This window comes from Netta rufina (assembly GCF_964035555.1).
Source record: "Netta rufina genome assembly, chromosome: 9".
NCBI classification, from domain to species: Eukaryota; Metazoa; Chordata; class Aves; order Anseriformes; family Anatidae; genus Netta; species Netta rufina.
The window spans coordinates 23,396,747-23,468,835 of record NC_140132.1 but is presented as its reverse complement, the minus strand read 5'-3'; the positions used below and the strand labels follow the sequence as shown (position 1 = coordinate 23,468,835).

Below are 72,089 nucleotides of genomic sequence, written 5' to 3'. Positions count from 1 at the left end.
AACTAAATAACATTACAACCAAAAGAAGATCACTGTCATATGGGAAGTAGTGGGAAAAAAGTTTAAAGGGAACTTTGTTTTCCCAAAAACCCCATGTTTCTTCACCTTCCATCCTTAAAGTCTAAAAAAATGGGGGGTGGGGGGGGTAAAAAACAGCTGCATTAAAAAATATGGAAAGTACCAATCTGTTGCCTTCATTGTCTTCACTGTCCATATTACTTACATTTATCTGATGTAAATAAATATTTAATATAAATGTAAAACAACATTATCTGAAGCAAAGATATCAGTATCCTGTCATGCAACTGAAGCATTAACGTGAAATAGATTGTTCTGATGGCTAATGGTTCCTGTTTTCCCATCATGTTTTGTATCTTTGTGACTATCCGTGCACTAAAGAACTATACACAGATGTTTCATTTAGGGATTTTGGATTGGTTATTTTGGAATGTTTGACAACCATCAAGTGAATTGCTGAATATTAAAAACTGTTGCTGTTCCATATAAGTATGAAAAAGAACGTCATGTTTTATAGGATCAAATAACCATGTCTTTCTTCCTACATTCCTCTTTTTGTAATTTAAAGCTACTTTCACCTAAGTTTCCTATCCTGCATTTGTCATCAAAGTTTTATCATCATCATCATTCGAATATACATGGTATTTTGCACTAATGAACATGAAGACAAGACACTTTCAGCCTGCAATTCCTGCAATAAACTCTGCTTGGACAATTCATGAGCTCACCCAAAACCCTGTTGAGGAGGTTTAGTACACCATTCTCAAACACTGTTTAAAACAAGTCTAATTTAGATAAATTTTATAAACAATTATAAAGAGAAATATGAAAATACATAGGGACAGCTAGTGCATTCAGTAGGAAGAAACTTAGCTCTGGGTACTTCACAAAAGAAGAGGAAATCATATGTCATCTCTTCTTCTTCTTGATTAAACATAATTTTACTAAAGATTAAAAAACAAACCAACCTAACAAACAAGACAAAACACACACACACACACCGACTCAAAAGGAATGTTTTTCCTTTCCCCTTTCCCAATCTGGTTTAGAGGTATAAAGCTTTTCATTCAGATGTCAACAGCTTGTAGTATTTTAAATTATTTTCTGTTCAAGTGCTCCTTGAACAGTTTTGCAACTCACCTGCAAAATCATTCTCATCATATCTATAAGGGAGCTCTGTAAGGGTGCAGGGGGAGATCCTAGAAATACTTATTAAGTGTTCTTAAGAGGAAGAAAGATCCCATGCAGATCTTCATAGATTCCCTATGGGGAAATATAGCAAAGAAAAGTTTCCAGTACTCCAAAAGTGAAGATTATATTGAGGCTCGAAAGAATGAAGGGAAATGTTTGTACCACAACTGATAAATTAGTCTAAATGTTTCAAATTTCTTTTATAAACAATGATTAAATTATAGTAATTCAAAACAGTACTGTTTAGATTCGCTTACTAGTTAGTTGTACTTAATCAAGGACATTAGACATCTATGATGATGCTCTCTGACCCTTTGTACCAAACAGAAAATAAAACAAACATGTTGCAATGTTGTACTTCAACAGACCTACTGAAGTTTAACACTTTTTTAATTACAGAAATATCATTTCTGTAAAAATAATTTTCTAGGTTTCAGTGGAGACACCCCTTGTTCATACAGCTCTGAAAAAGGAAAGTCATAGTGTTTGCAATAAACTTTGCTTCTTGCCTTAAGATAGTGCAACTGATACTACATTTGCAGCAGGAATAACCATGGATTCCATCCTATTGATTTTCTGTGCTATTGCAGATCTAGAATGTTGTCTGTTCATGCCCAGCTGGAGGCATTCTGTTAATTTCTAAGATTTAAATATTCATTGTTCTTTCAGTAATTTTTCAAAAAAAATTTTTTTTTTTCAGTTTTTCAACTTGCCTAAATCTTAGACAAGATCTAAACCTATAGGAAGTAACATTTTTAAAGCTGCCAAAAACCAAAGTATTTTTAGAGAGGGCTCCACATATTGATTATTGCCAAATCTCAGTGGACTAAGGCACTATGTTATTGTCAGCATTTTTATTGCTGCCTTTGCTTTTTCTTTTTCCCTTTAATGGTAACAAGTGTCTCCAATATATTTTAGACAAAACTGCTCCACCAGCTAGAAGGCATTGAGGACTTTTCATAAGAACTCTATCTAGCTTTAAGAGAGAGAAAAATGAATATACTTGCTGTGTTTCTGTTTTTATCTTACATTGTCAGTCCACGATAAAGAAAAAAAAAAAAAAAGAGAGAGAGAGAGAAATGTTATTTCTGTTGGTTTTGAGGAGTAACAAGGATAATCTTGTTCTTTTCTTGATCTAGCTATCCTGCTGCAGACTATGAATAGCTTATATATAATGTAAAAATGTTATGGAAATTGAAATGCATGAAAGGTAGGCAGAAATGAATCTATCAAGATGTAGAGAAATGGGAATACATAAATATCAAGGGAACTGGGCCCAGGCTGCATACAGACAATTTGTGAATGATGAATATTCTGCCCGTCTGGAAAATTTTGTGATAAGTTCAATTCAATGCATGTTCTGACAGTCAAAGTTCTCCTTGCTTCTGTTTTCCTCTGTTTTCAGCTTGGTCAATATTTACCCCTTTACCACAACCTTGCAGACAGCAGAAGGCCAAGGAGAGGCTGAGGCCCTGTCAGAACTGACAGCAGAGATGAGCATTCCTGCCCACAGCAGGGCTGACCGTGACCACAGACCACAGAACAAATGATTAACTTAACAATTCTGACAACGATATACCTGATCTGCACATAATGCTACATATTAGTGGCTAGCAAAATTTTGTTTCCATATTCATCTTTGATAAAATTGATTTTTTGTTTTGTTTGCTTGTTTGTTTCTTGCCTGCTTTAGCTATATTAAAAAAAAATAAATAAAAATAAAAATAAATAAAAAAAAAAAAGAGAGAGAGAGAGAGAAAATAATCACTACCAGGCCTTTCCTGGGGTAGTGATAGCACATTTCTGTTGGCAAGGCCAGGTCTCCCAGTACTGGGACTTCCCCCGCAGTGGGAGGGCCAAGGCGCATCAGGGCAGGCCATGCCACAGCACTGCCTTGGCTGGGAGGACAGGCAGAGTCACAGAAAGGTCCACTTACCACTTCTTAAATAAAGGACCTGCACAACTTCCTCTTCTCTCTGATTTTAACACTCATATGGTATTCACACTGTGCATATGGCACCTTAGGAATACTAAATCTTATTTTTATTTCTTCCGCTTCTGCTGTATCAGACTGAAGCAGGGGTAGTGCCCATGGGGATGATGTGATAGCTCAAGCAGGGACTTGAGGGTCCCCAGGTGTCCTTGTGCATGTTGAGACGTGCTGTTCCTGTTCTCAGTGTAAGACCAAAGGGCTGGAGGAGGGCAGCCAGGGTTGTCCCCGACAGGGCTGTGTCGAAGAAAGAATGCTGCAGCTGGCTTTCACAGCACATGGAGGGGGCAGAAACCACTCCAGAAAGGAGCTGTGGAGCTAACTGATCTCTGCTTGAAAGGACTTTAAGAAAACCTGCAGCTTCTTGAGTTACTGGGATTGGAGGGTAACTGAGAGGCCAGCCTGACCTTGGCTCTGCGTCCACACAAACAGAAGAGCTGTTTTCTCAGTTCACACATTACTAACACTCTTTTCTCAGAAAAATGCGTCTTCTTCTTCTCCTCTTTGTTTCTTATTGCTTATTATTGGAATGAGAATCAGAGCTCTACAAATTCCAAAGATTTTTTGGTGTTTTTATGAGCCTGCTTGCTTATCTTCACTTGTTCTGGAGAGTGTCCTTCAAACAATAGCTGCAAAGGCAAACCCTTATATTACCGTAGTGTTCTCCCTTTAAAATAATGCAGAGCTTTTTAAAGAAATTCTAAGCAAAATCTAAAGTCTTGCATAAATTCTGAATACCCAGAGAGCTGTTACTCAGCAAATAATATGGAACACATTGTGAATGTCCCAGCTAAACTCCTAATCTACAGCACGGGGCAGCAGAAGAGTTCTGTGGTGAATTTAATTAGCAGAGTTTTTCTTTCTCCATTTGTTACAAACAAATTCTTCTTTGTATAAGTATAAAAATACCATTATTATTGTTGTTATTATTATGCCTTTGCTGGTGTTATTCCCAGTTTCTCTCTTTATAGTGACATTTTGCCATTTCATATAGATTCCCCTGTACTGTAATTATGCCAGTTTGCTTTTCAAAAGTAGTTTTTGGCACTGAAATATAGAGGTTGGGACTGCATGAAGCAAGGTAGAATAATCTTTACAGAATTATTTCTGTCTCTTCAGAGACTGCATGTAATGTTTTTACAACTTTCCTTGTTTTTTCTTCTCACCTTCCTTCCACATATTTGGTAGTCACTCAGATAATAAGACACACAGACTGTTTCAGAGTAGGAAAAGAAACTGCTGCGCATATATCTGTTATGAGCACGTAATGCACTCTACATAGATATTTTACATGAGAGAAGTGGTTATTGTCAAACAGACTGGTACTATCTTGCTTGAACATTTTCAAGCTGGCTCTAGGACTGTATATGTAACACTAGCAGTGATGGAGTAGGTACAATATTCCTACAGTAGCATAGCTCCCTGCAGACGTCAGTAGGTTTTATCAGGCTCAGAGGGAAAGTCTGACTGTTTATTGTACTTTTGAAGAAGTTCTCATGCTTTGAAGAGTGCAGAGCAGTCTGGGCTTTTAAAAAGTGCTGACTCTTTAATTTTATGTTGTAATGCTTTTTGATGAGAAGTGGGTCTGAAGTTTTTGCAAATTTTGTTATCAAAAAACAAACATGCAAAATATTTCCCATGGATTGCTCTACAGTCCATAAACTTATATAATATGAGGTATGAAATGTGTAAACAACATGATCAGGCAGTAATGACAATTGCCATATAAGATAAAAGATCTCAGAACTAAATTTCTAAAATTCTGAGCAGCCTTTGGAACTGGGTGGTAATAGTTAAACATTAAAACTCCAGCTCTCTTAAGATAAACAACAGAAATCCTCTGAGGGCTGCTGCATCATGGTACCGGATGGATATTCAGATACATACTTTAAAATATTTGTTCATCGGTATGGGAGGCCAGCTTTCTTGTGTTAGTTTGAATCTCTCCCTGCAGCAAAGTTATAGAGTGGCATTATAATTTTGTAATAATATGTAGTGAGGCATAGAATGAGCACAGTCTTCCCAATGATATGTAAAAGACTATTCTGGACTAAAGGCACAAGGAGGTGCCTCGTATTAAATGATGGGAAATTACACAGCCCAGTTAATATTGACTCAGAACTTTATGCACCAAAGTGCTTCAGCTTAAGCCCATCCTATTTCAGCAAAGCACTTACATTTGTGGGTAGCTTTAAGCACCAACATAAGTCAGCTGATTTTAATATGACTTTGTTGCTTGTTGAATCTAAGAAACAGAAAAACAGTTTAGTGAGGGTCATCAAGTTTTCCTGACAGAGGCCAGGAGACATTAAGTTCCACATGAGCTCCCTTGTCTTCAGACTCTGAGGCACCACTGAAATTTTGCTCCCTGCCAGCACAGCACCTTCATGTTTTTCTGAACTCTTGTCTCATTTGCTGTCCAAGGGACTAGTCTGTCACTGTGCTAGGCTGGGGAGGAGATGGTTTTACCAGAGCAGATTCACTCTTGTACATGACCCAGTGCAATGGCATTTCTGCTATTGCCTTCCATTTCCCACTTGCAACTACCCCAGCATAACTCTTTTCATCACTCCTCAGAGCACAGCAGAAACAGTAATTAGATATCTGATTCCATTTCCTTCCAGGCACCTGCTTGCCTGAAAACTGTCAAGGGCAGCCAGCACTGCAATAGGATTAGAAGGATAACAAGCTAAAACCTTATCCTTCCTGATCTGCAAGGTTGGTTATGAAGGAACAAGGGGGCCTTAAAGTCCAAAAATGTCCATCCCGTGTATGATCCTGGATTGCTGTAATCCTGCTGATGGTTATTTACTTACCAAAAAGTAAAAGAAAGAAGAAAAAAAAATCATATTCTTAAATCTACTGTTACACAACTACAATTTACAATCTTAGCGTAAGTTGTGATGTGGAAACTGTTGCAAAGCTGGCGATCTTCATAGGATTGTCAGCTAATGCACTGGACTCCGCAGTGTCTTTGTCTCTGTTCATTAAATAAGATGAAGCATATCACCCCTTGGTGAGGCTGTGCCTTATCCCTGCAGGAGCAAGCTGAAGCTGCTGAGATCTCTCCTGTTTATAAGGCCCTCATATTACTAGTATTTCCCTTGGGGGTGGGGGGAAGGGGTTGATTCACCATTTCTGATTATAAGAAATAAATTAAATCAAAATAAATTAAACCAATTAGTAGTAAAATAAAAGTTTCAAGAACATTCGATCCACACTATCCATTCCAGATGTGAACTGGAAGCAGATAAAGACAAAAGACTTTGGTCTCTACCTTCTCAACTGAAATGCTGTGGCTGAGTTGGTGGCTGTATTATAATGCTATTTACAGACAGTGTGAAATTACAGACATACTAAATCCAGGAAAAGTGCTAGTGGAATTGAGAGGAAAATTCACACTTCATTGAATTCAGTGTCAACTTGCATTAAATTCAGAGGGACATGAGAGTCTTCATGGGGTTACCAAGCATCTGTAAACATTTCCAAGTATTTCCCAAGTTATAGGTTTATTTTTCAGTTGACAGAAATTATATATTTACATCTTACTGTCGAAATAGAATAATGAGACCAAAGGCTATACTAGAAAGCAAAGAGATTTTAAAAACTGATCAAAACCTTATGATATTTGGGGTGCTACACAGTTTGTACCCCTCACTGGATATGGGGAACCCCATCTGATGTGACTTATGCCAATTTTTTAACTGGTCTTAGCTAGACGCTCTCTCTAGTGTGACCTCAAAGGCACTTGGCATAGTCATGTTTCAGTTCTGGTGTGCTTCATGTTGAGGCACTGAACTAATGGGCACATTCAAAGACTGCTTCCTCTTTAGCTGCCTTCAGCAAAAAAAAAAAAAAAAAAAAAAAAAAAAAAAAAAAAATTAGCTGATCTCAGGGCAGAGGCAGCAAGACCACTGGATCTTAAATTCATGAATAAGAAAGCTGTAATGAGAAAAATACTACTGTACAAAAGTTAAAGACCTTCTTCATTTCAAGCAAAATTTATTGCTTAAACATAGGAAGAAAAACAAGGAAAGATATCTAACCAGTTCAGTGATAAACAATATCAAATGTCTGTGCCCAGTGATGATCAGAAATCCAATTTTGCATGCTACAATACTGGACCTGGCATCGGGCTTTTCTGAATCTTCCTGCAGTGAATGTTACAGTCAACAAAGCCTTGCAATTTGGGGGCATGCATGACATGGTATTACTTGTACATTCATCTGAGTTATAAATACATATTTTATTATTATTATTATTATTTGTGCATGTGTATCAAGGCATAACCTGCACATTGAGTACTGATGACAGATGAGGGGCTGCCTCAGCTGCTGAGTGAGGGTTCCGTTTAAACCCTACAAACATCAGCTGAAAAACTTTCATTGACTTCAATCACTTTTAGATAAGCTTTCTAGTGCAAAATATTGAACCTATTTTCAGCAAATAATCTTAGAGAATGAAATCAAAAGATGAGATGAAATCCAAAGATGTCTGTAAATAAAATCATAAAGTTTTCTTGAAATCTTGTTTTTTTAATTGTTGTTCAGAGTTAACAGGGTGAATACGAGAGCTGGGGTAAGCTCTGATTGCCTGAAGCTTTAATAGTTATAAACAACTGGGAGTAGTATGAAAGGCAAAATGGTATTTGTTAGGAAATGGACTGCAGATGAATTCTGTGTTTGGAAACACGCTGGCTGGCTACCATTATGCAAAATTATCCCGTCTTTTTTTTTTTTTTAATGGTAAAGCAAAATAACACAGAGAAATCCTGTGGGTTTCTTAAGGTTCCAAAACACCAAACAAACAGCACAGGCAATATAAAGATGAAAATTGAGAAAGGAAAGGGGTAAAATAACTGAGTCATTGATAACTACCTGATGCAATTTGCTAGTGGAATACAAAAGAAAAAGAGAGAGGTTACTTGCTTGCTTGTTAATAAAAAACGAAAAGAAAAAAAAAAATAAAAATTGTAAGGATGGAGAGGGACTCTTTACTCAGCTAGAAAATGATAGGACAAGGGGGAATTATCTGAAACTGAAGGAGTATAGATTTACATGTAGATTAGACATTAGGAAGAAATTCTTCACTGTAAAGGTGGTGAGGCACAGACACGGGTTGCCCAGAGAGGTTGTAGTGGATGCCCCATTCCTGGAGGTGTTCAAGGCCAAGTTAGATGGGGCCTTAGGCAACCTGATCTAGTGGTTGGCATCCCTGTCTATGGAAGAGGGGTGGGAACTAGATGAGCTTTAAGGTCCCTTCTAATCTGAGCCATTCTTGATTCTATGAAAATGACCTAAGTGTTTTGGTTAAGTGAATTTGGATTGAAATTGGAGATTGAAAAATATAATTTAATATTTAATATTAATAAAATAATTTAATTCTGATGTAGAAAAAAAATGTAGATGTTCACATTACACAGTTTGCTGAATTTTAATAACCACAATATTGAATGGGATAAGTATTACACAAAAGCAAAAGGAGAGGGTGTTTGACAGGGAGAAATGGCAGTTCTTCACTTTGAAGACTTTATTGATTAATCAGTTTCTTCTTTTGCTATTTTACTTTCAGGTTAGACACAAATCCAGTAACTATTTAACCTGGTTGTTGGTGATGTTGTTGCTCTGTTTGGAATACTTGAAGAGACTGAGTTTCACCAAAGGAGGCAGCAAAAAATTTTCCTATACAATACAGGTGGTAGTAAGGAAAACCAGCATTGTCAGCAGTTCTGACCACCTTTCTGGTTATGTTTGGCAAATCTGAGATCTACAATCAAAGAACTGAGCTTCTCTATATAGTATTGAATTATAGTGTGTCTCAGAAGCAGCTAAGATACCTGACTAGGGGACTATAAAGTGAAGTCAAGCAGATAAGCCCTGATTCCCAAACAATGAATGAGAAATCCCATAATTCAAATAGAAATACCCTTGAAGCAGTACACTTATTTATTGCAAACCACAATTCATTTCTTTACATTTTATTTAACAAATTCTCCATTACTTGCTTCAGTTACAGTGAAATGGCCTACTGTATTTCAAGATATTTCAGGCTTCTCTTGTACTTCACTTTTCCATGTCAAGGAATATTCAGACAATTGAACAATCACATTACTGAAAAGCTGTTAAATGCCTTGTGATGCAAGCAAGTGTGAACTATTTGAGAACTAATATGAAAAAATGGCAACCTATATTCTATCAGGTAAATTTAAAGGAAAAAGGAAGAATAAGTCAGTAGGATTAGCTAGAACTGTACTCAATAAACACACTTTTGTGTGTTTACTCTCACAACTGTAAGAGAAGAATATTATTTCTTGGGGTTTTTCGTAGGATTTTAGAGGGAGATATCTCTACTCTGTAACATTTATTTTTCCTCTGCAATATCTACAGTTCATAAGAGTAATGTGATCAAAAAGATTTGGATGCACAGAAAATGAGATTTTTTTTCCCTCTTCACTGAAGAAGCTAAAATGAATCCTCCATATTAACAATTGCACAGATTATTTATACAAGACAAGACGCATTAAATCCATCATTTTTAAAGCAGAAATGATGTCAAAGAGAAAAAAAAAAAAAAAAAAAAAAGTATTGCTTAAATGGTGGCTACTTGGCAGCTCTGCAGAGGTTTCTCTGGAATAAGACGTTGAGTTAATTTGAGTGGACACACCACAGGATCATTCATTTAAATGGCTGGTAGCTTTGGCAGAAGGACTAAGTAAGCATTTGCAGCTAAGTGTCGCATAAAAACTGTATAAAACTTAGAATTGTAAAGCTTGTGTTTTGCTGTATTTTATTGATTAAGATTTCTCAGACCCACAGTACTGAACTAAATCTGCTCTGTCTGAGGTTAAGAAGCTAGGTAAATATTAACGGATGAACTCCCACAACACAGATGGGCACAGTGAGACACAGGGAGTTTTAATCAAATGTGTCTTTCTTTTGTGTGATTTTTGAAAAGAGACTGCTTACATTTGGTTGCTTTTCTCTGTGAAGCAGACTTTTATTTGGAAGCGTTACAAAATGGATAATTTGGAGGGGGGGGGGGGCCGGGAGGGGGGGAGGAAGCTTCACAGGAAAAGCATGGCACTGAATGAGGCATATGTGAGTGAGCTTCTGGAGTGACCCATCATGTGTTCCCATGGGAAGAGTGGAGCTGGGTGAGACAGGAACAGGAAGAAGGCCCCAACATGAGGCTTCTCCTCATTGCTCCCAGACTCAAACTCCACCCAATCACCCTACCTCCCCAGTGAGAAGCCATCTTAAAGGGCATCCATTTGAACCAGCAGCACAGCTTTGTATCTTAAAATGGAGCATATTGAATCTAAAACCCTTATTCACATAGTCCTGCTTCCCCCCACAAGCAGATGCTGCAGTACTGCCTGTAACACGGCTACATTGCCCTGACTTTGGTGCAGCATCAGACAATGCCTGTGAAAATTTGACTGTTTTTTTTTTTTTTTTTTTTTTTAACTCTTATAAGATAATCTGATCACAGCAAACAAAAGAAATATAGGTTTTGAATGCAAAAGTGACATTCCAGTTGTCAAATGGTCACTTCCCAGGCTCAGAAACCTCCCCATCCCCTAGTTATATCATTTCTGTACTACAAAAGTTAAGAGCTTGAGTTTAACTTGCTAAAATTCTACCACTCTAAAACATCTTTAAGTTTTACTGAGTCTACATTTGTCTTAGAAGGGACTAAGAAACTGGCAATGCAGACAATTCAGTAATTCACAAGTTGTGTGTTCATATAAAATTCAAAAAGCCTTATATCAGACAATATATTTTTTTATTGCATACTCAAAAAATAGCAGAATCTACTTTTTTTACAGGACTGAAATACAACCAACAATTATTAATATTTGAAAAAAATAAAATAAATCCTAAGTCTTTGTTGAAGACGGAGTGCCAGAGAATTTATCAGAGTCGAGTGCCCATTTCCATCAAAAGTTATCAAAAACAAAATATTAAGACATTTTCACAAAGTCCAAAAAATTTCAAGAAAAGTGTAAAGATACTTTTAACCATAGCATTTCCCATCAATACATACTTACAGAAGATCTACCCTACAGAAAGATGGTAAGTGTTTATATGAAGACAGGTGAAGAAGGTCAGAAAAAATGCACATTCTACAGAAATCAGGGAACATGGGTACTGTAATTAATGGATAAAATTGCCAAGGAATCACAAAGAGGATCAGAGGGTAAAAAGATAATTAGCAGATCAAAGGGTAAGAAGCCAAGAGTTGAAATAAAGTAGTAGTAACATAGACAACTAAAGAGGAATTATTGACCGATAATTATAATGTTTTAGACAAGGTATGTTTTGCTAGAACCACTATTAACAAGGTCTTTAATGGACTAATCTTTTTTTATAAATGAGTTATGAACATCAAATGCCATGAAATCATGATACAGCCATAGTACTCTAGTTTTTAGGAGTTTCTAACTGTAATACAAAAGGGAACGAAAAGTAATTCAGGCTTCAGTGGATGGCTACATGTTCAAAGCAGCTTCCTTTGAATATAAAAATAAAATATAGTGTGGTTTTCAAGGATTTTGTAAAAGACTTGTTATTATATCAACATAAATTATACAGCTTATTCTGGAGTTGGTGACATCCTGGCCAAAACCTCTCCATTGCTTTGAGCAAGTTTTATTCCCTGTTATTCAAAGGATTCAAAAGGTGGCCAACAGTAGACCATTTCCATACTACAGCACACTTGAGTCACTGGTAATGAGGGCAAGACTGAATCAGTGAAAAGCTCACAGGGATCCAGGGGCTTCCAAGTGTCCCCTGAAGTAGTGTCTTGCCAAAAGACCATTCTGCCTGAATGGGGAATTGAGTCTTGTTTCCATCAGTCCACTGGGCTATGGTCCTAATGTCCTGCTACAGCTGGCACATTGCTATCTTACCACTCTTTGAGGTAACTAAAACCCTGTTAATCCAGTGCTTTTGTGCCCAGGAACAGGGAAGAAAATACAAAGAGCCTTCCTTTATTGCTCTCTTTGCTCTGAAGCATTATCAAATTACATTGCTCAAACCCCAAAGAGTTTCTTGAAGTAAGAAGAGCACATTGTAGGCTGAGTTTTTAACCACGATCACTTTTTGCTGTTTTGGACTCACAGGGGATTGTCACAGCTCATGAGTTCCTGCAGTAGCTGGTTGTCAGTGCCCCTCTCCAGAAAGGTGTTCTTGGATTTACTGATCTTAATATTTTTAATAATCCCTACACTGTATCTCAGTGTGGATGAAGATAGGAACTGCTGCAGCAGATCAGGTTTGCGTTACAATTACAGTAGGCTGGTGGGGAGCAGAGGATGCTCAGGTGAGACAAAGAACATAAATACGTAAAATATAAAGGGAATTAATTATTGGACTTTTCAGCTAGCATCAAATGAATCTTCCTCTGCAAAGAAGAGCAAATAAGCATAGTTTATCCACAGCTTCATTCTCCCATTTAGCTCATCACTAAGAGAACTCCGTGAAAAATGTAGACTTTGAGGTATGGAATTTTTCTCTTATATAGTAAATATCTCCCAGATTAGTAAGCGATAAAGAAGATTGAAGGTGTCGGTCAAAGGAGGTCTTGTACTTCTGCTGAAGGCAATGACAAAACTTCAATTAACTGAAAGTCACCCAACAGTCTAATACCGTGAGTACTGAGGTCATTCCCAAAGAGAAATGCAATATAAAAATACTACTGTGCCAATGTAACCAGGTATATATAAGCATATAGTTGGTTTCTAATAATCAGTCTTGAAATCAAAATTATAACTGCAGCGAGAGCTACAAGATCAAGCTCTTTCAGACATCAGAAATGGGAAAAAAAAAACGAACTACCCAAATTACCATAGCACTGAAAATGAAATGTGAAACGGGATTAATGCCCAGATAAAAAATATGCTGAAACATAACTAAGCAATGTTTTTTTTTTATTTCCTGTAATTCTGTCTACTAATTAAATAATAATAAAAAAAAAAAGTATTTCATTTTTTCCTTATGTAAAACACATATTTAGCATGTTATTTAATGGCTAATAGAACTTCAGCTAGCAGTATCTATAAAATTTATATATCTGTAATTAGTGAGTGGGAAAAGTTTAATATTTCAGAAGTATCACTTTGGATGTGTAATTCCAGCTGGTTCCCACTGTCCTCAATAAAGTCCATCTGAATTACTTTCTAAACAGTCCTTGATAAATGGTCACATCTCTTGCTTCTTTCTCTGGGTTAATACCCTAATTGTCTCCCATATGAGATAATAAAATAATATCAGTCTGAAAACTCCATTGGAATGTATCTATTTTGCAAGGAGTGGTGCTGCATAGCCTGTAATAGAGAGGATGATGAGGTACCCTGAAGTGATTAGACATGCTGTAAGAGTGAATTTAATTTGGAAGATTGAGAGGTGTGGAGATAACTGCTTTCTGCCTACACACTTTTACCACTACTCAGTATAACTGAAGACTTATAAATACTTAATAAATTAAAGAAATTAACCACAGCACTCCCAAACCGCAAGAACCACCTACACCATTTGTACATTGTTCTAATAATAGTAGCTAAAACATTAGCTCCTGCAACCATGGCATATATTAAAATGGAGCAGAATTGAAAAGATCAGAAGCTGATATTCTCCAAGCATGTATATAAACTTTGAGGGACTAGATACCTTTCAAACAGCAGTAATTTCCAGGCTACCTCGAGATCCTTGATCAGAATGACAGTATTTTTAAAAACAAGGCTATATATATAATGGCTTGACTCAGTAAATGCCAAAAGACAGAACCCCAAAGCCAGTGTAAGCATTCTCATACCACTGTGATACTATCAGGAAGGAACCATCTTCATCACTGACTTTCATGTAACAGACTTCATGCTAGAATTAAGCCTCCTTTTTCCTCCTAACCCTCTCCCCACCCCCAACCCCACTGAAAGCATTACACAACTAACCCACCCCCCAACCCATGCTTGCAGCATGCCTAAAAGCCTTATTTAATCTCACCTGCAATCCAATTAAAAGCCTCTCAAATTCACACCTGTGCTAATTGTAGATTCACATCACTGCTTTGTAGTCATTAAGTCTATGAGTTAAAGTTTTTATGAGTGCAACTAATCTAGTTTATCAACGAAATGCTGGAAGGTTTACGTGCTAAAACAAGATAATCAGTATTCATACTTCAAGATTTCAGCAGGGGTCAGGAAGGAATTATCTTGTCTTATGAAGCATTTAAAAATGGCTAATTATGTTTGTTCATAAAATTTGGTTCTAAAACAATTGAAATCAGAATAAAAGCTTTTGAACTTTTAACTGTGAATGACTAATTTGTCTGAGGTGCTAATTTATAGCAGAAAGTCCTGTGATCACTTTATTCTTCAGTAAAGGCTAAAAAGGTACATATTGAAAATACAAAAACCATCAAAAACCATAACATACAAGCCTTTTTCTCCAAGTCCATGTTGCTTGCAAAGGTTGGAAATATACTGCTAAGAGGCAATTTCTGCTGGACCTAAATTGTATGTTATGTGTTTGTGGATGCATATTATCTGAAATCTGTAACACAATTTTAAAGGAATGGTCTTCTCAGCTCACAAAATAGAATCAAGGCAGTTAAATATTAACCATGTTCACACACCGTTTCCAAAGAACTCTTGTAGATCCCTAAGACACGGTATTGAAATAGCCTAAAATTTTCCATTTTGCTAGAGATTTTTTTTTTTTTAAAGAAGTTTCTTTACTTTCACACAGCAGTAATCAGCTAGCAATAGAAAACCCACCTAAAACCTCAGGCAGTTGGGGAGAAATAAAAACAAAGCCATGAGAAATATTTGTTGTTCAGCCAGGAACTTTTTTCTAATGGAGTCTTGCTCAGTCCACCCAGAGTAAATCAACTGGCATGTGGTGTGTACTACAGATGGATCAGCTGTGGTAAACATATACAGCTGCACATATCTGTTACACAGGTGCTTGGTTTAGACTTGCTGGCTAGCCAAGAGCAGTCTGAGTTTTTGGCAAATGCCCATGGTTCCACTGATTGGAAGAGAAAATATAGTGAGAAAGTAGTCAGCTGGCACAAGCACTTTCCACAGCAGCCCCCAAGCCTGAGCCAAAGCAGTGGTCTCATTCCTCACCCCATATTCTGAATCACTGTCAAATTCCTAAACCCATTTTGCAATTCAGTGGAAGACTTTTTTTGGCTGAAGTTATCAGAACAGAGATACTGGGATGCTTAGGACTACTGTGGCCCTTGTGAAGCCACTCAGTTATTGATCATTCTGGGGCAAAAATGCTTGTGTTTTTTCCACTGCAGGGAAAAGAAGGGCAGGAACCCTGAGTGGAAAGGCTGGCATTTGACAGTGGCTGCTCTTTACTAGCTGGACACACTGCAGGTGTAACTGAAGCATGGTGACGTTTGTTATGCCCCTCTAAATAGCTGCCGCTGATGTTGCAGAACTGGTGCTGAGCCAGTAGAAATGCATGAAATGTAGTCATGCCTGGAAAGAAGACAGCATTATGATGTTGACAGAGACAAATATGTATATATCCCCACTGTTAATATTATGTTCAGATTATCTATGTGATATCTGCATATGACAATGGGCCGAATCGCTTCCTGATGATCCATTCTGATAGGAACATTAGAGAGGCCAGAGGTCATATTAAGCTTGTACATCAGGAAATAAATATACATTTTTCTGACAGTTCTGTCAGAACCTGAGATAATTTTTTCTCCAGCACTCTACTTAAAATGAAAGATGGACTTATGTTGCAAACACATATTTGCAACTATGAGCTGTTAGAGATTTGCCTCTGTTCCTTGCAGACACATCTGAGTTGTGTCTGCACAACACGCCAAGCTAAATTCTGTGCATATATCCATATATTTATAGAGCAGTAATCTTTACTCTATAAATAGCTGATCATCTAGTGACCATAGAGGGCCAAAAAGCCAGGCTTCCACTTAGAGGGAATTTGGCTTTATCAGTATGATAAACCTCTAGTGACAGCCAGGGCTTAGGACAGCAAGACCTGAATGTCCGTCCCAAAAGTCCAAGCTAAAAGTGTAAAATGTTTGTCAGGAAGCCTGGAAAACTTGCAGGGGGCTTGCTTCTGCTAGAGACAACATTGGTTGACTGTGAGCCACTGTTTCGAGCTAGGAAGCCTCAACATTGGCTGGACCAGCTCTGCAGAGCCCCCAGGCCAGGCATCCTGTGCACCCCAACTCCTTTGGTTTTTGATACTCCAGGAGGGACACAAATGGAATTTCATTTAAATAACACTTAACTTTACTGAAAGCTTATTTAACCCAAATTCCTTTAGACAAAACATTTAAAATGCAAAAGTCAGTGGTTTTAATTAAACAGAATTTTGCTGGGAAATTTCTGACTTTGGCCCTCTTATAACTATCTCCAAAATAGGTGTGAAATGTCTGTAATTTAAGCAGCATGCTGTTAGTTTATAAACCTAATGACAACTGATTTAATGCCAACATTTTTGTTGGCAGTGCAGTTCATTTTCTTATAATCTTTCACCAACTCTGGGACTACATTCAGAATTCTTGCTTCAGATATCAGGAATGAGAAGAAAGGATCAACACATTTTCTCTGGTTTCACAGAGCGCCTTAGTCTCTTGTCTCTTTTGAGCCAAGTGAAAATATTAATTAGCGATGTTACATCTTCAGCGAGGTCTGGATGAAATATTTGTCTAGTATGTAATTGTTTTAAGCTATGACACAGTATCCTCAAACAATTTCCTACACAGGTTTTTTTGACCTTTAGTTTTAAGCTCTCCGCAATGGAGACTGGTCCTTTTGTGTTCTTTATTACCTTAGCCACTTACATATTTAAGGCTTTACATTATTTGTGTAAGTGTGGGTTATGAATATATGACTAGATAATATATTGATTTCATATGAACAACAAATTGAGATATTATTTTCCAGCATATGAAAAATACAAAGTTATCAATTTATTCTTACCAAGAGAATCAGTAACACAACACTTCAAAGTAGTTTAAGTTTTATTTTACTCTGCTTTTCTTTCTTCTTCCCTCCATCCTTATTCCTATTTAAGAACATGTTACAGACATGTTATAAATGCTGTGGAGAGTATTAGTCTTCAAATAGACCCTCCTAGCTGACGCCACATATAAAGACACCTTCACAGCAAAATATTTTATAGACTTCTTTGATTCTGCCCTTCCCAAAGGTTATTTGTACATTTTAATTAGCTCAGATTTTTTTTTTTTTTTCTCACTGATTAGGCTGATTAGACAGATAGATAGTGAAATACAACTAAAATGAGGATATCAGAAAAGAAAAATATTGCTTTTAAATAAGCTTATGTGCTATTGCAGCTGTTGAGGCTCACTGTGGCAGACAAGTACCCAGCATACCTATGAAGTACACCAAGTGAGTAAAATTGGGAGATCCAGAATGAGCTCATGTTGGACAGAAAGTTTACCCTTCTGTCACTTTTTCCAAAGCTTATCAGCAGTATGAGGAATATCCAGTAGATAGCCAATACACCATAGAATGACACAGCTCTCCATGCTATTATTAATAGCAGTAACTATGCTAATGTATGTAGTGAGCTAATGACTTGTGTTATAAACATGAAGTGGTGTATGAAGAGGGCTTTTTAATCCTAGGTACATTCAAATTTTAATTAGTTTGCTCAAAAATGACCATTTTTTTTGACTGCGTATGATGAATTGTAGTCTTTGGAAATACTGTGGTAAAGATGTTTTTCCATTAAAAAGACAGGAAATAATTGTGTTCTCTTAGAAACAACTGAAAAGATAATAAGCCATCATCTTTTGCAGAGTTTAGCTTTTCTGCAAAAATAAATCTTTGTGTGTGTGTGTCTGTGTGTGTGTGTGTGTGTGTGTAAGGATCCCATGTGGTCAAACTAACTGCCAAAAGAGACCACCCTGTTTCTTATCTAGATCTCTTCAGTATATTAAATTCAAGACGGAATTTTGCAAGCGCTCATAATCACTAGAACAGAAAATAGATCCACTGAAAGCCTATTACTTGTACAGAAAGCTTCAGAATAATTTATTTATGAGATGGGTTGTTGCTTTTACATACTCCTTATGTTTATCAAATTTTTGACATTTATTCTTCCCAGATGGGCCAGTAAAAAGCAGCTATTTAAAGTATTATTGAAGCATACAGCTTGCAACCCCATCCAGAAGCAGAGAAATAGGAGAAAAAGGTATCTGAAGTTCTTTTTTAGGACTGTCTGATAGAGTCGGCTTGAGTGGGTAGAAAGCCATTGAGGAGACGCCTACTAGTATGACAACTGAAGCCCATTTGACCATGTCAAATAGCTGCATCCTTCACACCACATCACAATGTCCCTCTATAGTGAGGTTCTTCCCAGCCTTCTTTAGCAGGGCTTTCATGGCTGACTTCTGATGAGCTTGCTAGATTGATGAAGAACAGATTGATATTCTTCTAGATGTATAAAAATTTATCCTTTGTGTTCTAGTAAATATGGGCCTGTCTCTTGACTGCGAGACAACTCAGTGGACAAAAATGTTCGTAATTGGAGCTTACCTCCATTGCAGAGACTTGGTGAAGACAATTGGGTGCCTGAGCAGGGAAAGCTGTGAATGTATTACTTTGTAAATCTGTAGCTTTTTCTCCATGAAAAAAAAGGATAGCAGAAGCACAAGTCTGTTTTTCTGGCTTATTTCACCTTTGCACTTGCAGAGAATGCAGATGATTTAAGTCTTCAATAGATAGTTTGAATACCCTCTTACTATGGCTTAGTCCTACAGATTTTGCCATAAAGAAGCGATGATTCAGGATTTAATGAGCATCTTAAAACTTTTTGGTCTAACAAGCAAATATCATTTGGTGTGTCCAGCAAAGTTGTTATCTCTTTATATTTATGTCAATTAAATTATGTCTGAAGCAAGGTTTAAGTGCTGTGGCATTGCAGTTAAAGATCAAAAATGATTGTGTTTTGCATGGCAATGCTATAAACCACTGCTATTTCTACTAAAAAAAAAAATAAAATAAAAAAATCCATTTTTCTATAACAGATTACATTGTATCTTTGAAGTATGAATTTAAGCAGCTAGTGTTTATATGTACATCATTAATCTTCAGACTTTAATCTCTATAGTCCTATTTAACACATTGAAGCTTCAAAGGGTACGGATGCCTTATATTGTTTATTGAGATATGAGGTAAAATATAAATGAAAGATCTGGGGAATCAAAATTATATCCATAACTTTTTTTTTTTTCAGTCTGCATAATATATTTAATGCTAGGTGTGTTAGAAAGCTACCTGTATACTTGCCTTGAGGAACAGTAACACGGAAATACTGGAAAGGGTAAACATATTAATTAGAGCCTGCACATCTCTCCTTCTTGCTAGTGTAATCATTAAATTGATTTTTCCAGTCTGACATGTAATTGTTCCAGCGATGGAATCCTGCTTTCCACTCTCGTTCTGCTTCATCAATATTTCCTGTAAAACATGAAATGGGTTACACTAATCTAAATTTGAATCTCTTTATATGCTAATTGAAAAATAATTTTGATTATCAATGTCACTTGCTCTAAATATATTATAGGAAGGTCTTTTGTCTCTTTTTCTCAAGCCTGGAATGACAGAAATTCAGTGACTAACACTTTATCTTTAGATCAGGAAGGAAGGCCTGCAAAGATGTCATTCAGGCACACTTCCGGGTGATAAAGATGTTTAGGTATGGGGTTGTTGCTTCTGGATAATATTCTGTCCATCAAACTTGTAGTTTTAATGACACAAACCCTCTTTTTTGTGAAATCCTCAAAGTATTACTTTGGTTCAATATATTCCACAGTGAAGCCTACATACTTCCAAAAGTATAATGGCAATATTGCCATTAGTTTCAATGGATTACAATGGGTGGCCAGGATTTCACTGTACTTTGAAATAAATCTGCATGTTTAATGTGTAAGAGATACAAGTTCGGAGATGGGCACTGCAAGATATGCATAATGTCAATGTGAAATTTTCTTTTTTCTTTTTCATTCTAGCCCATATAAAGCATTTGCTGACTAATCCTGTGTCCCAAGGCAATATTTATTGCCAAATTTGTTATAGGCTTCAGAGCAGAGGGTGAGGATGAAAAGAATAATAAAAATATATCATTTTGCAAAGTTTCCAGAGTATCTTATGGACAGGGATCACTTCCTCCAGTCCCAGAAGGTAATTAACCCTAGAGAGCAATGAAGTGACCTTGCAGGAAAAATACATACAACTACTAAAGGAAAGATAAAATATACAGGGTCCATTACATGCTGTGAGTTATTATTTTGGGTCAGTTGCAGACTTTTTCTTAAAGTTTAGAAACCATTTATGATCTATGATTGCCTGTATTCATTTTGCACCTAATTATCTCAGTATCCCATATTGACATAGCTTGCTTCCAAAAAAATGTGGTAATTGTGTTCATGAGATAACAGTTCCATGGTTTCTTTATGCTCTTTTGACTTTATGTTCTTCTGCTGCAATAGAGCATAGGCCCTTTTCCACCATAAAAACACCCTTTCCCCCTTTTTTATGATCTGCCAGCACTGCAAGTTTAGCTGGTTATGTGAAAATGAAATACTTTTGTGTTTTACACATCAGTAGAGAAAATATTCTGGAAAGAGAGTTAACAGATTCGGAGATTCAGTTTGGAGAAGCATCCAGTAATTTGGTTGCTTATCTGCAGTTCAGCTCAACATTTCCAAACCTTTTTGGTCTGGAAATCCAGATGGCAATTTAATGAGACTTTGAAATGAGATTTACATTACTTTGTTCCAGTGAGACCAGAAATAAAACCAAGATACTTTTTCTTGGGGAGGTTCTGTACATCTTTTTGTAGCCAGAAGTGAAATTGTGAAGAAAAAACATAGGAAGAAATATTAAAAAGTTAACCAAATTCCTCTCAGTTCAAAGAAGTAAATAAGCTTGGCTATATCAGAGTTCAAAGAAAACTTCAGGTCATTTTTATTTTTTTTTTCTGCTAGCCATAGTTGTGGTTAACTCAAAGAGCATTTGTAAATGTTGGTAACAATAAAAGCATGTTTTGATTACTAAGCTATGCAGATATGATTCACAGAACTATAGGGAGAAGATATCCACGTCATTTTACTTTCCTGACCCTCGGAACACATCTTTGCATGTTTCTCAATTTAAAGAATTATCCAGGGTCTTAGAGCCAAATTTTAATTATCAGATGGATTGGTAGTTTGATGTATGAACCATTACTGGTATTACTTGGAGAAAAATACCTAAACCTTATTTCTTGACTTATTCTGGATTATGGATTCCAAGTTTTATTTATACAGGTAAACCTTCCACTTATGAATTCAAAAAACTGTTCCTTCTTTAATTATTCAGGTTTAGAAGTGTTTGAAGTCTTAATGTGCAGAAAGTGTTTCTGCTCAAAGACGTTAGAAACTGGAATAGCTCTATCATACACACATCTTCAATAAAAGTCACTGGTCTAGAGTGTAAATTATGAGACATTTCAGCGTTTCTTAAAGATCATTGTGAAGAAGCAAGTGAACTAAAGAAAGCAGACAATGAGAAATTTAGACTAGCCACCATTATGAATCTAAAAGACAAAAAGGAGAAAGGAAAACACTGAAATAAGAACTTGGATTCCTATTTGTTTGCTTTTTTCAGTGATAAGATCCAAATTGAAGTCACAAGTCAATGCATCCCATTATCACTAACATCATCAATCTCTCTGAAGCAACCACCTATGACTTAGATGAGCTGACAGCTAGAAGGCAAAATAAAAAAATAAAATAAAATAGAAAAAGATTAGGGAATTCAACTTGACTGATAATTATAGCTCAGAGTAGTGAGTCCTGCAATACTCTAGTAGTCAGCTACAGTGAAGTTATATGGAGTCTTTAAGATAGTCCCAAACTTTGTACTAATACCAATTAGCCTAATACAGAATGTAGTGAAGTTTCCAAGGAGAAAAGGAGAGATTTCAGGAGGCAGTGAATCATACCATACTGCTTAGAAAGGTCTCAGATTAACAGAACAAAAAAACAACCAAACAACATAAAAAAAGTTTTTTTTTTTCTTTTTTTTTTTTTTCTTTTTTATTCTTCAGCAGTGTCAGCACAGACAGCTGGCATTTCTTTCCACATAGGCATACAGCCCTCAATTCAAAGGCATTATAGCAAAGTTAAATTTATCTCCATACCATCATTTGTTGCTCTGCTAGATATGCCAATAAAGTGCTAATCTTGAATTTATTTTTGTAGTATTAACATTAAACTTGGGACAAAGGCCATGTAGCTGTTATGATACAGTATAATTAATAAGGGATGACAAATAGGAGTTATTATTTTTTGTCCTCCTCAACAGCTCATAGATGCTGGTACCCTGCAAATTTCTTGATTCATTAGTGTGATAAACACTAAGTTTACACTGTAGTCTCTCATGGTGATAGCTTCCACACAAGATTTCAGAAAGGAGAAAACAAATAAATAGTATCTCTACTTCAGTATCTTCATATTAAATGATCTTTAGTCACACACTCTGAATATCAATTCCTTTTTAAAAAAAAAACAAAAAACAAAACAAAACATTATATTTTTATTTTGAAGGACTTCAACATCATCATCATCATCATCTTCTTCTTCTAAAAGGCAATAGCTCTACCTGGGAGGCAAAGTATTGTAAGGGCTCTTCTCCTTCTTATGACCCAGGATGCAAGATGCTGGAGCAAGAAAGAATTAAGATTATAGAGGCAGATGGCTGCCATAGGCACACTGAGTAGGATTTTACTTTATCAGTATCTGCGCTACTATTGGTGAGGCTACTTTTGATTAATTCACTTTTCTGCATGCATAATGAGTGCAGCACATAGCCCCATGGAAATAGAAAACTAATTGTGATGATGGCTTTTCTAATTCATCATATTTTTAATAGTCTGAATACCCTGAGTGTTTAGCTCTATAGAATACAGATGCTGTTGAGAGGATCATAGCAAATGCAACGATTTGGGTTATTACTAGTCAAGAGGTTGAACTTTTCTCTGTCTCCATATTAAAATATTTTCAGAGTTTATGCGTTTACTATTTAATACAATGTATTTATATTAGCTATTTTGAAGTTTGATTTTTTCTAGTTGATATATGATGCCAAATAATATCTGGTACAATTATACCAAATAAAATGGAAATTTATGTTCTATATGTATTAGACGCTAAAATAGCAATGGAACAGAAATGGAAGACTTGGCTGCCTGCAGCTTTGTATAATCTAGAGGAAACAGGTATATAAATAGGTAGGGCTCTGGATGCATTAATAATTGTATTAAGGAGGTAGAGTCTTAACGTAGATGCTTTTATAATTAACATATGATTGCTCTAAAAGCTACTTAAGAGTCACTTACTGTTTACTGTCCCTCCAGTGTGTTTCTTTTAGAAGCAGTCATCAGAAACTGGTGTGGTGGTTGTCCCGGTGCTCGTGCCCTCGAATGAAACATTAAATGCTGGATGCTCCCGGCTTGTCTTTGGGTGACTGTGAATGGAGGGTATTCTAAGTGTGGTTAGCCCTTTTCAATAGGGTGGAAATTTGTGTGCAACTGTGTCAACCTGGAACTTAAGAGCCCACATAAGGCATATCTAGGTATGGGTTATCTGGGTTGTGATTCTTAACAAGTTTAACCTGAAACCACAGGTTTGGACTTGTGTCTTCAGTTATACTCTTTCACATTGAAATTGAAGCAGAAGACATTGAGAAATCTTCCAAAATCATATAAAATACTGTGGAAATATAAAGGCTGGTATTATATGTGGCTGTTACTGTTAGTGTGTGAGTTTTTTATTTTATTTTTTATTAATTTTCTCAGCCCACAACCATGACTTTTTTTTTTTGGGGGGGGGGGGAGGGAAGGAGGGAGGGTATCTATAAGGTTTTGTTGCTTGAGGAAAAGATCTAACCATAAATATTTTCTAATATTTTCCTCTTTAGTATATTTAAATGCTTCAGTCTTACCCAGTCTGCCATAGGAGCATGCTCGCTCAGATGCTGGAATACATTTGGACCTGGCCATGACATATGGAGAAGACATTGAAGGCACAGCATGGCTTGTGCAATGAGTGGGTCACTGACTAAGCGAGTGGTTCACCAACAAGTGCATCCATGTCAAACCCTGACCACTTGGATCAATTAGAATTTCCCTTTCAATGTCTGCAAAATAAATCAGCTTGATTGCTTTCTTCAAGTTTTAAATGTGTGAATGATGTAGTCCTATTTTGTCTATCTGAACGCAGCTTGAACTACAGATTGCAATAATGATGACAAAATTTCCTTGCATCTTGTTTTCTGTCATCTTATATCACGTTAAAGTAACCCTGCTCATCTAAGAATATTTCTATAGAAGAAGAGATTGTCCCTCAAAAGATAAAAAATACTTGTATTTATGGCACTCACTGTCCTGTCAGTTCTTTTGAGCATAAAAGGAAATGCAAAATACTATTTCCATGAAGAAAATTATTACAGTACAAAGTACTATATCATGATCGCAAGTAGAAATGTAAATGTTTCTTTGTCGGAATTATATAAGATAGTGTAGGAAACATATAAAATATAAAACCACAGTATTTTTGCTACAATATTTCAAGGACTGATAGATGTAGATACATAACAAAACGGCGGTACTTAACCATACTCTTGTTTTATTTCTAGATTAGAATCCAAGCACAATGATTCTTTCATTTTTGCTAAGAATACACATGGTTAATTAACCATGTAGATTTATGTTGTAAAATTACTGAATATGGTAAAGTGATATATTTATGTCTCCCAGCAGATCCAGTGTTGCTTCATCATCTCTCACACCACAGGATCATGCAAAACAATTCTGCTGTCCTGACAAGATGTGTTGAACTATGTCTGGTGATGTGCTCCGTTCTGCTCTGGCGTGGAGCATTTGGTTATGCACAGTCCATTTTTAAGGCACACATTACTCAGTAGGAGTTCACAGCCAGATTAGAAAAATGTGTAAAATTGTTCAGTTCTCCTGGTTCAGCATAAAGGGATTGTCAGAAATGGAGAAACCTCCCTAAAATCCATCCATAATTTGGAATACCATGATTTTAAAATCACAGAATAGGCTTTATAAATTATTCATTTCACCTCCTGATTTTTATTCTCTTGATTTAATTTAGAAACATCTCTTGAATTGAGAGAGGATAAAATTTGAGCCATAACACAATTATACGTTCAAATTAGGAAGGAACAAATTATTTCAGAAAGAATCATCTGTGCACCATGAAAGTTTACATTTTTTTTAAGACTAACATTCAAATTGAATCTTACAGAAAGCTTGTAAATTACTAATTAACCTTTAAAAAGTGTATCGTATTTTTGAAGTGAGACTTTTTTACTCCAAACTACAGATTGCATTTCCAGAGCTGCAAAATCACTTTAAAAAAGCAATTCCTTTTGAAGTCCAGAAGTACAAATGCTTAGTCTGTTTGGTGGGCTTTACAAAAACTGTGGCTTCAGGCTTCTCAAGAAAATCTATGCCATTGGAAGTTTTGTCCAACATCTGAAAATCTCATGGAAATAGAGCTACAAATAGAAATGTAAAGATTTAAACTGAACTACCACGTCAATACCAAGTAGATGAGCCTTGTCCAAAGCAGTTCAAATAAAAGTATCTATAAAACCATTTTTACCTGTCATTTCCAGAACTTTGGGAAAAAAAGTATTCCAGAATCGACACTGCTGAGAACGTAGCTTTGTCAGCACTTCTGAAGCATCAGTATTTAATGTTAAATATTTTTGTTCAGCACTGGTGAAGACTGGCCATCTTGTTCCATTAATCAGGGTCCCATTTGGATTTCTAAATGAAAAAGAGAAACATTTCATTTTGAATGAGAAATTATCACATCAGATGAGGATTTGTTGGTTAATTGATTGGTTGGTTGGCTTTTAACTTAACAGTTAACAGCTTATCTATGTTAGCTTGAATTACTGATGTACACTTTTGTAAGTGACAGGAAAAAAAAAATAAAATGAAAAAGAAGCAAAAATTGGTTTAAGTTCATAAGTTCATTATATATATATATATATAAAGTAATATATAAGCATTATGGTTTATATTTTAAATCCTTTACCTAAGGAAAATGTTAATAAACTACCATATACAAGCTACACATGTTGAATTTGGAGATTCTCACAGAAGCTGTACATTATTGAGGGTGAGTTAAGAACAAGTAAATTACTTTGGGGGGTTGAGTGATTCATGTTTTAGTTTCAGTGATGCTGATCACTTCAGATAGACAAACAGATTGGACTAAATGACTCAGATGAAAAATACAAGTAAAGGTGCAGAAGTGTCTAAATTTTGGATCAGAGGTATCTATAGTGGGAGAGAAAAGAATTATTTCTCATTAAGAAGGAACAGTTCCTCCCTGAAGTGCACTGAGCTCCATTAGTGGAGTGCCAAACATGAACAGTATCAAATCTGCTGGAAACTGGGAAGAACGACAGAGCACTTGGCTCTTTATAACACACACTCCACACATTAAAGGATCACAGCTGTTAGTACTAAAATAGTTGTGATAAATATTCCTAATACAATAGAATTCGTAAGGTTGTAGGGAGAGACTGATTAACATTCAAAGGAACAGACAGATCCAGTTTTTCCCTCCAAAAAGGACAACATGTAGCACCTATAGGATTTATCTCCATGACTAGAGGAAAAAAAAAAAAAAAAAAAAAAAAAAAGGTTTAAGTGTGTAGAAGAACAAAATGTGGAATGTTGCATTAGGGAACAAATGAGACAGAATATGATTTTTAGAAAAAGTGATCTGGGACTGTTTAAAAAATAAATCTATGTTAGCTCTGAAGAGGTTAGAAGACAAATTAAGCATCTTATTTCAGTGCAAGCAGAACTCATTCTCTTTGCTAGAAGATGATATAAGGAATGGGTTTTAGAGCAGAAAAACAGTAGTCGGTGATCCTTGGCATGATAAATTAAGGAACAGTAGAAGGTGAGCTTATCTGGTTACTTCCATTTTGCTTTTCACCAAGAGTTCCCAGAAGGCAGCGGTCAGACAGGAGTCCAATATGTGTGAAGCCCACTTGAGTGATGCTTGCCAAGTATGAGAACAAGGTACTCGGCATAGGTGGGAACAGTCAGAGCATAAGATTCAGCCACTGAAATAATATGGAAACCTAGCAGTTCACACAGAACAAGTCAAATATTTGGCCCATGTTTTAGCATTCTGCTTTACTCCAGATTCCTTAACACCAAGTATCCACCACTTACAGAAACATCATCTTAGAGTAAGAGATTTAGCATGCCATTTCCCAATTGGCTCACTTCTTTACTGATTTTTCTTTACTAATTTTGTTCTGATTAACTTATGGAACCCTTTTTAACTGCACATTTCTTTGTGGCTCATGAAAACGATGACTTAAACAGAGCTGACTTGCACTTCAGTTCAAGATCAGAACACTAATGGTGCTGTCAGTATTCATTTAACAGCTTTTATGCTATGAAATAAATCATGACATTCCACATTGTAATTTACAGGAGTGTGTGGGATTGTACAATGACTACAGATGTATTTTACTAAAAATTATTGAAAGAAATATGAGAGCATTTTGAAATACGTGAACCTGCTGATTATGACATTTTCTGCATTTCCAGAATGCTTACTGTTCAAAGAAATGTCCAGTAATTTCCTTTTTAGCTCTGCTACTCAAAATTTCCAGAGTTAACATACAGTTCTCAGATATAGCAAAGCAGAGAGATCACAGGAGTATCATTTTTAATTGGTAAGAACAAGTTATGATTATAACCTTGTTGTCCTATCACAATTACTTTTCATTCCTTCTTGCTAATTACTTCGTGATGAAAATTGCAGTGCACAGAAAAAAAAAAAAAAAAAGTAAAATTCAATGGTCTCTGGACCAAGCCCAAATTTCTATCTTTTTTTTTTTTTTTTTTTTTTTTTTTTTTTTTTAAATAATTAAAAAATTGTGAGATATGTCCTCACCAAACAGAAAGGGACCCAGTATACTCCACAACCCTATCTCTGAAATTGCATCATGATCATGCAGGGCTTGGGCCACACATCTTAGGATGGATCTTGTGCATTTACTTCTTCAAACACTAATATCATTTCTTAGACTTCTGTCCCTATCTGTAAGCTCTAGTTAGGGAAGACCTTCCTTTTGTTCAGAGAGAATGCAAGCTTCTTCAATGAATGTTTTAGGAAGCAACTAGCTTATTTTCTATACACCTTTCCATGTGTGCAGGAGTGAGTCTTGACACAATTAAGTGCAATTATTTGAATTGCTTCTAGAGAAGAGAAGAAGAAAAGAACAACCTTGTGTTTAAACTTTGATGTAAACAGAATTTGTTTCAATATTTCTGTTATTCTTTCTTCTTTATGTGTGCCCTGAAGTGTAGGCTGGATTTTCTCTACTGTTGCAGGAAGCACGGCCGAAAGCACGACAGACACACAGTAGAGTCAGATCATGCTCCATTTTATTGCCCGAATAGCCTAACTTTTATAGAGAACTTAACAGGGGTGGACAGTGTTTCACACAAGATTATTGGTCAAAAGCACTCAGACAAACAGCTACAAGAAAACAACCCCACCTGCAAGAAAACAACGCCCTTGTGATTAGCAGTCACATAGACCTTGTCCTTGAGGCCAGCTACTGGTAACAATATTTTCCTGAATTCCTCAATTGGGCGATGTGGGAACACTGTCATGGGAACTTCTCATAGTTGCCCTGGTAGCTTGGTTTGCTCAGCTACAGCAAGCCATGGGATTTTTGCTGTTTCAAGAAATCCCTCAACACTCTACTTTCTGACAGTGGTACTGAAGTTCACTCAGTTATTTCACTAAGGTATGTGTTTAAGGCAGCCAAACTTATTTTCTCATTAACTTGAAAAACAGAGTACTTTGGGGGCTCAATATCCACTAAAGTTGTTGTGTACTACCTTCACACATACATATGCTCCCACTGAAGTTCGTGAGCCTTATTTTAATCCTCTGCTTAGTGGAATTTGCTTGTTATTATTTACTGTTACTAAGATCATACCCTCTCTCTTTGGGTATTGTACAGCCATAACTGTCAATAACATTCAATTCTCAAGACTCATTCCTAGTAAACATTCAAGATTTGACAAAGCAGGAGTGAAGAGGGTTTCAGAGGAGCTTATTCGCTGATAATTTCTGGATATTTTATGTTCTTATTCAAAAACCTCAGAAAGAGAATGTTAATTTGGTGCAGATTGAATGCAATAACCTGAACAGAGTTCTGTTAATCATAATAAACATACCCGCATTACCATTCTCATTAATATGATCAATATAGCCTGGAAAACCATACTAATTTACTGAATATTTGTTAATATTGACGTGTCAGGCAGAACATAATATTCAGTATTACAGATGGCTTATCAAACACATCCAGAAAAAATTAATTCAACACCTAACTAGTTTTTTATTATTATTATTTTGTAAGCACATACAATATAATGTCTCTGTAAAATACAGTTTTTATTTTGGGGAGTGAACTTTGAATTGTTTTCACTCTGCTGTGGTATCACCATTTAACAGAGTGCTTCCTTTGTACGTTTACATTATACTTTGATATAGTCCATAAAGAAAAAAAAAAAAATAAAATAAAAATCTGTGCTAGCTGTCTTGGAAAATGGTTTAGGCATAATTTACCTTCTTAATGAGTGTTGTAAACACTAACTGCACCACATGCTAGCTTAGATTGTCCCAGGCTTTCACTCTATTCCTATTTGGCTGCTCTGTTTGTAAAAGGATCAGGTTAACACCTTGTGTGTTTCTCTAGAGAAAACAACAACAACTAAACAACAACAACAACAAAAACATCCTTTTAGCTATCTAACACGGATGAATTATATCAACCCAACCTCACTAAGAGATTCAGAAGCTGAAACACAGCTCTGCTTGCAGTCCCTGGTAGCCCCTTCCTCTAGATAGGCCTGCCTGGAAGACCACAGACAAATACTGCTTCTGCCTGGCTGCAGCTGTTCATAGAGATATTGCTCCCTGAGAGGAAGCACATACTAATTTCCCCTGAGCAGCATGTTATTGCTCTTAATTGTCTCTTCAGTTGCCGCTGGCTTCCATCCGACCCTCTCTGAGATGAGCGCAGCAAGCTCGCTTGCCTCCAGTTCACCCCGTAGAGAATATCCCATTCCTCCCTGATCTATGAAGCAGTGGGAAGGTGGCTTCTCCATGCACAGCTTACCTCTCTGCTGCTCTCATCAGAGTAGCAGCAACCACCCCAGCCAAAGACAGTGCACAGTGAGAGAATTTCTTCCTCGGTGCCTTCTGCAGGTTACCACCACACTGACATTCTGCTGGCATGTGTCTCGTTAGCTGAATGAGCTGCCCGCTGAGATTAATGAAAGGTTATGGTAATGCTGCTGCACCCTCTGCTTCCCCTGTGCAGTAAGAATTGAAATCAAATGGAGACCTGTTCCTGCTAGGTGCAACTTTATTGACTTCACCAGGGTTGTATCTGCTGATGCTCGCTCTCAATTTTGCCCTCTTTTCTTTTAAACAGTTGGTTTAAAAAGAGGAGAGAGTGAATGTGAATCATTTTTATTAGCTTTCATGGCTCCTTGCAGCTATCAGGTAGTACTGGCAATCAGCTGTTTTTCATGGCATGCCATTTTACACTGTGTTACCATGGGCACAAGATAACAGGGAGGGGGATCTGCCTCCCAGATAACTGGGAATGCCACAGCAGCAGTAACCCTGACTCTCATGCATTTTCTACAGTGGCATAACAAAGTCTTTAAGAATTATGGAAATAGTCAGTTCAGCACCACGTAAGAAAAACACTGCCACTGTTTCACCCTAGGGCAGCTCTGGGAAGGGGAATGCTTCTGCACATCTTTACTGCCAACAGAAGGAGTTGATGAAATCTCGTGCGGATGTACCCAAGGTAGCTTCTCAGCAGCCACATGGACAGCAGCACAGACGAGGCAGCAGCATGGTTTCCACTCCTACATGCCCTTGTGCAACAGCCCAGCACAGGTATAAAACCTAATAGTAATGAATGAAATTAAAAATATATTTTGAGTTTGCACTTGTAGAAGTACACAACTAAAAGATTTTTCTGTACCATTGTAAATTTTGGTTGTTTTCTTCTAATGCATTTTCTGCCAAGTAAAGAGAAGTAAGATAGCACAAGGCAGAGAAATTTAAGGTACAAAATGAGTAAAAGGATAAGGAAACATCAACTGGGCTATAGTGTTAACTGCTGATATCCATGAGTAAGGGGTGGGAAGAAAAGTCAAACTGTTTCTAACCGAAACAAGGTTCCCACCTAACAAATGATATCACAGACTAAGCTGTAATGGCACCATGAGTAAACATATCCATTTCATAATAATGAAATTATTATTATTATTATTATTTATTTATTTTTTAATGATAGTGTGGTAAGGGCTCCTGGATAAGATCACCATGTGATAGGTCCCCACCAAAGCTCTGGCCTCCAACTCATTGCTCTTCTGAGGGATGGGCTATGGCAAATGTTTTACTCTTTCTGTAATGGGGACAAAGCACGACTCCCTCCTGCCCATGCCTCAGTCAACGAGTGATCTCATTGAGGATATCATACATTTTGAAGAAAGGCCGTGCGATTTGTATCCTAAAAATATATCTTAGTTTTACAACTGATTTATTAATGGCTACACTGTGTAGAACTCCTCCATTAATCATGTTGGCACTAAACAAAGCACCCAAACAAATACCTTTCAGTACTTAGCATTTGAAACAAATAGATGTTTTTATTTTTTTTAATTTTTTTTTTTTTCCTCCATCCTGGAAGAGAACATGTTGTTGTTTTCCTTCCTTTCACTCTTTTTCACTCCTAATTAGCTGGCAAGCATCAGAGGTGCACCAGGCGTGCTGGGCTGCCCACGTGCTCGTGGAGCTCAGGGTCGAGGGGCAGGAAGTGTTTGCAGCATTAGTCAGGCAAATGTCTCCAGATATCTCACATAATTTCCAAAGGCCATAATGCATGATATTTATACCTGTGTTCATTTTCTTGTCGCAACACAACCGCTGCCAGGTTAACAGCAACTCTGGGTGGTGGTGCAGTCCCCAGGGGGATTGTAGTGGAATAGTCTGTGTAAGGCCTTGCTCCTCACCTAGCGCTGGGAGTTTAACAGATACTTTCCAGCCCAGTCTTATTAAAAAGATGAGCAGCTTACTGTTAAGTACTTGCTGAATCTTCTCAAACCTTCAAACAATTTGGCTTAACACCGGTGTCTTCATATCATACTGTTAGTTTCAGATGGCTCACTGTTAACTAGACACCAGAGAGGGTCACAGCATTGACAACTCAAGAACCTGAGGAACAGGCCTAGCTATTGTAAAAAGAAAATGAACCTGTTCTGGAAACTATCCTTAGAGAAGTTAGTATGGGAAACCTGTAAAAAAAATTCTAACTGTAAAAACATCCCCTGAAGCTCAGACTGTTGCATAAACTTTCCATTCAGCAATTGAAGGCTATATAAATCCAAAAGGCTCTCACTGTGTGAATACGTAGAATGCATCTGATGCAAATAACATCACCAGTTGGGGCCACATATGTACGATTCAGTATAATGAATTTACTCTCAGATTTTTTAAATTCAGACAGTTATTCAGAACATTTTCCCAAGTCAGCTAATCATTTACTATCCACTAAGAGGACTTGATGGACTCCCTGGACAAAATCTCAGTATTGTGCCAAAATATTTTACACTAAAATGTACTCTTTGAGGCTTTCTGCTATTAGAAACTGCAAAGCAAAGACAAGATGACAGAGGCACTTTCCTGTTCATTATCTAAAGTTTACAGATTGGCTCATTTAGAATAACAAGGCAAGGGGAAGTGTCACTCCTAAATAAGTGAGTTGGAAAGCTGATATGCTATCACTCCATGAATACATACATTAGTTTTGATGTTGGTTGGTACATAATACTGCATAACAAGTTACCTTGCTAGTTTTTATTTAATTGAGGCAGCTCTCCAGGGTATTCCTTAATATCAGCTAATCACTAACCATCCTATCTATTGAACTGATGGAACCTCTGCAAATGTCCTGCCATGATTAATATTTTATTTTTAAATATCCTCTTAAGGTCTTTATCCTTTTAGACTAATGGGAAAGACAACAGCTATCTAATCTATCAGCTGAAAGGTCTGAGTGGTGCCATTTATAATAACCAAGCTCTAAAATCTACCATACTGAAAGGTGACAACTCAGACAGAGCTATTGTCAGCCTGTGAAATACTGGGTGATTGGAAAGCATTCACGATTATCTGTTTTATACACTAAGCTTCTTTGCAGCCTCATAGCCTCAGCAATCTCAAGGTGCCAGGCCTGTGCTCTTCAGGCAGTATGAAGAATAGGGGAGTTTGGAAAATAAATAAATCCTGATTGCATTTTAAAACATTGATTTGTTTATTAGAATTTAATCCTTGCAAGAAAATAGTAACCAGCTTCTGAAAATCTGTAGTAATTAAAACTTTGTTATTTAATAGTTCCTTAATGTTACTTGAAAATCATTGGTCCCGATTATGTGATTGTTGAGCCCTATTCAGATTCCCACGGTACTGAATGAAAAGACTCAGATGATTAAGTATTACAAGTTTGAGAGAGGTTGCGGGGTTGAATCCTTCAAATTGCTTTTCTCAAGCAGTTGTTTATGGAAAGTTCATTATTTTTTGTTGTTCTCAGCTCTCACTCACAGATTACAAACATGAGTTCATTATCTAGTGACTATAAAGTGCCTCTGAGTCACAGCAAAAGGAAACTGCTTTGCAAGTAATATTGAAGATAAACATTATTTCTTCTGCTGATCCTTGAAGAAACCTGTAGAATCCAACTGGCATGCTTTTTAACTGACAGAAATTGGAGGAGGACCTTTACAGCTAGGCTTTCTTACATCTCCACAGGCTAAATAAAGCTCAGGATATTCCTTCCAGATTCCAGCTTGGTGACAACCATGGTGTGTTTAAATCTTAAACTATAATTTGTCCTGGTATGCATTATTACAGATGATATCGGTTTCAGGAAATGAAGCAACAAGCTGTTGCTTCTTTTTTGGTCTTATTGTGTTCTGCTCAAAACAGACTCATGAAGCACCAATTGAAATTCTTCTTGCTTGTGCATGTCTTCATGCTTATTTGTGAATTCCTGCTATATATAAAGGACTGACAAGGAAGGAAGGTCTTGAGATATTGGCCATAGATAATGTAGTATTTGAGACATTTAGATCCGGGATCTTCTGTCTTAGCTCTTTGGGCATGCTGGCAATGCATTTAGGAGCTCAGTCCCTCAAATCCCTGGCTCCAGGATTGGACTCTGCTCTGGTATCAGCAGTAATAATAAGTCAGGTCAGCCGAGCCAGAGTTAATAAGTCCTTCAGACACCAGCAGAGTATTTTCAACCTCCTGGGCCCACGCTAGCACCCCTGCACGTAGGTCTCCTGCATTGTGAAAATGTTCCAGCAAAGCTTGGTGCTATTTCAGGAACCGCTGCCCCAAACTCTGCTGTCTTTATAGCATGTGATGAGATGTGATTATTATACAAGGTCTGGAACAGTAGTCCTACTACTCTGCCTAAGTGTTACCTGTGCTAGAAACTTGAAAGTGAGGTAAAATATCTTTTCCTGAGCAACTGTGAAGATAAACCTGAACAGGCATTTCTCTAAATTTAGCTTGAATCATACTGATTTAAATGAGCACACTGTTGTCCTGATATCCTCTGAGTCTCTCTGAGTGAGAGCTGTCAAACCTGTGTCTCCTGGCTTCTCAGCAGGTCTCTACTACAGTCCTAAACCCATGACATTCAGAGACCCCACAGTATCTTGGATGGTATATCCCAAATGCATGCATGTTCTGCAGAGTTTTAGTGAGGGTGTAAGGAAGAGACTGAGAATGTTGAGAGCATTATTTCTGACCAAAGGAAAGAAATTAAAGTCTGGAAATGACCACAGAATAATCTTCAATGTAGTTTCATTGTCAAGAAGAAAAAAATATTTGAAGTTAAATTGAATTCAGGAGAATGGGTGAAATTTTGGAAACAATGTGGAAATAGTTTCAAAATACAAAAAGTATGGTTTATTCTGACTTTTAAGAGATATTTGTCACTCACTCTAGCTAACAATCCCCTTATATTGTATATGACAAGTACCTAATATGACATACCTACATAATATAACTATAGTCCTTTATACTTCTTCGGTTATGTATTGAGATAAAGCAGTAAAGAGTTTTTCAGAAGTACTTTATTCCTTGTGCTTAACATGCCTTGCATCTGATTTGTTATTTTGTATGGTGTTTGAAGACCAGTTCAACACTTTTTGAGGTGAATCAGTAACTTAGGGGCTGACCCAAAACCACATAAATGGAAGAGATTTATTTTCAGAAAGCCCTGGATCAGATCCCAGCATGAGAAATACCTGCAGAAACAATAGCTTTTAGTTTTACTATTTGTTTAGTTTTACTATTTGGAAATGGAAGAATGTGCTGAATCCTACTAGGACTTTGAAGAAGGAAGTCATTTCCAGCAAAGGTAAATAAGAGAATAAGTAGACAGAAATGGACATGGCACTTGCCCTTTTAGTTGTGCACTAAAACTGGTATATCTCCTGTACACCCTTACTTCTCCTTCTCATGGCATGGGAAATCTTGAACTTACATAGTATTTTAACCAGAATTGCTCCCAGGGACAAATCTAAAGAAACTGCATAAAAGGAGAGAAAAATGTTTTTATTTCCATGGAACTATTAATACTGTGTTTAAAATTCCCAGTGGCTTTGGTAAAATTTGTCAGCCCCATTGGTTGTAAGGAAGAGTAAATGCTGTACTTATATGTATATGATTACTGTTTCCATCTCTCACTCTCCTTGCCATTAATAGAGTTCATTCCCAGACACACGGAAATTGTTCGATAAACAGACTTGATGCTTTTCTTATCTCTAAAGACTACATTTTCAATACAGGCTGTGTAGTGGATGTTATTCTACAATATAATATTTGAGATCTGTTTTCAATTGTAATTGCCTTAATCACGATTTCTTTTCAAGATGGATACTCCACATAGCCCTGAACCAAGTAAAATCATCTAGATTCATTGTGTCCTGGTGGACTTGATCATAGTAACATTTTTCTTGATATTTTCCACTACTACCACTATTTTATTTCTGTAAATGGTAGGAAAAGCATGAGTCACAAACTTAAACTGCCATGAAATCTGGGTCAAATTGAAGAGTCCTATATATGAAACCTTCAGACAATTTTCAGTAGCATGTATATGTGTTGTTTCATCTGAAACTGAACTACTGATACTTCATTATGGAAAGTGTAAAAAAAAAAAGAAGTAATAGTATTCACAAGCCCACCATTAGGCTATCTAAGAATAAAATAGAAAAATATATGATAAAATTATTTTCTTATGTGTGTTATAATTCGCTGTAGATTTGACATCTACACATTGAGATATATATCTTTTCACATTCAACACATTCATATTATGTCCCAGCATTACAACATCCTCCGAATCTGATTTAAACTACATTCTGGCACCAAATGGGAGATGTCCAAATAGAAACTTTTGGACTGAGAATCATGAAAGTCATGATCTCAAAAAGAAATAGTATGCGAAGAGGGGAGGATATCTGATAAAGTTCTTCTCTTTAAAATTGAGAGTGCTTTTGTGGAATTGTAGTATGCACACTAATTCATACCTAGGAAAAAGAAAAAAAAAAAAGTAACTTTTTAAACCTCTGAGAATTTCTGATTTTAGAAAAATTCACTTATTCCTTGAGAAAAACACAATAAATACCATTCATGAGAGACAGATACTTAACACTTCATTAGTTAAAATAAAAATCACAGAACAGCAGCTCCAATACGGACAAAATAGTAATAATGATAAATAATAATAATAATAATAATTAATAATAATAATAATAATAATAATAATCTCTCTGGTGTAAATTTGAGGCAACACTCCTTGGAGTTTGTATTGTGTGAAAATAGGAACTTGTTTTATGTTCCCTCAAAGAAAGGTAGAGAATACAGATGTAGGCCAGGGATGTCTGGGAAGGAAAATTATGGCAGCAGATTTAATTTTACATCTGTACTAGCATATAATTTTGTAACATCATTAACTTTGAGCATGAAATGTCTGATTTCTACTTATGCAGCTTCTAGAACTGTGGGGAGGGAAGATCACAAATCCTCTGACTAAACTGCTAACTACTTTTACCCACAACTGACTACTCTTGCAGTTGATCGAAAAAAAATTAAACATTATATCGAACTACCTTTGAAAATATGGTGTTAGGTAACCTCTGCTGCTCCTCATTTCCTCTTTTCTCCCCTTTGCCACTTCTCTGAAACAAGCCAATCTCTTGTGTTGGGTAGCAAATTAAAATTTGTACTGAAAGGTTTCCATTCCTCATGTGAAATTCCTCAGTAGGACTTCAGATTAATGTTCCAGAGCCACTTGGAAAAATGGGGTTTGCAGACCTTTCAAACTTCAATTTCTGTCTTTTGATGATGAAACAAGGACTAAGCTGTAGAAAAGCAGCACAGAAAAAGTGTCCTAAAAAGAGGGTTAACTATGGGTGAACACTAATTAGAACTTCACAGTGATTTCTGCAATCATTCAGTTACATGTACACAGCTATGATTTAGGGAAAGTAATCTCTAGTCCTAGATAATGTCTGAAGTGTATTGCTTTGTATCTTTCCTTGTTCACCTAACCTCTTGCATCTGTTAGTATTTCCTTTATTTTCCCATCTTCTTTACTTATATATTTTCCAACAAATGCTAATGCTAATTTCCACCCAGGGTTTTTATTTCCAACTCCAAATTGAGGGTAGAAAGCATGCCATAATTTTATTCTAACCATAGAGGCACAGTTGTACCTCTTCATCCCTCTCCCTTCCCAAAAAATATTCCTGGGTAGGCTTCCTGCAGGGTTTAGGGCACAACAGAGAAGCAGGTCTGGTAGTGGTTCTCCTACTCATCTCTTTGTCGCGAGAGTAGGAATAAGTCCCATCTGAGATGTGGCTTTTTCCCTCTCTTCTTGTTCAGGGTAACCTGAAGGCAGCCTAGCTGCCTAGCCTATTCTGTTCAAAGGCAGCCTAGCTCTACAAAAGCCCACCTCAAAGAGATTCCCATTATCATTTTTTCTCTCCTGCCTGTATGTTCATGTTTGTGTGTCTCTGCCCACATCTCCAGACATAGGATGTTCACCTTCTTCAGTCTCAGGACTGTGGATTAGCACTGGTGGTTTTGATCCTGCAGACCTTGTCAGTATTTAAAAAGTATCTACCGTCTTTTCAAGCTGTGATTTTCACTTTGATAACTGAGCACATGACGAAACTGATTTATTGCCCCTGCAATTTATCTTTGAGTTAGAGAGCTACATTACTAATCATTTTAGGAGTCTCAGATACACAAAGGTATTCGGGTGGATAAGTCCCAATGAAGTCATCCTAAAATCCTAGACTAATACAGCTTTCTATACAAAGCAAAAAATCTTATAGCAGCAGATTTATTTATTTATTTTTAATTGAAATCCACCGAATAAATCATGAGGCTTTTTAGGTCTTCCATCATCAGGAAGAGATTCTTTACCTACTACTCCATTCCTGACAATTGCATTACAGCTTACCCTTTACTATAATGAATTGCCAGTGCTATATCCAAGGCAAAGCTTTGTGTTATAGTTTTAGGTTTTAGTTTTATGCCTCATTCAATTACTCCTACAATATTTGGACATTTCCTTAATAGACGTTCTCATCTTGTGTTTGAAAATAATGATTTGACTCATCTTTTGTAGAGAACAAAATCTGTATGGATGGAATTACATTTGCTGCACATATGGAAAGCAACAAGACATCTTTGTGTAATTTTGCAATATTTGCAATAATACTAAACTAATCTAAATGATTTGTATCCCAGGCCTATTTTCAAAAGATGATTGAATCAAATATTCCTGTTTTCAGTTTTGAAATTCAATGACAGCTTGTCAGCTTGCAAGCCAGAAACTGAGATGAGTGCCAAAAGTGAGTCTCTAGTTACTAATTTTTTCCATGATGTACTATTTCCAAATGTATTGTGTTGCTTGTTTCCATTACTGCTTCTGAATTTAAGAAATATATATGGATACTGGAAAAGTGATGAGTCACTTTTAGAACTCAAAAAATTAAGGTGAAGGTAAAGCAACAGATACAGAAAAGCAGTAACTTTCCTAAAGTTTGACCATTTTCTTGTTTGTGAATACAATTCCCACAATATTTTTTCACAGCTCAGAAATGGTTCTGTGAACGTGTGTGAGAATGCATGTGCTCTTTTGGGTCAAAATAAAAGCTTTGCTTTTCCCTAACACGGAGAAGGTAAGACCTATCCTTCCATGTCTTTTTTCATATTTTTAGAAACCCTCCTCATGCCTTGTTTATACTCCTTCAGCTTTTACCTCACACCCAGAAATCTTCTTATTAACCTGTTCCAGTCAGGATCTGGTCCTGCTGAGTTGCAGCAGTGGTCTCTCTGAGGAACCTGTGAGGATCAGCACCAGGTCTCAGCCTGTTTCCCTGTAGGCTAGTCTCAGAAATAGATACAACCCACAGTAAATATCTTATAAAATGGCTTGGTAGTAAGTAAACTATCCTAGTTATTGAAGTATTAGAAACTTAAGTGGTTGGATGGTTTATATTACCTTTTTTTTTTTTTTTCTTTTTTTTTCTTTTTTTTTTTTCTTTTCAGTATATTCTTTCCTTTCCATACATAGATGATATAGGTCCCCAGTTCAGTCTCTCGTCTGGACTCTCTATGAGGCTGTTGTTTTTGTTCTCACTGTTCTGAAACTACTATCTATAAACATGTTGTGATAAGTTGGTAACAAAAGCACTGAAATTTATTATATGTCTACCAGTGGAACATCAGGGAAAGGCAATAATAACCAAGCAAAGTGCTTCAGAGCTTTAGTGGGACAATCAAAGCCTCACAAATTCCCCTAAAACATAGGAGGAAATATTTCAAAGGCTTCACTTTAGAGAAAAAGCTGCAAAGATTTGTTTCAGCAGTTGTAAAACTGGCAGTGAGACAAGTTTTGCCAGTTTCCTTTTATCTGAAACATTTTTCACAAAGCCTTAAAAATATTATCTCGGTATGTTCCACTACATTCTTATTTGAGTTTTCATCTCATCTGATTTGTCTATCTCCTTGTCAGTTTACGTCACTCATATCTAAAAAATACAGTTACCAAATCTAATGAATAAAGTAATGCAAAAGGCATAACCTAGCAACCACTGATTTGGGATGCCATATATTTTTTCCTGATAAATAAAACTTCCTCTTTCTAGAGTTAGCAGAGCATTCTGCTGTTTATGATTGATAGTACCTGTTAGTGTCACTTGCTTACTTTCAAAAGCTTTCTCAAAAACATCAAAAATGCAGCAGAGAAAATAATTTTAAAAGTATTTAAAAAGAGAAATTTCAAATTCTTTCTATCACCATGGACTCCACTTAAAATGAAGTGTGCTGGAAAACATTCAGAAGGCCACTGAAAACTAACTTGATATTTTTAAAATGAACATTACCTGTATTCAAACATAATTATACTGAGCCTAATTCACCCACTTCCATATAGTATTAATATCACACTTTGGTTTACAGTTGAATAAAATTCAGCCACATTTCTTTGCTATCACCAATATTCAGTTTGCTGATTGCTGGAATCCTATCAAATGTTTTAAGGCTAGTAAATGATGTTCAACTACCACTGGTCTTAAAACAAGAATCAGATGGGGAGATCCTATGTCAGTGTAAATGGAATAATTTTAAGTCAAAATTTAAATCAAGAAGATCAGTTTTGCAATCTGTCCTTTCTCATATTACAAATATTTTATTATACTTGATTTACTGAGAAAGCACCAGAAATAACATTCTTTCCTCCCTCACTTCACTGAGATTATTGAGGAAGCAATGACAGTGTTGTTCTCTCAATTCTCAAGTATATGCCAAGAAAAAGTGTTTTATGAAATTATGGTAATAGCACTAGGAAACGCTGGGATACTTGGTCAGATTGCTTGATAATGAAAGATCAATCATTAAAAATTGCATTGATAATGAAGCAGCAGAATTGTTCAAGTAATGGAAAAGGAATTGACATGCTTGGAAGCTTTTGACTTCCAGTCTCAGTGACTTATTGGCAGTTTGGTGATCACTGACTTTTTCTGCATTTTAAGGGACATCAGCATCCACCCTAAGACTGGTGGCACACTGACCAGTTGGGCTGTCCCCACGTATCTGCACTTTCTCCTTCAAAATGTTGAATCTGATTTAAAAGTGAAAAGATCATTGGAAGATGCAAGAGTCCAGCTGCCAGTAGGCTTCAAATAGCAGTATGCTGGAGAGGCTGAAAATGCCTCTCCAGCAAATGTCTTTCTGGAAGGCAGAGGCACTCTAACCTGGAAAGGGTAGTACCTGGCTGCACCTCTTAGGGAATAAAAGACTCATTACTGGAGCAAGGCTCTTCTAAACACTGTGAATCAGAGAACAGTATTTTTCTCCACATGTAGCACATACTTGCAGAGTGTAAAAGCTAATCTGTACCACTGATTACTTAGATCTGCTCTTGAAGTAAATCATAAGCATATTTCTGAGAGGAAGAGATGCTGTGAGTGTAGAACTGGAGGGGAAGTTACCTGCAAAGCCAGTCCACTTAGCCGCAGCTCCACAGGAGTTGCCCATCTGTGTCCTGTGGTCTACCTGCCAGCATCAGGGTTAGCGTTCACTGGAAATAATCCAAAGGGCTGATCCTAAACAACACTACCAGGAATATTATGGACCTCCCAGTCTGTCCTTTCTTCAAGCTACTCCATGTCAACTGTCAGACCAGTCCTTTTTTCTTTTTTTTTTTTTTTTCATCTCAAATGATGTGCTCTCTAGTAACTGTATTTATGTAGGTAAATATCAATGCCTGTTTCTTTTATTGCAGTAGCAGAAGTAGTTACTACATCCATAGTTCCCAAGCCAAATAGTGTCTTATTGTCAGTGAAGGGTACTTCTGCAAGGTCTCCACAGATATTACAGAACATGTAAAAATATGGCAGATTCCTAAAATTGCCACTACTCCCTTGGGTGCTGAATGGAGATATTAGTGTAAAACTCCAGCATCTAACTTCAAGCTGCATGGCTGAGATGTCTGTTCCCATTTCCTACTCAATTGTCTGCATTCCCCGTTCATATTAGGTATTTCTAAGAAACTGAAAGTGCTCCTGCAGAGCATTTGGGCCTTTGACTTCTCATATAACCACTTTTAATTCATTTTAATCCCTTTTTAATCCAACAATAGGCTATTACTTTTGGCATTATTAACTTTTTTTTTTTTTTTTTAATTATTTCTCCACTACTTGTACACTATGAGTATGGAATCTGTGGTCTGGATGATGAGGAAAGTGGCACACAATGGGTTAATAGTGATCAGATCTTTTACTGGTATGTAAATTGAGTAATTGTATTGTTGGTCATAATAGTGATGTTTTTGATACTTGTGGTGGAAGCAGAGGGAGGGATTATTTGCTGTTTGCTGTGGAAACCACTTGAAATTTGATCTGTAGGCTAATCTAATTATAGTGCAAATGATAATCAGACTAGATGACCGGACTGATGCTAAAATCAACTTAAACCTGAATGTACCTTATGTTGTCTAATTTAAGCCAGGGTGACAGGGACAGTATACTCCGTTTTGCACAGCAGGTAATTGAGATTTATATATATAAATAGAGAGAGAAAAAATCCAGTGGGAGTAGTAGTTCACAGAGATGTAAATATAGTGTTGCAGAATCTTGTGTAGCCCTAAATTTCTCTTTTCCTGCTAATAAATAGTTCTGCTTAATGGAAAAGTCTGCAGTTTTTGGATGGGAGGTATAAGATGCTGATTGCAAAGTCCTGCAGGCTGTAAAGCTGCAGCATGTAATAAAGGAGCCTCTCGGTTTGCTCTCTGCTGAGGGTGCAGTGACACCAGCCTCAAAGCAGTGTTGTCATAGCATGTCTTCACGATGCGGGAATTGTTAGCAAGTTTCGTCCTATCTCATTGTGCAGACATCATCTTGGGAATCTATCGCATGCATTTTTGGCATTGATAAATCAACCACAGAGCTTATTTCCAAAATGTATGCCCCTGCTGAATGCTTGTCTCTGTGTTAGTCTTTCACTCTGAATTGATACAGAGTGGTGCCATCAGGCTCCAAGTTAAGACAGAAGCAGGAAGAGCTCTTAGATTCTTAATATTTTTATTTGACTTTATTAGAATAAAATCTGCATGAAAATATTATGCTTCTGATGACTATAGTCATATGTATGGTCATTTTTCTGAGTTTTAAAATGCTTGTCACTTATGGTAAAAAAAAAAAAAAAAAAGGATATTATAAATCCAACACATAAAAGGGATAGAACTTGTTAGTGTAACTAATATATATACATAAAAATACTTATTTGAATAAAAAATCCATCATTCTCATAAGTAAATCTGTTAATAATAAAAAAAAAAAAAAAAAAAAAAAAGGATGCACATAAAACTAGATCGTTAGCTCATCTCAGAATGTAACATAAAGGGGTTGCAAGGAGCTGGTGCCACAGCTCAGCTGCCCACAAGCTGGTGCCAGCCATGATGTGTAGTGTTTCGGAGCTGAAGCAGAGCCACCATAGAAGGGGGTACCATGAGACTGGGGCAGAAACACCATGCACAGGCACACAGCAGCTCCTAGCATAACAGCATGGTCAAAGAAAATAGCACTTCCCTTGGAGGAGTAAACAGGGGAATATCAGGTTGAAATAGAGGACAGATGACACCTGTAATTAGGACTCTTTGGGGGATGACAGTGTTTAATTCAGACACAGAAAGTTCCAACAAGGTGTTGATGAATTACAGTTTCAGAGGAGATGCACAGTTATTACTTAAGGACTTGGAAAAATGCATTATAGTGAAAGACTCAGGAGTATAACCTGTTTTGTTTAACAAGAAAAAGGATTAAAGGTTATTTGAATAGAGTCTAGAATTATCTCTGTATGGAACACAAATCACAATGTAAAGCTTAGAAACTGTCAAACAAAATATAGCGTCTGGAAAATGGAGAAATACAATAGGCATGTCCAGACCAGACACAAAACTTCTCTTTATAGCTGCAACTGGATTAAGTGTAATTAAGCATTAGAACAACCTACCAATATTTGTGCTGCAAATTCCATCACTGGAAATGTTTAAGTCCTACCTGTGTTTTGGTTTATGTATGAGGTAGCATTGACTAAACAAGCACTGTGGCCTCTTCTGATTTCTAATCTCTTAATCTATTAAGAAAAATAATGAGATCCTGTTCCAAAGTTGATTTCAGTTTTTACAACGCTACATATCCTTCACAAATCAAAAGAAAAGCCCACCATGGAAGTCAAAGCAATGCAGGATTTTAAAAGTTAATTAAACATTTCTAAAGTATGAATTAAGTTTCAGATCCTATATTTTCCCACATGCAGGTGTTTATATATATAATTAGGAAACAACACGCACTGAGCTTCTAAGAAAAGATAGCTGCCCATTGCACCAGGCTTACAGACTTAAGACTCTGTACATGGCAGTGGTAGCTGCCGTTTTTCTTACCACACTGAAATGTTTTCATTTCAAACTGAATATTGCATCGAGAGAGCCCCACAATCCCTCTATGCAGAGCAAGAGCTGTCTCACTCTTCTCTTAGACACCAGATAAATAGACTGAATGAGGGGCTGTATTTAAACCATTTCAGATGTCCAAATGAACTATGTTTATTTGCTTCTTATGCAGGCTAAGACATATTTCATTTAAAGATGAGCCTAATGGAAATAGCAAGTGATTTGTTTTTGGCTTCAGTGAAACTCAGGGTTATGCTTACAGTACATATGGGAACATAAGGCTTTCTGAAGAGAACATCCAGCAATCCAAATCATTTAATCATGTGAATAAAATATACCTCCACGTTACATACCTGCATGTTCTGAGCAAAGTACATCTGAAAGCAACTTGGAATTTTTACTCCTACTTGTATTTTTTGAGGTCTTCTTCAGAATTCAAAATATTTTGTTTCTAAAACTTGAAACCATTACCTTATTTGTACCAACTGCTACCATGGCAAAAAAAAATGTTTTGTATTTATTTTCATAGGTGGATAAACATTGCTTTCTTAAGCTCACTCAATACTGTAAGCTACACGTCAACAGTTTATTTTACTAAGACGATGCTTTTATCAGAACTAACGTAGGAATTATGGCTAGCTGAACAGTTAATCCTTTCTCATCATTCTCATCATGCATCAAATCATTATCAAGACAATTAAGGTTTTTCTGTCTGTGAAATTTAAAAAAAAAAAAAATCTAACCATCTGAACCAAACAAACTTTAGTACTGTAAACTTACCCAGTTTTTGCAAAACTTGCCCAATACCTCAACATGGACCGGCTTAAGATTTCTTCAGCTTTGGTGTAATTAACTCTTCTTTCTAGAGGCAGTCCGAACACAAACTCAATCTCATAACCATGCATTACCCCCATCCACTCAGGCCAAGGGAGCTTTGAGGATCGGTGTTCAAAAAAGTAAAAGAATGCATTGTGTCCTAGTTGTGCAAATTTTTTGGTGAACTCCATTGCAGGACATATGATATTGTAGTCCCCGATAACATCATCCATGGCATCACGGTAATGTTCTGGGTTTTGCTCATTTTCCCAATCTGTGTATTGAAAAATGATTGATTCTATTGCAAGTTGGCTTGCTTCTGGAAAGGACAGAGTTAAAGCTGCCTCAAATTCTGTTTTGTTTATCAAGCCATCACTGTCCTTGCTGAAGCCAGGGACTCCATATGCTAGAAAACTCGATCCTTCATCTTTATTAACACCAACCAAGATCTGTGTTTGTTTGAAAATGCCGTTTTCAATCAATTTTTCTGGCATGTCCAATAGAAAATCACCATCCACAGTTGGACAGAAATATATTTGTAAAAGAGGGGCATATTTTGTGACATAAACTTCATTCTCCAATATATCCTTTGGGTCCTTGTCTTGGAGGCAGAGAATTAGCTCTGTCTCATTGCTGGTGGGACAATGGAGTTGTTTAGCCAAAGCCACTGTTCTGTTCCTGGCCTCAGATGCTGTTATTGCAGCCCAAGGGGCATTTGCAGATCCACTTTGCATGATGGCTCTTGTGAATAAAGGATGGCTTTTAGGAGAAAGGATATGGTAACTTACAGAAGCCGAGCCAGCGCTTTCTCCAAATATAGTTACACTTTTTGGATTGCCTCCAAAAGCTGCTATGTTCTCCTGGACCCATTGAAGTGCTAGTCTTTGATCAAATAAACCTGCATTTCCAGGAACTTCCTGGTTTCCCGGCAAAGCCAAAAATCCTAATGCACCAGTCCTGTAGTTCATGGAAACTACAATTACTCTTTCTACCCTGGCTAGAAACTTGCCATCATAGACAGGCAGGGAAGTTGACCCAGACTCAAAGCCACCCCCATATATCCAAACCATGACAGTTGCATTCTTGGGTCTGGGAGAAGGAATCCATACATTAAGGTATAAGCAGTCTTCACTTAGGTTAGTTTTTGGATTCCACATCTCTGATCCAGGAAATCCAGGGAAAGTTGTATCTATAACCTGATAACAGGAGTTCGCATGTTTTGTGGCATCCCAAACATCTGACCACTTCTCATGAGGCTCTGGTTTTTGAAATCTCAGTCTACCAATGGGTGGCTTTCCGTAAGGTATTCCAAGGAAGGCTGTCACAGTCCCCCCAAGTACCTGCAGGTTCGTCCCTCTTACTCTGCCATTCTTGGTTGTAATGATGTTGTCTTCAGGCACTACCTTCCTGATGAACATATACAGGAGCAGAAGCCACATAAGAAATCTGGTATGGATATTTGTACCATTTACCCAAATCATGATGCCTGAAACACAGGAAAAAAAAGAAATTCAGGATTACTATTTTGATGTATTAGCAGGATACAGGTCATCCCAAGGGCACAGAAAATAAGACAGTGCTGCTGCACAAAACTCAAGTAGTCTTTAACCATGACATTTTGTCAGCCTTGTTGCAAAAGCTATGTTTAGGTTCTAGTATTTAATACAGTGTTTCAGAAAAAGTCTGTCACTAAAATAACATAGAAGTGAGGAAACTAGACCAAAAAAAGAAAATAAGCAGTCTGACTACATGGCCATAAGTCATATATCATGACATTTATTGATATAAATCCACAGCAGTGAGCAGGGAGATGTTTTGAGATGTGTTGAGCCTGATGCTTGCCTCTTCTGTTCCCAAATACCAGCAACGTCTCACACCACCAGCAGGTGACTTAAGCACTTGCATTTTCACTGGCATGATGAACAGAAGAATATTTTATGATCTGCGACACAAAAGGCCATGCCCAATTAACTGTTATTCTGTTCGGGGGTTCTTTGGCAATTTGTATTCTCAGATCAATAGAGGGAGATTATAAACATCAATAGTCACAGATTTTTCCACACATCCCAAAAACAATGAAACAGAACTTGAAACCAAGTTTTAATCCAAGGATTTCCAGGTCCAGGTAATTTTTGAGCTACGCTTTCACGTCATAGTGCATGCCTGGGCTGAAGCAAACCATTAGGATGGCATTGCTGTAAACTCATTACTAATACGTCTTCAGATCGGAAAGTGTTTTACCAAGTGGAGTACATGAAGTACCTCTGAATTGAGTGCCAGCTCATTAGCTCCTGTGGGCAACTGCATACAGAGGTACGCCAAGACCTAAATGAAACATCGAGATCTTATTTCCCTAAAGCAACTTAACCAGGTTTATAACAATCATAATCATGACAAGCAGTCACATTTCCATGACAGAGAATGAAAAATCAAATGTGAAAAAATAAATAAATGATTTTTTAATATACATAGGTGGTTCCTCATAATTTATGTTCTTGTCTTTGCTTCCTAAGAACTTTACAAAGTAATGATTAATACTATCTTAAAGCTAAAGGTACAGATGCTGATTACATAGCCTATACTAATGGTCCCATTTACTACTGCCTTTCCAAATACTATTAAAAAACACACAGTATCATCCTCTCAAAAGTTAAAAGCCAGAAAAATACCATTTACATAAACTAATTTCTATGGCTTACATATTTGAAAATGCTCAACAAAGCTTCCTTCTATTTTTTGCTTATTGCCCTGTTGTACATAGTGTACTCTGTCCAGCTACTTTAAACAGGCTATTCTTTGTTAATGAGAAGCACTTGTGTCCTTAAAAGGAAGGAGGCTAATTTCTGTGGAAAGTACAGCTGTGTGCCTAATCTGAGCTCCTCTTGCTTGTTTGCATATTGTTAGAAATAAACTAAGAAAATGCAAGGAAAAAAAAAAAAAAAGAACATTTTGTGCATCCCAACTGCATCAAACATGCAGAAAAGAAACTTCAGAGATGGTATTTTTAGCATTCATAAAAATAGATAGAATATAGATAAAATTAAGAAAAATAAACACTTACTTTCTTGTCTTTTTATTAAAAAAAAAAAAAAGGCAGTTAATAGGGTAATAGGTTTCAGAGTTGGTCTAATGCTCCACCCAGCTGTAAGCTTGATGTTTAGAAACCTGTGAATGCTAAGCTTAATATATATGCTAAACTTTACAGATGTAAAGAGTCAATCTGGATGACCCACGTGGCCCAGCAACTCCCGCAGAGCTGGTTTAAGCAGAGGCTTGTTCCGGCAGCCCACAGTCCCCGTGAGGGAGGCTCGTACCCTTGACTGCTATTTAGCTCCCCTCACTGTGTGCTAGTCCTTTTGGTTTTTCATTCATTCTGATTAAAAATAAAAAAATAAAAAATAAAAAATAAATTGTAAGAGCTGGATAAGAAAAAATATGTTAAAATTAGGTTAGGATTAAGCTCTTTGCTCCTATTTCACAGTCAGCCCAGAAATGGTAAATAGTAGAATCTAGCTGGGTATGCATGCACCCACTACATAGTACTGTCAGATGGGAAAGGTAATTTCTATGTTTGCTGTTTCATTGACACTTTCTTTCCTCCTCCTCAACCCCCCCACCCCCCCCATATTCACTTCTAATGCATTGCCTAGGAACGAACAATAACAACAAGCTGGAAATAGTAAGAGGTTTCAAACATCATCATTAAGATGAAGGGAAAAAAAAAAAAAAAAAGTGCTAACTGAAAAAAAGAGAGGTTACAGTTCCTAAAGCTTTTACTATCTAAATAGTAATTAAAATTAATTGTGCTATGTCCTCCCCTGTTAATTAGAAAAGAATGGGAGAGGATGAAAACACTGTAGCAGGCATAACTTTTGATCCTATAAAGTTTTACACAAGAATTACATGAGAAAAAAGACTGACTCCAAATTAAATTCTGTACCTTGTTAATGGTTTCTGCAAGAGGATAGTAGGCATTTTAAAGAAAAAGTTTGAAGTAGAACAAGCATGAAAAATGCAGAAGTTTTGTACCACTGAATGAAAGGGGTCTCAAGTTACTCTGCTAATATTGACAAAAGTAGCAAAGGACAGAGGATTATAATTACACCTTCAGTGTAAGACTAGTATTATATTTAATAAGGTTTCTAATGCTGCATTAAAACAAACTCAACGATGAAAAACACACTGAGAAAAACAAATATTCCTTGATTATTACTATGAGAGTAAAAGAGCAGAAGAGTGCTTTAGCTCATCAACCTTAACCGAGTAGACTTATATCATATAATGTATTTGCATACATTAAAAAGGTGCTTCTTTAGTAGTTTTCTCCATCAAAAGTTAAACAAAATACACTTTTGTATTCTTATTCCACAAGGGAATTCAATTTATTTTAATGATTGTTTCTTCTCCCTGCAAATCTTTACCCAGCCAAAAAATCTACACACAAGAATATAAAGACACTATTTAAATAGAAAAGATGGTTGAATTAATAAGTGATTTCTGGCTCAGTTTAATTTACTTAGCCCAGGATCCCTTGAATAATACCAAGGTCTGATACACACGCCTGCTTACTCGTTCCATTTGCGGAGCGGAGTGAGTTTTCCCAAGAGAGCAACAAATGGGCAGAGCATAACATTATAAAAGATCACAATCCCCGTGCAAATCAAGCTGAACTGTAAATTACCCTGGCAGACAGAGACGTGTAAATAGAGAATCACTTACCCCAATTCTATTACAAGAACTACAAAGTTTTTAAGAGTCAGGTTCTTTGAATACTTCAGGGAAAATGCAGTATGCAGCTGCTGCTTTAAGCCCGTAAATTGGACAGTACTGACATTATAATCAACTGTTTCTGACACAAAGCTCGCGAGAGTTGGCAGCAGCAACTTGATCTGCAGGCAGCCGTTCCTTAGTATCTGACATCTGCTCAAAGGCTAATGGTATCGTTGGAGAAATGCTACAGAGAGAAACCCGTTTTGGAGGAAATCAGGCATGAGCTTCTATAGGAAAGGAAAGAGGCAGTGATTTGTTTTTAGCACAGGGCAACAGTTTTATCTGGGAAGATAAACAGATCTACAAATATAGTAAAATCCTGCCTCTTTCCTTCATCACGCCTGGAACACTGACACTACCTGTTCTTTTTCGCTGATGTACAGCTCAAGATTAGCACAATGTTAAAGTATCGCAAAGTTTTCTTTTCACTGTAACATTAGTCACTATTTTTGGTTATAAACAACTGTGGCAGATAAAAGAGGTGTGTCCACTGCACAGACATGTCAACAACTGGCAAGCATCACTGGTACTACTTGACTCCTGGCCATCTGAGGACTACTGTAGACGTCTGTGTTGTCCTATAATGATGTTAGGGTGAAAAACGGTAACCATATGGCATCACACACAGTTTTTTCTCTCTTTTTAGGGTTAAAAAAATAAATCATCCTACTTCTTAATGTATGAGTATACTCCTTTAGTATACAAGTATAATCCTTTTTCCTGAGTCTGCAAAGTATTGTTTCTGTCAGAGATCGAGGCTGGGGATGCCAACCCAATCTAAACTGCGTGCCAGAGCTGTCAGGGCTGCTGCCCAGCTGGGGACGTGTCACAAAGCGCAGGGGCCCACGGTGTTTGTGAATCTGTGCCTGACCCATCCCCAGCTGGGAGCAGGACCCGCATTGCTACAAGCTACGGAGCCAGCTCCGGAGAGCTTATATAAAGTGCAAATGTCATGAGGTAGAAATGAAGGCAGAAAAGAGACAGGAAGGGGAGAGAATAAATAAATCATATACACCCCAGTTAGAAAATGTCTTGTCAAAGCCATGCCCCTGAGCCACTGTGTGATGCTAGAAGGCCATCCCTTGGTGGCCAGGGCTCCTGGCCCCGGGCAGCATCCGCTCTGCAAGGCTGCTCTGGGTAAAGCAACTGTCCCACCCTGCAAGGTTAGCTGCTACCAAGGCCTTTGCTACCCCTGCTGGAGCTCGAGACAATTACCTTCCTCTGTTTAATCAAACTACAGCTCTGTTTCAATTACACAAAAGCAATATTTGGCAAAGCGTAGAACAGAAATAAAGCAGAAATAAAAAGTATGAAGTTTATAGACCTTAACATGGAGACTACAAACGATTTTTAGAAGCTAGCATATGAAATAGTATTTTAATAGGGAAATGCTCAAGAAAGCATGTTCATTTGGTCTTTCCCAGTAATTTTACGATCTACCTTCAGAATCAGACATTCAATGGGTGCATTGTAGGGACCCGTCCGCTGGAGAGAATATATCCCATTCTAAACCCAATCCACATTATAAATCCCAGAATTTTTAGCATGGAAGTGTCCAATACAGTTGCTAGTTTGAAATTCAGAATTCCTAGCCAAGACGTTGGTTGCAGTTATGTAAACATAAATCCTAAATAACAAACTAGGGTTAATTTGAAATCAAGTCTAGAGACAACTCCAGCTGATCAAAACTTTTCAGGTGCAGTTTCTTGCAGGAAACACTAAGTTGTGCTGTTTAAGGCAGTTTCCAATTTTCTCTGACACACACATTCACTGACTCAAATGCCTCTGTTGGGAACATTGCCAGGTGACACACATTTGCTTCATTTCCATGACATCAGAGGAATGAATCATAAGCCCCAAAACTTGTTAGAAGCCACTTTTAAACAAGGTATTTTGTATGCTTATGACAAACTTGTTTTCTCAATCTTCATCATGGTCTTCAGCAGTAGAAAATGAGCAGAAGACATACACAAAATTCTCTTTCTGGCTTCATCGTTTTTCCAGAGTTGGCCATGTTGTACCACATCTGCTTTCACCACCTTGTTCTCTCTCTTTTCCCCTTCCCTGCTTCCCAAGGCTCTGGGAGCAGCCACACACCCTCACACAGGCCCAGTTACTAAATGCAAAATGTGGAGCATTCCCATGGGCTCCAACAAGGTGACCCTGCGGGAAATGGATGGCTGGTTTTGGCTCTCAGTTCAGCCTTGGGGTTACCTGGCTGTCTTCAGGGAATGGGGACACTGAGGCCAACTGTGGAGACTGTTATAATTCTTGACTGCTACACTATAGTCCAATGTTAGAATATAATGCTATACTTTTTAAGAAAAGTAACCCCCCTTCTATGATTTTTCCTTTAATTAAAAAATTAACATATAAATTAAAGTTTCACCACCATGTGCTGTGAGAAGAAACACTTATTTTAGTTATTCCTTAGATTACTAAAAATACCTGAGAGAAAATTAGAGATTAAATATCTCTAATATCTCACTTAATGCCTTTAATAATTCTGTGTAGACTGGTCATTTTCTCAGCTTTCCTTTGGGAGTTTTAAAGGAAAGGTGGCACAAAACAGCAGACATATAGAACAGCATGTTTATATATGTATATATGCATATATATATATCTATATACTGATGATACATTTAAATATCCTTAGCCATCTATCTGTCAGACTTTTTTGAGGTCATACAAATCTTTATTTCAGGCAAGGTTCTTAAAAAATCACCCCCAAAGATAGGAGTTTTTTCATCATTCAGCACATACATATGAAATAGATCTCACACTGACACAGGAATTTTGGTGGAAGAGGTGCCCAGGTCTCTTAGGAAATGAAAACAAAGGCCAGCTCTAGGAAAGATTGACATTTAATAGCCTAAGAAGCTTAGAGAATTTAAACAATATGTGTTATAGAAATATCAAATGGTTTGTCATGTTTTTGTTTATTATTAAACTGCCCTTCAGGATATTACCTAGACAGAAGCAGATGTTTACCTTTACGAATACCCCAAGTGATGCACATTTTGGATTATACTCAGGAGTCACCTAACAGAGCTGAGAATCTCCGAGGGAAAAACCTGTTTGAAAAATGATGCATCTCAGCTATTCCGAGCAGAAACCATGGGCCCCTTTCCCAGGATGTCCTCTAGGCTTTAAAGGTTTGTTCACATGCGAAGTGTCCCCTGCTCTGGATTTGACCCTGCCTTTCCAAGCCGTTTACAGTCTCAGAAAGAGCACCTGGGCTCCCATAAGAATAGCCGGGCTGAAAAGCTTTGTAAATGTCACTTCAATATAAAAGATATCACACATGAAGTGTTTGAAAATATATATATACAAATTGTATGTATAGGTAGGAAACTTTTTTCTTTTTTTTTTAATTGCTGAGAGAAGAAACGAAAGGCAAATTATAGCTATACTATATGAAATGTCCGTTTTAAGAAAAAAATAAAGGAAGAGGTTTTGTTTAAATTCCAGCTCTGGTAAGCTCCCTTGGGGGGCTTGTCTGTCTCCAATCACAGGCTGAGTTTTCCCATAGAGCAGCTGCATGACCTTGGCTTGCACTTCTGAGAAAACTGCTATGTCGTGAGAAAAAGCTGTGAAGAAAACAAATAAACTCAAGCTGTACAAGATAAGAAAGGTGAAATTGCAGACAGGGGTAAGATTGCTGAGATAGGGACAGTTAGCAGCTCAAGAACTCAATGGGAAAAACACTGAAGCCAAAAGCTGTGAAATCTTCAGGTGAAAAAACAGAAGACAGGAGCTCAGCAGCAGCACGGATCCACTAATGTTCAGCTTTGGGGCTTATAGTCACATTATTTGACTATGCATATTATGAAATAAATAATTGCCTTTGATTTTAAGTTGAGTTTACCCTGCTTACAGTGCATCTCTGCACAGTAGTTGTCCATATACAGTGACCCTGGGACAGTTAGTTCTTCCTGCTCTGCCTGTATTTCTTCTGCATATCTCATCTGTGTGTGACACCTCTGTATGTAAATTTTCATGTTAATGTAAAACACTGACACCATAACTCTCTCACCTGTTGAGAGACTGAGTCTTGCTAGAACTGATTGCAGCTGGTCACCAGACCTGTCTGAAATTCTGTCATTACTCTGGTAATTCAGAGAAGTCTCACTCTAGAGGAGCTTCTAGGATGAGAATGCCACCATAGAAGTGCACAAAATACCTGGTGGAGTAGGCGTCTGCCAAAACTGAGAGAGTAATGAAGCAGAGATGAAAATATCCTTGATGTAGTTAATGCCATCCAGGTATTACATCGAGGCTCCGTTGAGAGGCAGGGGTTTGTCTCAACATAAGCTTTTTGCTGGGAAGATTGGTATCATCCACATGGCTGATCTCCTGAACTATTCAGCTTTTCCAGAGATGACTGCTATTCCACTGTCTGAACCTTCTGAAATGCCATCACCCAATGCCAGGGTGAGCATTTCCAGATTGTGCCAGTGAACACAACACAGGTCTGCTCTGCTCAGGAGGCTTCAGTTGCTGTTTGAGACTAGCAGAAATTTCAAACAATATTTCTATTAACAAATAGTTAGAAAAGTCATGAGAACCAATTGATTCGAAGGGAAATTTGATAATATTAGGAAAGGTGTCTTAGATGCATATCATGAAAATGGATACCAATTTATTAAGTATATAGAAGACACTAACACTCATATAAGCCATTAACATAATTATATTTTCCTCTTATTGTTTCAATTATGACCTGCTGTAACTTTCTTATTATTACTCTAATTATAGGTTAATATAATTTCCTCTTTATTAGCACAGTTATGGTCTGCACTTTTAGAAAATTCTTGGAGAAATCTGAGCCAATGAGAAAATACAGCCAGTGGAAAGATAGACGCTTTATTGTTATTATTATTTCTTTTGAATGTTCATTTACTCTTAATCCCCTATGGTATTCTTACATAACTCATTACTTTGTCTCATATAGGGATCAGATTCAATAAAGAAAGTAAAGAATGACTAACACATACACAGCATGTCTTGCATAACATTAGCACCATTCTTTAGCTTGTAAGAAAACAGGTAAAACTGGAGCGTTAACAAAAAGCTGAAATGTTGTGTGAACATGGTAAGTTTAATTGAATTACATGCTAGATTTCACAGATTTCTGAAGATGATTAATCAATTGCCTATAACCATTTTACATTTTTACTTTCCTATGGATACTAATGCTCTACTTATTTAAAATTACGTAAAAATGTGGTTTACACCACCAAGGCTAGCGTGGGTATGTTTGAAGCAAGAAAGTTCAGATTAGTCTGCCTTTCCTCTCCTCTTCAATCAGATAAATGGTTAAAAAAAAGAAAAAAAAAAAAAAAAAATAAAGGTGAAGGTAAATGGTCCAACTTAAATGGTCCAACTCACCCAGTGTACGGTTGGAGAAGAAAGAATCTGGAGATTGCAAGGACTGAGCTAGGGGTTAGTGCTGGCTTTTTTCCCCAAGTAAAGAGCATGCTGTTTTGCAAAGCATTACATTGGTTTACATGTGACCCTTCACTGACAAAAAAATATCTTATGTGTTATCTTGTGATAATATATTCAACAGATATTAAATATTTTTGATAGCTATTAAATACATTAAAATAGTTGTGTCTTTGCAGTCCACTCTCAAAAGCAGAAATGACACATGGGTGGCTCTGAAAACTAAGGCTAGCTACTGGTAATCACCTACCAAGAGCAGTATGAAGTTCACTCTGTGATAACCCATCCTCCCAGACTGAAACTCTGTGAATAATTAAGAATTTTGATCCATAAATTAGCTCATTTGGGTCTGTTAAGTAGAATTTGAATGGGGGAGGCAGGAACTATTCCTGAGTCTCAATTATCACCCTTTATTTTAGGCTTCATCACTACTATGATTTTCCATCTTTCAGTTTCAGTAACAATGAGATACATATCTCTCATGAAAAAAGCCATATGGGTGTCCAAAGGTTTAGGTTAAGCCACTGCTGTTTTCAGATTTCAGTTTGATCCAGCACACTGAAAATGTGAATGAAAGGACTGAGGCTTACATTGGGACCTGCTGGGACCTGACGGTGGAGAGTTATAGAGGAAACAAGCTCAGCATGCCCTTGCCCACTCTTCAATAAATGGCTCATGGCACCCGAATGTGCCACAGCTATGGGTTTTAGTAGAAATAACTTTGGTGTCTGTCACGAGGTAAAACTTCAGATCCACCTGTCACTGCTCTGCGTGGGTCTGAAGTGCATTGGAGAGGAGGTGAGAGAGGTTTCTGCAGCCCGCCTGTTATTGAAGGCAGCCGGGCTGTGCCTTTCCAACAGCTCTGCTCAAGTAGGGGGAAGGCAGCACTGATGCTAGTCAGCATCAGGTCATGTGTTTGATTTACCCTCGCTGTGATGCATCAGAGCAAAACTCAAAAATATTCCAGAGTTATTTCTTGCTTACTTCCTATAATTCACAGCTGATTTGATCTCTTTGTCTATGTGTTCTGCGAAAGAAATATAACTTCAGGCAAAACAGATGACCCTGGAAGAAGTTGTGCTCATTTTGTTACCCCATGGCACAACACACATAGGCACGCACTGACCTCTGCCATCGGGTCGCGTCCAGAGATTATTACACTCCTGAAAGCCGAGGCACTGCTGAGCACTGTTAGTCCTCTCAGAGCAGCAACCTTCTCAGGCCGAGTGCCTTTTTAACAGAAGGCCCCTTCACTCTGGGGATGTGCAAGCATTGTGTAATCATGAAACCCTCATTATAAACAGCTGTGCAATTTTTTTTTTTTTTTTTCAAGAACATGCCATGATTCAGGAATATTGGGTAATCCATCACAATACCATCTGCTTGAAAAACGGAGTTGTCAGAGCAGGTGGCTTTAGGGTGAAGTACAGCAAACTCCCTCAGGTTTTGCTGTATGACTACATGTTAAGTACAGAAACTAGCTTAAAAGTAATATGAGGTTCAATATGATATGATGTTACATACCTATGTTACACACCTACATCTTTGTAGGGATACAAATTAAAATTTTGAGTCCAACAGTGTTCTTGAAACACTAATGATGTTCCACTATTATGAAACATCATTTTTCATGAGAGAATTATTCTTCATCAGTAGCATCCATTAGTTTCTTGCCAGTATATTCTGCCCTAAACAATTTCCTGGTATATTGACCTGTCTGATAAACTCCTCTTTTCTTCCTCTCACCTTTGCACCAAAGAAATCATACAAGCCTGAAACAACAGTGACTTTTCCCAGTCTCTTCCTAAATACCACGCAGTAGCATTTTAACACTGAAAACAATCTGTAAGTGGATTTTCCTTCAGCATGGGTTGCAGCAAGTAGAACAGGAAAGGAAAACCTCAGTGCATGCAGGTAGAACGTGGCACCGCAGGCGGGCACCGTGCACATCGGTTTGGCAGAAGAGGCACTTTACCAGTCACAGGAACATTGCGATTCTCTGTTCATTCTCTCCCTTTTGCCTGAAGGCAGGTTCAGTACAAAATGCACAGAGACAGTCTTCAACCTGAAGGACTTTCTATTTATCAGTCCAGAGATACTGGGAAATTAAAAGATGTGCCCAAGATCATAAGGAAGACTGAACTGCATCCAGACACACAGAGCATTAAAACATCACCTTTGGTTTGTTTTAAATCCCTGAGTTTTATAGGTTTTCTCTCAAAGCATTACTGAAAATTGAAGATTTTTTTTTTTTTTTTTTTTAATAGCAATCTTGAATACGAGCAGCATTTCCATCCATTTTTCACAGTAAACAGAATTCATCCTTTGGGATTCAGAGGCTGCATTTTCTAAAAGTCACAAAGGCAATGATCAGAAGAAGTTCCTGCCAACTACTCCAGGGCTCCTCAGCTGGTGGATGTACCATGGGGAAGGACAGTCACTTCTGAGCTCTCTGCCTGGGAGCTGCCAGTGCGTGTTGTTGGAGCCACCGCTGCAGCTGGGAATCTTCTGTGCACAATAATTAATCATAATAAAGGTTGTAGTGAGGATTTGGTCTGGAAATGGATTCCAAAGGCACAGATGGAGTATTATGGCATTAAGAGCCTGCATTTTTGCCAAAGCAGCAACTTGCTTGTATGGAAAAAAAAAAAAAAAACACACCAACCCACAGGTAGGCAGGCACTCACCACACTAAGCAGGTTTTACATGGTTTGCCTTTCAGCATCTCCAGCATTACCTAGCCTGCAGGGACATCATAGCTTTAATAAAACGTCAGCGCATTTCCCAGGGCCATGGGAGAAATGATGTACAATGGCTAAGGTTTGCTCAGTGAAGACATTCAAGTAATTTTAACTTTCATGTTCATGCAAAACATCTTGTCAGCAGCTGATGAAAACTACCTAAGATTTTAAATGTCGTACAAAGAAATGCAGATGCCTGTGGTGTTTCCTTTCTGATTAAGCACACTTGTACTGATATTAAATATGAACTCTCCTTCCCAGTGAAAGGGCATTTACCAGTGTTTAGGACTTAACCATGTGAAAAGTGAAGGGCAATTTGTTAACTCTCTTGTGCTGCCTTGTCTCTCCTACTCCTTTTATTCTCACCCTCAATTTTTAGTTAGCTGTTCTCATCATTGCCAAAAAATGTGCAGCGACGTCCTTAAGCACAGAGTATAAGAAGTTTTTTTTTTCTAATAAATATTAATTGTAGCAGTAAAACAGCAAAATAAAATAACAGTAAGAAAAACAATCAATAAATCTGTATAAAAATTAAGCACTGGGGCACAAACAGGAAAAGCAAGAGTCAGAGCACTTTATAGAGAAACCTGGAAGCTATGTCAAGAGAAGATGGGCAAGGTATGAAATGTTTGTGAGGTAACTGTACCAGAACAGACAGGAAACAAGATGTATGACCAAAGGGAATGTAAATAAACTGATCCAGCTCTTTTCTATTCTTCACAAACTGTTGTCCTTTTAGATCCCACTGTGTCACCATGCAAAAGATTTTGAGGCAAAGCTTAGAATGATGTTTCAGTGATGGATGCCTAGATTTATGTCATGACAAGCATGGGAAATGGGGATTCAGTCTGTGATATCAGATTTGAGCTTCTCCAAAATGGAAGAAAAAAAAAAAAAAAGTAGCCCTGCAGTTTGTATACCACTGCATCCTGATAACTGGCTGTTTCATTGATCCCGCTGGTCTGCCCTACTTGCTATTTCAGCCATGGTGTGTCTACGGGTACCTCCCTATCCCAATACCTGTGTCCATATGTGTTCAGCTGGTCCCTACAAACCAGCCCAGGAAGACCATCTGCTTGGCAAGCAAAAAATGGGACTGTGCACAGCCAGCACATAACAGCCTTCAGACCAGAGCCAGAGTGAATACAAATAAACATTTGTTTTGGAAGATCAACTAATGAGTCAATAGGATCAATATCTATAAGAAATATCAATATCTATTACATGGGCTGGTGTCTGTTCAGTGGACTAAGAGCTTCTTATCCCTTTAGCAATCCAGGTTAAGCATCTGAAGACAACCCCTGCTAAACAAGTTGGAGGAATTTTCAAACTCTTCTTTTGGTATCTCTGGCTGTGGGATGAGCTATCAAAGGGCTCTTCAACAAGGATATTATTGTCCATCCAGTATGCTACACTTGAGCCAAAACATGAGCCAGGAGCCCAAGGATTTATGAATAGTTAAGTGGCGATTTTCCAGCTTAGCCATTTCCACTACAGATGCATATTCAACAGCAGAGGTTACAAAAGTGCTTCCTGTGCCTTGGTGGGTAATTATTCAGTAAAGTGACTGAAAGACAGACATATTCCCTCTTCATCTAAAGATGCCATAAAGATGTATCCAAAAACCTCACTTGAACAACATGTGTGAGATTCTCCAACCATAGTAAAAGCCCCCACATCTGCTGGAGATGCTAGTGACACCACAATGACCACTCAGTCCAGTGACAATAAGCAGCATTTGACACAGCAGGTGCCCAAGGAGCAACTAATTTACTGATTTGTGGCATTTAGAAATCAGTGTTTCCTATTACTGCCATAAAGGTCTTTACCATTGGCCTGTTGGAATTTATTATAGGGCCATTTTATTTTAAATTTATACAGAAGAAACCTTTCTCGCAGAAAGTTGTACTGGGTTTTCCCTCCACGGCTGTAGTTTCAATTATGATTGTAGTGGTATATGTAAACACATCAGGTAAGGGCAGTCCAAGTGAAAAAAGTTTTCAGTCTAGGAAAAGTGACATCCGGTGGAAGCAGAAACATGGGATACACACACTGAAAACCACAAAGTAACATTTGTCAGCACATACACCATGTAGCCATGAGAATGTATGGCAACAGAGTTGTGTTAAATGTTTATGGGAAGCTCCTTCCCGTGCAGTGAGAAACAGAGGTGTTTGCCTGAGATAGGGTCAGTGAGAAATGATGTCTGGAGTTTTTGGCAGATGGCATGTCAATAGCAGGCAAAACAAGAGGTAGGCTGAGGGCAGGCAGTGAGGACAAGTCATTCGTACTTGGAGTTCAAGCATGTGCCTGCCAGCTCGGTTGTCCCCACGGTGCCTCAAAGTCGCATGAAACAAGTCTGATCTTGGCTTACCTTATCTCATTTAGTATCAGTCTCTGGCAGGGCATACAAGAGAATGTCAGTAAAAATGGAGCCGTTAATGCATGGATTTTTAGCACTCCATACAATATGCCTGGCGTTGCTGCAGCGCTGCTGGTAGGCAGGACGCTGGCACTGTCACCATGCGGTGTGCCAGCGCCTACCGCAGTTATTAGCATGTCTGACTTTGACAGGATGCCTTAAGAGTTTCTCTATGGGACAGCTGTTACATTACATCATGTCAGTGCACAGGATAGAGCTATTAATGAATCTTAATGCGATACACCGCATCCTGACAGTACATGATATTAGGCGTCCCTGAATCACGGATATTGATATACCAGCCCTAACAGCTCCGAAGACGAATGGTGCCAATGTGTGCTACCCACATCTGCAACACTGCATAGTAAAAACATTAGGCAAACACACCAAATGTTTTAGCTCAAAGGAAAATGATGAAATTTCGAGCCTGAGTCTGACAGATCCAATGAATGTAAAAAGTAATCTGAATTTTACTTTCCAGGTGTCCACCTATTCTTGGGTTAATGACTGAGTGTTACAACCTGCTTTACAAAAATATAACAAAAATATTGCAGCTCATTTTCTTGGCAGACTGTTTGCATCACTTTAGTTTAGGAAGCAAACCCTTTTACAACAATCACAGACATGTTAATCAGCCAAAAAATTGTGTTTACTTTGTTACTCTCCAAATTTAAGCTGACCTAAGTGATTTGATACAAAATTTGTAGCAATAAGAACAGAATTTGGTGGACACATATGGCAACACAGTGGATTTGTACTACAGAATTGTTACGCCTATGAGGGCAATGATTCACCCTCTAAATGTACTGTAAATGCTGATACAGCATTCAGTTTGGTGGCACAACTGGCACTGTGAAACTAATACTAATAAATGTTCCCTTCATTTAACATGGAAAAAAAGAGCTTTCTCATAGCCAAGCATGAATACTGGGTACATGCTGATTCTCTGAGTGGGCGTTTGATCCTCAATTGTCAAGATTAGCAGATGTCCCCAAGCCATAAATTAAGTTGTTGCTGACAAATTCCTTTTGGTAAAATGAAAATATGGGGTCGTATTGGCCAATAGCATGGGAAGCAAAGTGGAGGGAACGATCCCACCAGCACTGGTGTGGCTGTGCTGCCCCAGCCACCACCCAGCAGTAGGGCCTGATGGAGAGGCCTCAGCTCAAAATGGCTGACTTAAGGCTCTCCATCCAGAAATTAACCCTGTCACCTACTGCGTGAGCTGAGCAACAAGCAAAGTATTTGGCAGTGCCTGAACCAATGTGTTATCATTTTCAGGTGATGAAAAGGAAACGTATGTGAGAAATAAAGTTGTGTTTTTGCACTCAGAGTGCCAGGAGGAGCTATGCTTCAGCACCAGCCTCTCCCAAAGCAGTTCAAACCCCTTTGTATGCTGCCAATATCTCCTTTTCCACTGAAGTATGGTGGGTCTTGAATCCTCTGTATCCCCAACTCCAGCTACAACACTAAAATAAATGCAACCTAAGCGTGAGCTTAAAAAAAACTTTACATGCAGTAACTGTATGACCAAGCGGCCTAAAGCGCTTCACTACAAGTCATACTTCAGCCACATTCAGACTAAAGTATCCAAAGAGAAACCTGAACATTTATTTGTGGTGACCATGGTGTAAGAATCTTTACTGCTAAAAATAATTCTACTTCTTGGCTCAAAACACTTTAGCCTTTCAGTGCCTTCATAAGCCTCTCTTAAGATATATTTTCTCTCAAAGCAATACAGGCTAGCATCAAGGGGTTTTTCTGTCAAATTAAGCACAGCTGAGGAGCCTGAAGAAGAAACTACACTTAGGACCAGCCCCAACATTGGACTGGCACTGCTCTCCTAGCTACAGCCATTTGCTTTTGACCCACTTAGTAAGATCTGTAAATGAACTGAAAATTATCTATTGCTTTCAGGAATTTTGTTCAGCAGCTATAACAGTGCCAGCTGCATTCCTAGGAATAACATAGCCCATTCTTCAAAAATCAAAATAGCAAATGCAATTAATGTTATTGGCACCCTTTCCATTTCACTGTCACATCAGAAGGTACACACTGACCAATGTCACATACTCTGAAGACACAGAAGAAAGAGAATATTATTATTGGTGTTTGTATATTCAGTTTATGTTAATGTATTATTTATTTTGTTTGGCTATATTGTTATAGAAAAAGCCAGCAAGATGAACTCTTATTTTTCCTGAACACACTTTTTTTTTTTGCCTATTTTTTTTCTTTAAATTTTGCATAGTTCATATTGCAAGCTTTTCTTTTTTAGTTATCTGCCTCTGGCTATTATCTTGGAACAAAAATTCAGACACATTCAGCAAAAAACCACATCTACTAGCTGGCCACAACTATGCCTCGAGGTTTCAGAATCATAGATGTTGGAAAGGAAGAGACCTATTAATTCATCTTTTTGCAATACCCTTGCAGTCTCATCTTTTCTATTTATTCTGAAAACCTGAGGTAAAACAGTATCTTACATACGAATTAATGAGAAACAGCTTCAGTTCTGTACAGGCAATGAGTTGGCTTAAGGGGAAAGGAAAGTCCTGCGTTTTCCGTGTAGATACCTGATCCGATGCATTAGAATAACCATAAACCACCAGGCTGTGCTGTTGCCCTTAAGCAGTATGCATCACCCAGAGAGCTACGCTACCGTGCTTGATAGCTGTTATTTGACTGAGAAGACCCTCAGATCCTAGAAAACCAGAAACAAAACAAGCCTCTCAAACTCATTTTCCTCTTGATTTTACAGCTCTGTATATTTCATAGGACTTTGGCTCTTTCTGTAAACCACTGGCAGTGTTTTCTGGCCATGAAATTCAGGTATGAAAATAAATAACCCATCTGCACAGGCTTAGCATGCAAACACTGCAAAGCTGATCCATGAATTGATGTTACACTCAGTGCAGTTTCCAACAACCCATTCCTTAATGTTTGTCATTGCAGATTACTTTCACTACTGCATTCCCCCCCCACACACACACACACACATAGGCTGTTTTGTTTTTTCAGTTACACATTATTTCAAAAACCACAAGTGTACTGAGGACACGGCTTGGGTGACACCTTAAATAGGCAGATGCTGGCCAAGATGCTGACCATCAGGTCTGTTTCCAGTGGTAGCAGCATTGCTATTTGCATTAGGCTAATCATTTGAATTCTGGATTAGCCCGTATTGTTTACAGACTATTTTTCAGATTACCCTCCCTGATATTTTATACCTGAGCTATTTCTTTTCCTGCTAACTTATAAACAGATTTAATTATTTCAAATCTCTTACAGATGGTATTCAAAGAACCTTCTCTCAAGTTCCCCAACACTCAATTTAATATTTTGTTTCTATAGGACTGATCAACCCTGACAATAGTGCGATTCAAAATTATTTTTCCACTCTGTGTGACTAAAGAAATGTTAACTGTAGAGAAGTTATAACATCTTTCATTCAATAAGAGAAATTTTACATAAAAAGAATGTGTATAGCCATGCTGAGTCTGTCCAAAGGTAAAACATCAAATGCCAGAGAAGTCTGGAAAATCAAAGTAGAAGAACAAAGTAGATGTAATGATGCTTGTAAAACTTCCCAGCCAGCAAAAAAAATGAGTCTCAGTGAGAGTCGATATTTTTGTATCTTATTGCCACCGAGATAATTTTCTTCACTGAAATTGTTCAAGCACTTTCTGAAGCCTTGTAAACATCTAGCATCCAGAACATCTGGCAACAAGATCACAGAATCATAGAGTGGTTTGGGTAGGAAGGGACCTTAAAGATCATGTAATTCCAAGCCCTCTACCATGGGCAACCTTCCACTAGACCAGGTTGCTCAAAGATCCATAGCGTTAACTATGAGCCATGAAAAACTGTACCTATTGGTTTATACCTGAGCCTACCACCTGCTAATTTTACCCATAATAAAATTAATTTCATACTTCTAAGACTAATATAAAAAGCAGCATAACTCTTGACCATCAGGATATGATATCTCCTATGCTTTCTACATAACAACAAAATCCAGGAACCCAAGTCTTTAAACCTGGACAAAATAACTGAGAGTCACACTTGGAGATGATTTAGTTTAATCTTATATTCCACCTCCCTAAGCATTTGCCTATGTGTTGTCTTAACTTTCACAAATCTTTTAGGATAATTCCTCAGCTACATTTCAACTTTTTGCTAGCTGCTGGAGAAGTTTTGCCATGCTGTCTGCTTTCCTCCTTGAAGGATGCAGCAGACAGTGCCTTCTGTCTTCCCACAGAGTACTCAGAGAAAAACATCTTTTAGGTCAGATTAAAAAGAACAGGGAAAAATACACCTCTTCTTTCATTGTGGGAATACGCTGGAGCACAATTCATTCTAACACAAGACATGAGAAATGTAACTCAGTTATTCAGTTCCCATCAGGGCGCTGGCAATGCCTTGATTTGTGGATCACATGTGAGTTGCAGATGACATGCCACAAGGTTGATTTATCTCCCAAAATAGTCTCCCAAAGAATACAAACAGATTCTTAGCTAAGGTAAAACACAATAGCAATGTTGTAGCCTGCTTCTATCCGGTTACTTTAAATGCGTATCTTTCTATTCAGAAAGGAGGTAACTATATGTTGAGGGTTTTCAGATTTACCACTTTTTAAAATTCTGATCTGAGAAGTAACTCCTGCTACGTCAAGCCCAGTATCTTACACTGAGTGATAAATGTGAATATAAAATTACAGGATATTTAGAAAATAAAGAAATAGGTAAAAATCTCCCATATTTTGAAAGGTTAAAAAACTTTCCCTACAAATCTGTTCAATGCCAGCAAAAAAAGTTAATAGAGAATAAAAGAAGTCCTGAGGAGACCATTCAGTTGTAGCTTTAGAAGACTTATGACACAATCCATCACCAAAGCCCATTATGGAAATTTGATAACTACAGGGTAAAAGGTAACTTTCTGCCATGGATTAAAAACTGTTCATGAGATAGGAAAAACAAAGGAGAAGAAAAAAATAGCTAATTCTTGACATACAGAGAGGTTAATAAGGGAGTGCCCCAAGGCTTGCTGCTGGGACAGATTTTTGTCATTTTAAATCCCAAGCATAATGTAAAAAGTGTTACCAGCTTACTCAGCAATTTTTATGTGCTTCTCTATTGCAATGAATACTTGTACTTGCTTGTTTTAGATCATGCTCATGAGTCTGTATGTCTTAACTGGTAATAGTACCCGCAAGACTATCAGGGCATGCAAAGAGGAAGCTTAATCTCGTTGTGGTTACACTTCAGTAGAAATGTCCCAAGGGAAGAATCTGTGTTACTTGTGATTGCTCATAAATCAGAAAAAAGACAATTTTCTTTCAAATCATTCAGTGAGTCTGAAGCTCTGCAAAACAGATAAAATATTTTTTCCCCTTTTACACTGAAAAAAAAAAAAAAAAAAAGTGGGGTCCATGCTGCTGCTGTGGAAGAATTTGCTAGTGCATCTGAATGAATGGTATTTAGCATCAGAGATTATTTAAATACCAGGTCAACTCTGTCTTAAACCTAAAGGTTTAAGTCATACCATGGATTTAGGCAGACTTTCAACATGGAAGTAAATGGCATAAAACTCACTTTTCCAGTAAATATAGCCAATTAGGAAAAAATGGTAGTTGAAGATTCATGCAGGTGAACATTTATTAATCTATCAGTACAGATATTAATGGATTCAGTGACGGCTGTTTAATTCTCAAAACAAAAGTCTAAACAACAACTTAGTGTCTGCTTATTCTTTAAAAGTGACCCAAAATGGCTAATGTGTTGCAGATTACTAGTAGCAGAAGGATAAACCCAATAAAAGTTTGCTGTTGTTTCACATGCCCTTGATCCTGAATCGAGTTTAAACCACATCACAGAAAACATAGAAAACATTCAGAAGAAACAAACCAGAAATGCCTTCTAGGCAACAAGATCTTTAAAAAGTGTTAAAACAATTTTACACCCAATTTTTGTCCTTTCTGACCAGCAAAACCAGCAAAAGTCTTTCAACTGTGCAGCATCTAAAAAAGCTGAAAAATTGCTATGGCCACACTGATTTAGAGAAATCTGGCTCAATTATCCAATGCACATATATCAAGATAAAAATACTAACTACAATGAATACTCATGATTCAGAACATGAATTGATTAACAGTTCAGCCAAAAAGTTGGCTTTGTGGTATATTTCATATTAAGGCATCATGGCAGGGGGAATTGGCAGAAAGCAAAGTCGAACATTTCATTCTCATTGTCAGCTGATGAAGCAATGATCTCAGAAAATCAGTTCCCTTATGCCAATGCATATTGATGAATGCGAATATGTAACGTTTTCATGTTCATTACAAATAATGTTGCCTACGTAGGCCAACTAAAATATCTAATTTTTCTAAAAATGTTCTTGGAAGGCTTCCCATCGTACACAGTACATTTACCCTTTTCAGAATAATGTAGAGCTGAAGTCAATAATTGTATTTTATTTCATGTTGTGTGTGGCACATGCAAAGTATTTGCCTTTTATTCACAATGCAAGATTAGCAGTTCTGAGTCCTGAGGGTCCTTGCAGGGGAACAGATGGATATCAACAGTTGATTTCTACCTAGAAAGGAATTCAGATTCTACCCATGATCTTTATTGGTATTGATGGGGACATCTACAAAATTGTATATATATATATGTTGACAATTTTTTTTAAAACTGTATTCTTCAATATCTCCTTTTCTCTTACTTTCAAATATATTGATGAAGATAAGGCTGAGGATTCTGTGTTTTTTTTGTTAGAAATTTAGTTTGTCCATTGCCTTTAGTGTTATTTAGCTGTTAAGAACACTTTAATTAAACTTCAAGGCCTACTAACTGTAATAATCTCAAAAGCATGCATTTGCTGGAGCAAACTGATAGCTTTTGCTCGCCTTTTCTTTCCCCCTTCTGAAAATGGTTTTTAGCAAAAGTCAATGTTATTTTCCACAGCAAAATTTTTCAAGACTTCCTGTCCATCATATCCAGACCTCTACAGTTATAAGAAATCATTATATATTTTTTCACTCATTGTATGATTAAATATAATCTTGTAGTTTCTTGCCCACTCTGCTCTTAACATTTGACAATCTCAGTCACTAGATTAGAAATTACTCTCATTTCCAGACTAAATGTATATGCAACTATTTTTATTGAGTGTTACCACTTTTCTCTTATGTCAATATTTCTTTTTCTCCTCCTGCATATTTATTTGCTGTAAAATTTATAAGAAGGAGACATCTGCATCATCTGCATCCTTTTTCTAAGCTGAGTCAACTTGTTTCAGCCTACCAGATTTGGAGGGCGGGGGGGGGAAAGAATTTACTTTCTCCTCACCACCCTGATAAGCCTTGTCCATTCTGACCTTACTGGAAAGCATCATTATTGAAACAGAGGAATCAGAAAGATATGCATCATTACTGGAAAGTACATCAATATCTTATATTTCATGCCTTATTTCTGTACTATTCCACTCAATCTATCCTAAATTAACAAGAGCTGTTGAATGTTACTGTTTGTCCTCAAGTACGTGACTTTGTTTGATTTGACATTACAAAACAAAATAAGCTTGTATGATAGTTTGAGATGAACACAGGTGCAGAGATACGGGCAAATTCTCTGAGATACAATTTTGCTTTCTGACTGCTCTACCACATTTCCTTGGCTGCTCTGAACTTGCACAGGGCTCAGTTTTGCAGGTCTTGAAGTCATCAACAACAGTAAGTTGCATGCTGCTGTATTATTACATTCTTATTTGAAAAAGAAAGCAAATCCATAGTGGGTTTGGCATTGTAGAGTAACATACTTAGTTGAAAATAAAATCTATATTTTTTCTTCACAATCCTAAAATTTCATCTTGTTTCTTTGAAACCAGGCTGATAGAGAGCAGCCCATCAAAAGCAGTGGAGCCAAGATGTTAAAAACAAACAAGAAATCAAATAGCACCCTACCCCCTACTTTTTGAAAAGTTATTTTTCTACGTGCAAATGCACTGCTTAGAATTATTCCTCTGGCCTTCCTTGCTTGGTTTACAGGGCCCCCAGTGACCATTCTTCCCTCCAGGCTCAGCAGCCCCATCTATTTTGCAGCTGTTTTGGCAGTCTGGTAAGAGAAATGAGGGAAGAGCATTTCTTGCACGGGAGAAACTCTGGGAACAGGAACAAAGAAGCAGAGGAAGCAAAAGCAGGATAGGTACTGCCAAATAGGGCTTGAATGACCTGGAGTGGGCCAGGAGCATCAAGACTTAATTTGTGCATTATTGGTGTTACAGCACCATCACCAGACTGTCTGCTAATATGCCGTCTTTGCATGGAAAGGAGGCAAGAGGGATTGGTACCCAGCCTCTCATCTCACCCTTCTGCCTGATTTCCATCTCACTGCAGCGTTGTGGTATCCCTTTCACCTGGTAGGAAGCAAACGGCTTTGCCTCGGTACAGAAAGCGGCAGCATTCCCCATGAACAGTGTGCACCCACATAAACACACACACAACCCCCAGCAGAAACAGTCTCAGATGCTTTTTGTGATTTTTTTTTTTCCTGTGCAGAAAGCTGCTTTGTATAATTCCACAATGACTGAAAGGATTTTCAGGGGAAAAATACATCCAAATTAAAGTCAGTCACTTTAAAAACATGGAAAGAAAATTGCAATCAAACTTCTGCCAGAGAAAAACAGGCATAGAGAAGGAAGAAAAGCCTTTCTAAGAGTTTTACAGCTGGGAAAACCTAGAAACATCATTTTTCAGAACCCATAGAAATGCAGATTTGCTGCTCGTTCTCACTAAAACAAGTATGCTGGCTTAAAAATACCTGTTGTGGTATAAGTACGGAAATATTTCTGCAAAGATTTAAAAGATGAAGATCCCAGGGAGCCTGAAGCTGTCTGACAGACCAGCCTGATATATCTAGGATCCAAACACTGGCTGACCAGGAGCAAATGTATAAACTGAGATTAATCCCAGAAGGAAGAAAGCAAAGATTTAGCTAACCACTGCTGTGGGATCATGTGTGTTAATCAGCCTCATTACCTACAGCACTGACCTCAGCACTACATTAATTGGTGATTAACTTCACCCCTGCTACAGCTAAGTCTGAGCCCATCGTGTGCTTTTTGAAGGACTGTGGATGGACTTGGGGTCAGCTGGGAGAAATGGGAGGGGAGAAAGGAAATATTGAGAAGAAAGAAACTCCTGTGTGGTGAAGGAGGAATAGCCATTTCTTGGTGCTTCACTTCAAGCAGTGAAATGTTAGATGCATTGCATTAATTGCTGTAAGTTTTAACTCTGAGATCTCCAGCATATCAGCAGCGTTTTGATGAGCTGTGCTTGAGGATGAGCTCCAAGTAGCCTCCTATCACAGGTCTTCCCCAGCGTAGCAGAGAGGTGCAGCACCTAGCAAAGCCACCATCAACTAATGGAGAACTCTAAGGTCTGAGGTTTGCTATCTCATGGCATGACTGCAGAGCAAAGAAAACTAAATCTGAAGCCTTATTATACATCTCACCCTTATTGCCAACACTTATATGCCAATGGAGTAGCAGGAAATCGGCTGAGAAGTGTTTGCTCTATTTCTTCTGTTGCACAAAGGCTGTCTGACAGCATTATCAGCTAGAAAGAAATAGCTGCAAACTGCAGTGTAAGTGCATTTATTATGGCTGGATTTTTGATGATTGGAAAATTCCTGGTGGGAGCTACGAGAAGCAAGCATCTGACATTTAAAACATTTTAATTCCACCTTGATGTCCTGCTAACACTTTAAAGAGAAAAGAGTACATGCAGTTTCGTTCCACACTGTTGCATAATGTTCCTCTGACTTGGTTTACTCAGCCTAATACCAATTCTCACTCTAATATTCCTGTGCAGTTTTAAGGTTGATGTTTATTTTTTTTTAACCATAACCAATTTAGGAGTTGTCTTTTCCTCTGCAGCACTGTTAAGTCCCACAACAGACCCATTTAAATCAGGGTGACCCCCCATAAACTGGGTACAAACTACCTCAGAACTCATTTTCGTGTGTCTGTATGCATTGCAGAGTCACCCTGCATCCTCACAGTGTGAGACAGAATTATCTATATAACCTTTTTTGGTTGTCCAAAACCAGATGTATTCAGAAATATTGCAGGGCTACTCTAGTAAGGTAAAACCATGCAATTAACTGGCTCTTTGTTCTCCTAGAGCACACTTTTCATTTCCAACACCAAAGAATACATGGAAAGGACCAACATGACATTTTTAGCCATTAGTAATTACTTAATTGCTCCTGCAGCAGAGGACCCCCAGCTTCCAACTTAATATCTTTTGTCCATTGCCATGCACAGCTTAAGGCACAGCACCAGGTATGAGCAGGCCTGGTCTGGTGCCAGAGGCTGCCCTGGCAGGATCAGCAGCCAGCTCCTAGGCTGTGGGAGAAACAGGCCCAGGCTCGTATCACTGCCCTCTTCTGCCCCTTACAATATCAGAACTTCCACCTCCACAGCTTTAAACACTTTTACCTGAAACCAAAGCAGAAAAGACAAACCTTGAGAGCTGATTTTCCGTCTCGCTGCTTCTTTCCTTCAGCAAAGAGCATTCTCAGACCAATCAAGGACTGCCAACTAGTTGAGCTCCTTATATCTGCGACTGCCCTGCTGTCAGATAAGCTGCAAGTTTAAGGAGCCAGGAGCATTACGTGACTCAGAGGATATGCTACTTCTTATATGTAAATAATTTACTTAAATAACGACACATTGCCAAACAACAGAAGGAAACACGTGTATTTCTGCGCAGCTTTGATCACACATTTGTGCCTTCCCTACTTTGCTGAGACCTTTGCCTGTAACAGTGTACTTTTATAGCTGCTGATATGAAGGCAGTTTTTTGCTCGTTTTGAACATTTTTCCAGGAACTGGGATGAGGACATGTAGATCTACTCTTTTTTTTTTTTTTTTTTTTTTTCCCCTTAAGCACTTCACAGTTTTAATTCACAG

General features: G+C 37.6%; 1 protein-coding gene across 2 annotated transcripts; it reads right to left on the bottom strand.

The window, feature by feature from the left end:
• Window positions 1–17,331: 17,331 nt before the first annotated feature.
• Window positions 17,332–50,573, bottom strand: BCHE (butyrylcholinesterase). Of its 2 annotated transcripts, XM_084292336.1 has the most exons (5): window positions 50,454–50,573; window positions 45,699–47,220; window positions 25,901–26,067; window positions 23,608–23,735; window positions 19,605–19,685 (listed from the first exon to the last, which is right to left on the bottom strand). In XM_084292336.1, exons 2-4 carry the CDS (start codon window positions 47,213–47,215, stop codon window positions 23,611–23,613), a joined length of 1,809 nt encoding a protein of 602 aa, XP_084148462.1. In that variant the 5' UTR covers window positions 47,216–47,220; window positions 50,454–50,573; the 3' UTR covers window positions 19,605–19,685; window positions 23,608–23,610. The 2 variants fall into 2 exon arrangements, with proteins under 2 accessions (XP_084148461.1, XP_084148462.1); XM_084292335.1 differs by lacking the exon at window positions 23,608–23,735 and having other exon boundaries at window positions 17,332–19,685.
• Between the last annotated feature and the right edge of the window lie 21,516 nt (window positions 50,574–72,089).

What these genes read in the sequence shown, in the direction of transcription:
- BCHE (XM_084292335.1), bottom strand. Translation starts at nt 47,215, where the DNA reads ATGATTTGGGTAAATGGTACAAATATCCATACCAGATTTCTTATGTGG. An exon ending in GCAAGTTTTGCAAAAACTGG is followed by an intron (nt 26,068 to 45,698) that starts GTAAGTTTACAG and finishes TTTTTCATTTAG; the next exon opens with AAATCCAAATGGGACCCTGA. An exon ending in CAAAGTTCTGGAAATGACAG is followed by an intron (nt 19,686 to 25,900) that starts GTAAAAATGGTT and finishes CATGTTTTACAG; the next exon opens with GAAATATTGATGAAGCAGAA.